Genomic DNA, 72089 nt, shown 5'->3' on the forward strand with positions numbered 1-72089 from the left:
TAAAATGAACCAGTAGACAGCCACGTTTCATATTACAATCAATGTGCCTAAACGTTGGTGAGTGACCCGGGCATGATTTAGACATTTTAGGAAAGCTGCAACAGAGACAGTTCATACCCAAAACAAAACTCCAGAAAATGTGACAAGGACAAACGATAACAAAATCCCAGCAACCAAGAGATCAACAACAAATTATACTCAAAAACAGCAATAATAGAGAAGGAAAATGAAGAGAACCAAAATAAAGAAATCCATGTTGGCCATACCTGAACTTCTTCCCCCGTGCTTACTCGGCTCCCTCCTCTATAAGCTCACCCCCCCTCTCTCCGGATCTCCAACCTTTTTCCTGTCCCCCCTTTTTCATCCCCCTATTGGTGTCTTCTTCAGCAAGCCAACCTTCCAGTTCCTGTTCACCAGTCAGCAGCCTGGCTTCTCTGACCACTAGCAAGGCTGGCGTCTCTGACCCCTAGCACGGCTGGCGTCTCTGCCCCTCTCCATCTGCACGTCTCATGCAGACGACATCCAAACTCAGCTGGGGGTCCCCTACCCCTCCAACAAGATAATGAAAATTCAAAAAAAAAAAAAAAACAAACCCCCCCGGATCCTCACCACTAAAAGGGGGTCTACAGTAATAAATTTAAAAATAATAAAACTATCATAAATGACAATGACTTTAAGCATAAGTCTAAAACTTGATTTTAATTATAAAGCTAAAATCACAATGTAGACCCCTCTTTTGGTCTTGTTTTTTTTTTTTCTTTACATATATTATATTTGTTTTAGTCATTTGGAGCTTTTCCCGCCACTTTTGGAGAGCATCTGGAGGAGGGCGTATGGAGTGGGGGGACCGACTCCTTGAAACAGCAACTGCACAAGACACATGGCTATGGATTTGACAGTAGCCATGCCGGTTGGGTGAATGGTGACACCATCCTCCGAGGACACACAGTGGAGTGGGGAGGTGGCAGAGCAAGTTACAGGGGAAGAAAGAAAAGAGGGAGGCAGAAAAGAGAAGAAAAGAGGAGGGGGGGGGGGGGGGCGGCTTCGGAGGAAACAGGTCTTCGGAGGGAGAGAAGTTTGCCTGAGGAAGAAAGAGTGCAGGTATGGTTTTCTGTTAAATGGATCTCTTTGCTTTCATATAGTTTCGGTTATGATTTCTGGGATTACTAGTGTATATATATATATATTTATTCTGATGTCTGAATGTGAGCCTTGTGGATTTTGTCCTGTTCTTATGGGATTTGAGCTCATTTGCTTTCATTTTATGCTTAGCATGGCTTGGTCTTCAACCTGTTTTCAGAGTTCTATTTTTGTTTTCAGACTTCCACTACCCATTTTACTCTGTTTTCCACCATCATCCTTTCTCCAGTTGCTTATCTTCCCACCCATTCACGTCCGTGCAGCCCACATGCTCCCCTCATGACATTCCCTTGCTCATCCTATCATGCATTTTTCACTCCCATGTTCATGCCATACTCACCGCCATCTTTTCTCTCTCTACACCGTGTCATGCACCCATTTGTTTTCCTAAAAAGACCACAACCCCTGTTTTGTGCTCCATCACAGCCCATGCTTGTGCCACCACATAACCCTCGTTTTCACCCCCACTTTCATACCCATGCAACCAATCTTTCTCACCCTCTCATCACCCACTGAAGTGTATGGAAGTCGTGGTGATTTCCCTCCATCTCGCGTTGCCTAGGCTGTCCTCAGTCCGCGTGTTTTCCTGCGCGCTTGCTTCAGATTAAACTTCGTTCGTCGGCTTCTTTGAAACCCTCTCAACTCATGTTGTAGTTTATTGGATCAAAGCCCTAATCAGAGAGGAAGGCAAACCTGGGTTCTTGGGTGCAAGTGTATGCCAAAGGGGAGGTGTAGGAGGGTGAATTTCACGAGTGGTGGTGTTCAGGAAGTGGGGTTTATTATTATCATAGGAGTGGGAGGATATGTGGGCGTGGATCAACCTACAGGTATGGGCATAAAAGTGGGCCTGAGCATGGGCATGAAACTGGGCCTGAGTCTGGGCATGAATGTGGGCCTGAGCATGGGTTTGAATATTGAAATGTGGCAAGTAGCCCGGATGCAACAACCAACTTTGCCTCCTGGAGGTTATAACCTCATGATGGGCTCAGGTGGTTATACTCTTTAGCAACCATATGGTAATGGCTACCATTAGGAATGCTATACACATAATGGATGCCTATTATTTCAAGTGATTCCTATATTCCCAATTTACGCAATTTAATTCTTAAAGCCCTAATTTCTCGATATTCTTTCAAATTTCGATTTCCACACTAATTTATTTGATCTCTATTATCATTATTTCATTATTATTTGTTTATTTCTAAAATTCGATCTTTAAACATATCTTCAAAAATTCCATTTTTTAAAAATTTAATTTCTAATCCCAAAAATTCCCATACTCGCTTTAATTTATTTAATCATAATTATTTTATTCATTTATTTTAAAACTCCATTTTTAATCTATTCTTTAAAATTCCCGATTACTGAATTAAATTCCGAAAATTCCCATACTCACTTTAATTTATTTAATCACTAATATTTCAATCATTTATTTTAAAATTCCATTTTTAATTTATTCTTTAAAACTTCCGATTTCAAAAATTCCAAATTTCACGTTTATTTATTTAATCATTATTTTTGTTCCGTTTTAAACAATTCATTAAAATTTTCGACTTCCAATTTTAATTCCGAAAATTCCAATATTCACATTAATTTATTTAATTATTATTATTTTATTTATTTATTCTAAAATTCCATTTTTAAACAATTCATTAAAATTTCCACTTCCGCTAATTCCAAAATTCCAACTTTCACATTAATCTATTTAATTATTATTATTTTATTTATTTATTCTAAAATTTCATTTTAAACAATTCCAAAATTCCAACATTCACATTAATCTATTTAATTATTATTATTTTATTTATTTATTTTGAAATTCCATTTTAAACAATCCTTCAAAATTCCAATTTCTGAACTTAATTTCCAATTTCCAAAATTCTAATTTCTTTCAAATTTAATATCCAAAATTCCAATTCTTAAATTTAATTTTCAAGACTCCAATCTTCAAATAATTTTCGAAACTCTAATTTCCAAATAAATCTCAAAAATCCAGTTTTCTCTCGAATAACTTTAATTCCACTCCAATTTTTAAATAATGTTCTATTTCTTTTGATTTTTTTACACAAGCAAGAATGATGAATCTTCATAATTCCAAATAATGGGATTCGCGAGATTAATTCAGGCAAGATCAATCGGGCTTTGGTGGGGGCCCCACATATGTGATTTTATGACTGACTGATTGATTAATTAATTTATTTACCATGCTTGTTTGATTTATTCTGTTCCTTGACATGCGCATAATTTTATCTATTCGTCATTCACTAATCCTGTTTCATGATAGCGCATTCGTGACTAGAGGACCAGGTACGCATCCACTCATATTTTGTTTGTTCTTTATACATGCTCTGCTTCCCACGTCGTGCATGATTAAGGTGAGTATTCATTGGTTTTCTCATTGATTGCCACGTCAGCTTCATTCTATTAATAGAGACCTGATTTCAGGAACTTAGAGGGGTGCTACGGTTCATGCCATACCTTCCCGATAAGTAACCTGACCCCCGAGCCCGATCCGGCTTTTCACAAACCATCTTTTCCAGAATAAGGAGTCGCACTTAGGGTTTTCTTTCTTATTTTGTTTACCCTCTTTTTTAAAAAATAAAATAAAAATAAGTGGCAACTCCAAGTCAATTCTTTTAGTAAATAAAATCATTTTCAAACAAAAATCGAGCTCGTCATCGAGTGGGAAACGCATGAGCCGAAATGCATGGTCCACACACAATCATCGATTGTGATGTGATTTTAAGTATAAGTTTTTAAAAACAATTTTTACATTAAAAATAATGTGAATGCTTATATATGGAAAAAACTACTTCTTGTTGTTGTTTTTTTTCTTAAATTCCAAAAAAAGTATTATTTTTGTATTAACTCCTAGTTCCACTTCAAAATGGAGCGTAGTCTATCCCAGCCATGGAGGAAAAAATCGCGAAATATCGGCGAAATATCGCCGATATATCTTGTATCGGACGGCGGCGACACGGCATATGGAGGAGAAAAATCGAAGGAGGAAATTTCGCCAAAAATCGCCAATTAATCGGCGATAAATTGGCGATATATCGCCGAATCTCGATAAATCGGCGATTTTTTCATTAAATCGCCTGTGGCCGCGGGAAATCGACGATATTTCGGCGATAAATCGCCGATTTTTTGCCGATTTTTCGCTCCTCTCTCCAGCGCGATCTGACGGCTTAGATTTCCCCCGCGTTGATCCAATGGCCCAGATGCGATTCCAACGGTAATAATGTGATCCAACGGCCAGATTTGTCCCAGTTTGTGATCCAACGGCCAGATTTGAATTTCAACGGTAAATTGGTGTTCCAACGGCTATTTTGGCCCAAATTTCTTCTATAAATTGCCATTTTTCCATCAATTTCACCCATTGTTGCTTTCATTCTTCATTTGCTCTCTCATTACTCCAATTTTAAGGTATGTTTATTTTAAATTGTAATTAATTTTGTTTGCAATTATAATTAATATGGATGATTTAATGTTATTTTTATATTCAATAGTAATTAATTTGTATATTTTTATTGAATTGACTTAGGTTAATTTGATTATTTAATTATAAATTGATATGTTTATTTTAGATGATTATTTGTGATTTAGTTTCACACTTAATTCATTTAATTAACATGCTAAATTATTTAATTAATTTAATTAACATGAACTAGTATATTTTGAATATGAAATATGTTTATTTTTATGATTATTGGGATTTTTTTTCATATGCAATTATGATTAATTTTTAATTTAGTAAATTTATCATAGAATTAGATCTAGATTTAAAAAATTAACTTAGCTAAATTATTTAATTAGTTTAATTAACATGAACTACTATATATGGAATATTAAATATGTTCAATTTTTATGATTATCATGATTTAGTTTTATATCCAATTATGATTAATTTTTAATTTAGTAAATTTTTCATAAAATTATATTTAGATTCAAAAAATTAACTTAGCTAAATTATTTAATTAGTTTAATTAACATGAACTAGTATATTTTGAATATGAAATATGTTCATTTTTATGATTATTGGGATTTTTTTTCATATGCAATTATGATTAGTTTTTAATTTAGTAAATTTATCATAGAATTAGATCTAGATTTAAAAAATTAACTTAGCAAAATTATTTAATTAGTTTAATTAATATGAACTACTATATATGGAATATTAAATATGCTCCATTTTTATAATTATCATGATTTAGTTTCATATCCAATTATGATTAATTTTTAATTTAGTAATTTTTTCATAAAATTAGATTTAGATTCAAAAAATTAACTTAGCTAAATTATTTAATTAGTTTAATTAACATGAACTACTATATATGGAATATTAAATATGTTCAATTTTTATGATTATCATGATTTAGTTTCATATCCAATTATGATTAATTTTTAATTTAGTAAATTTTTCATAGAATTAGATTTAGATTCAAAAAATTAACTTAGCTAAATCATTTAATTAGTTTAATTAACATGAACTACTATATATGGAATATTAAATATGTTCAATTTTTATGATTATCATGATTTAGTTTCATATCCAATTATGATTAATTTTTAATTTAGTAAATTTTTCATAGAATTAGATTTAGATTCAAAAAATTAACTTAGCTAAATTATTTAATTAGTTTAATTAAATATATGGAATATCAACTATGGTCATTCTTTATCATTATTTTGTACATTTCTCATATATTTAAATTTAAATATTGACTTGATTTTTGTTTACATTGAAATCACATTCAAGTGTATTTTTATTGCAATAGATTTAGCATGGCTAGTGAAGGTGGTTCTGCCCTGCCAGGTGGTTTTGCCCTGCCAGGGCGAGATCCGGCTTGGAAGTATTGTTTACCGATTGAGGGTAACCGAAATGGAACAATTTGTAATTTCTGTGGGTTGGTGATGAAAAGTGGAGGCATCACGCGATTCAAGTTTCATTTAATGCAAAAAGACCCGCATAACAACACCAAAAAGTGTCCGAGAGTGCCGCCCGAAGTGAAAGAAGAGATACGATTCCTAGTGCATGACAAAACAAAAGCAAAAGCAAAGAAAAATGCAGATATTGAAGAAATTCGTGCTCAATTACGTGGCACAATGGGGACTCATCATACACATTTGGTAGACGAAGATGATGATGATGAAGATGTTGAGAATGAAGATGTGTATATGTATCCGGCAGATATGCACCCAGATGAGCGGGATGCATATCGATCTGCAGTTCGTGCCTCGAAAGCATCAGAATGGGAACGTGAACAATATGAGAATATTGTAGGAAGCAAACGCAAAACAGGGGAGTCTTCACAATCTCCTGGATTACCGTCGATGATGCGAAAATCACATAGTATGCGACATTCGCAACAATCACCCCCTATTGCCCCTTCACTTTACAAGTCTTCTGCAGCAAAACAAAAAAATATCAAAGATATATTCAAGGGTGGTGCAATTAAAGAAACGATGGGACGCTTAATTAGCAAATTCTTCATTTATGAGAGCGTCGCACCCGCAAAAGCAAAGTCTCATCACTTCAAGAATATGATTATTGGTGCACAACAAGCTGGTAATTACTAATTTTTTAAATGTTATATTGTGTTATACTTTTAGTAAGTATAGTCTTTTGTGACATGTTTTACATTTTTTTTTTTATATGAAGTGCAGGAATGGGAATCGAACCTCCATCTCCATTTGACATAAAGAACAAGTACTTGGAAATGGAGTACAGAGAAATGGAAGCTTATGTGAACCAACAAAGAGAAAAATGGAAGACATATGGGTGCACAATAATGTCAGATGGATGGACAGGGCCCACGAAATTAAGTATTATTAATTTCATGGTTTATTCTAAAGGGAGCACGGTCTTCCTTAAGTCAGTTGATGCATCGAACTATATCAAAGACCACAAGTATATATACGACCTATTGAAGACTGTTATCAAAGAAGTCGGTAAAGAAAATGTGGTCCAAATTGTCACAGATAATGGGTCGGCGTTCATGAAAGCAGGGAAACAATTGATGAAGAAGTATAACTTATACTGGACTCCGTGTGCGGCGCACTGCATCGACTTAATCTTTGAAGACATTGGTAAAAGACCCAGTGTTATCGAGGTGATAAACAATGCTCGCAAGATAACTAACTTCATTTACAATCATGGTTGGTTACTAGCACAAATGAGACTGTATTGTGGTGGAGACATTGTTCGACCAGGAGCTACAAGGTTTGCTACCAATTATATTGCTCTTGACAGTCTTCTTAAAAAAAGGGTCGATTTGAAAAAATTGTTTATGAGTGATGATTAGGCACAACACAAGCTGAGTCGAACAAAACATGGACGAGAGTTGGAGCAATTATTGTTTGACCATGCGTATTGGGACAGAATGACAAATATAGTTTCATTATATGAGCCATTATACGTGGTGCTTCGACTTATGGATTCTGAAGTTGTTCCCACAATGCCATTTGTGTATGAGCTTATGCACGTGATGAAAACGAACCTTACGCGTCAAGGAGCTGGAGATTGGATGTTCAAAATAATACAAGATCATTGGGAGAAAACACTAAAACATCCACTTCATGCAACAGGTACGTAAGTACTATATATCTTTATAAGTTTTTACTCTGTATTTAATTTTGTTTTAAAAAATACTAACTCTACTTAATTTTATTGTAGCATACTTCTTGAATCCAAGATTTCAATATAGGCGTGGAGTTGGTAGTGATCCAGAACTACTTCAAGCGGTCCATGATGTTTTTGCAAAATTAGATCCAACTACTGAATCACTTGGTCAATTTGGAAATGAGGTAAATAAAAAACTGTTATTTGTCTATAAAATAATAATTTCATTCATCAATTTATTTGAACGTTTACTAACAAATATGATATTAACAAATTAAATGTTGAATACATAGCTTGTGCTTTTTCGAGATGCAAAAAGAGGATTCGGTGATCGAGCGGCAATTGCAGCAAGGTCAACCATGGTGCCCGGTGAGTCTTTGTAGGAAAAATTGATTATCATTATTGTAAATTCACCACATAAGTATTTATATGATTATCAAATTGGTTGCAGCTGAATGGTGGTTTATGTATGGGAATCAAACACCTACATTGAGAAAGTTAGCCATCAAAGTTCTCTCACAAACTGCGTCATCTACTGCCTGTGAGAGAAATTGGAGCACGTTTGCTCTCATCCACACAAAGCAACGAAATCGTTTGGCTTACTCTCGATTGGAGCAATTAGTTTTTTGTTACTATAATATGAGGCTAAAGTTACGCGATATGGAGGCAGAAAATGATCGAGTTGCTGAAAAAGATTATCTTGATCTTCTTGACATTTCAGCCGAGGTGGGTGAAGAAGAAGATAATCAGTTGTTCCAATGGGTGAGGCCTATACATTTGGATGACGAAGTTGGAAATCCCGATCCACGAATTGCTGCTCATGCTCGAGAATTTGGAGTTAATGTTGAACGTGTGTTGTCTGAAGAAGTTCACTCTGAAAGTTTTAGCAAAGATACTGATGATTCCCACCAAGAGATTGACTCCACAAGTGCTGGCCATAGTAGTAGACCTAGTGCTGCAGGTACTTCTGCTTCTGGTTACGATGGTTCAAGAGGTGGAACTGATGATGGAGGTGATAATGCGGAAGGAGATATTAATGAACGTCAACATAGTCAATATCCAGTCAGCCAATTCACCTGTGAAAATACTTTCACACACTGCACACAGGATGAAGACCATGGCTCTAGAAGAGCTGGTCCAGGCATAGGAGCTATTGGGAAGCCTTATAGAGGAAGAGAACGAATGATGGAACCATATAATGAGGAGTTACTTTCAGGGAGTTTTGAATCTATGAGTATAGGAACTCAATTTAGTGACTCTTCGAATGAGACTAATGTCTACCCTCCTCATGTGATGAGTTATGGTCAACCTTCAAGTTCAACAGATGAAGAGTATGGTATGTCGCGTTATTCACCTTCTAGACAAATGTCTTACCAAGTTCCATATCAGATGGAAGGAGGATTGGGCATTAACACATGGGTGAACTTTGAGTATCCTATCCATGTAGAGGCAGTGGGCAGGACTCAAGAGATATATGCATGGCATGTTAGAATTTTTAACCAATATTATCGAGGCTCATTGAGTTGGTACCAATATTGTCTCCAACAGCAAGACGACGTTCCTTCATCTATCAATCCCATTGAACCACATCGATCCTCATTTTGGTATTAAAGGGACATTGTAATGTAATGTGTACAAATTATTGTTATTTAATGAAATGAAGTATTTTATGTGACTTTATAATGAGAACAATTACAAAATTAACATTTCTTATAGATCGACATGATATAATTACATTTAATATCGCAAATTATATCATATGTATATCAATTTTTTCTACAAAATAACTTTAAAATGTCTATTATACTTCTAATTATATTATTATGAAGTTTTCTTTACATTTCCATGAGTTTTTAACAATTTTAAGCCTATCAATATTTTTTCCCAAAATATCCGCCGATATATCTCCGATATATCCGATATATCCGTAAAATCGAAGTACCGATATATCCGTGATTACCGATATTTTCTTCCATGATCCCAGCCAAGTCAACTAGGTTTTCGTGGAGGAAACGGTTCTAAACCGGTAAGAGCATAGACATATTGCTATTGAATCCCTAAAATACAAGATCTCACAATTGAAAATGAAATGAAAACTAATTTAATATTTAAAAATTTACACCTAATCATATACATATCGTCTATTATGAACATAAAGGATTCTTACGATTTTAAAACGTATGTACAAGATTAAAAGAAGTTTATATTTATATAATGTTATAAACTGTTTCTTTCATCTAATGTGGGATATCACAAATTCCCTCCATATACGTTTTTATTGTGTTCCATAAGTTTGTGAGACCAAATAAACAAACACTCCCTACGGGGTCAAACAAACCCCCGCACGAGGGTTGAGATTGTCTATGATACCATTTTTAACAATCTGCACCCAATACTTAGGTGGAAACAAAAAAATAAATATTTTTTCTCCATTTTACTGAAATTTTACACATTTTTAATTTTTTGGAAATTTTTAGATTATATTTCTTGATTATTGTTTATTGGGGAAAATTTTAGAATATACTTGTTTAGTATTATTTATTGATATATGATTCAATTTTAATTTTCTTTCTTGTATGTTTTCATGTGTTATTTTCTTCCTGGTATCTTTTCTTGTGTTATTTTCTGGTGCCTCTAATATAGTCCACTACCAATGGCCAAAAATGAAGTTGTCATTATGTGATATAAAATTCTTTTTTCACCTAATAATTTGTTGGTGCTTATAGAAGTTCAAGTGTTGATGATCTAATATATAATTTTTATGAATAAGCTATTTCAAATGTCGTAATAGTCTATTCCATCACTCACCTTTCTATTAAAATAATCGCCATTAGCTTATAAAAAAGACTTCCTTCCCTACCAGATTTTTTGTTAATTTTGTTTTTTAAAATTTCGATTAAAAATTATCAAAGAAATAAAAAATTCCTAATAGACTAAAAATAATTAATAAAGTAAAATAATAATAATAATAATAATTTCCTTCCCTACCAGATTTTTAGTTAACTTCGTTTTTTAAATTTTCAATTAAAAATTATCAAAGAAATAAAAAATTAATTAAGATAATAATGATAATAATAATAATAATTAGAATTATTAAATTTTTATTGATGATTAATGAATAACAAAAATAAATTTTGTAATTGTATTAAAGAAATTCTAGTAGTAATTTGATTTTTTTTAAATAAAATAATTAAAGGACATATAATTAGATGTGATGTTATAGTTAATTTAGTTAATGGAAACTAGTGAAATTTATTTTACAACATTAAAATAATATATGGAGAAAATTTGCTAAGAATAATGACAATGGCAATTAATCTATTTAGTTTCCTGCAATTCTCACCTCCGACTTTAACGGCCCTTTTGCCCCTTCACTGGATGGTCTTGCTTTCCCACCAATATTATTCTTATTCCACAATGGTATTTATAAGAAATTCCAACAACTTTGGCAACATGGCATTAGACGAGCGGCAGTGTAGAATCTTCATGAACAGCATGACTTGCATGCTCATGACAAACCACCACAGAAATTTTCCCTTCCTTCTCTCGTGCCAAATGAAATATTTATCTGCTGACCATGTTATGTAACGAAGAAGTAAGACTTAACATTTTTAGATTTTCTAGCCTCTGCTAGACCAATTAAAGATCCTAATTCTCTTAATTTGGCTAAAGTTTCCAATATGAAAAACAAGCAGAAGCATGGTTTGTTTGATCAACTAATGAAATACGCAACCAAGGTTCAAAGTATCGGCCGAGTCGTATCCACCTCGACACCTGCCGCGACGAGACCATACCAGATACGGTATTATGCACGAACTCGGTTAGGAATCGATAAGACTTGACTAAGATTTCGAGTTAACTCGATTGACTCGGTTATGTTACAAAGAATAAAAAAAAAAAAAATCAGAGATTGCCCTTTCAAAAATTAACACCTATTCTGAAATTTTAAACCATCAATGAAAAGATCAAAGAAGACGAAGAAGAAAAAAAACCCAACCTGTGACCCGTTTGGAAATAAGCGGATAAACCACCAAAAGATGAGGGCATGATTTAGGATTTACTTACCTGATTTTTCTCAAAGTCGAGCATTACCAAAGGGTGGAGCTTTGGTGTCGGCGGTGGTGACTCATCAAGTGGACTAAATCTTTCACCGGCGACATCAACAAGACAACCCCCTCATAGTTAGATTGCTCCCCCTCCCGTGTTGGGTCTTGCACAATTGCAAATTTGCAATTGCAGGTGGTGTTGTGGGTCTTGACTCTTGATAGCAATGGTGAAGGGTGGAAGAAGCTCAAATTAGTAAAGTAAAAATTGCCTTTTATATGGATTTATGAGATATGATTTAATAGTAATAAATTAGGAGAATTGGTCCCGATTTGCTAAAATAAAATGATATGAAAGGTATGGATGAGGTTTAATGATAAATTAAAGTATTTAGTAAGGTGAGAATTCAATTCTCAATTTTTAATATTATCACAAATAATTTTGAGCTAAATGTGAAAAAAAAAATTGTTTTATTAAAATTTTTAGCTTATTCAATTATATTTTTTTTTTAATTTATATAATATTTTTATAATTTTTTAAATTTTCTAATTATCTTATTTTGCCTATCGTTCCATACCGAACCAAGACACCGAGACCGATATGCCTCATGACCCTCCGAGTCAATGACCGGTACAGCAACTTTGAACCATGTACGCAACAGCTAGCCTCACAACCATTCTATGTGAAGGCCTTGACAGCATCTAGTACTAGTTGTGTCTTCCTAGTCATGGCTGGCCACTTGTTATCAGGTTCCTTACCATTTCGCTTAATACGTGCAACCTAACCAGCAAATTCAAGCATTATCAGGGCCTCCAGCGGAAGATCGTTTATGACAGAGTACTCACTCGGCCTTCCTTGTCATCCTCGAAACGTCCTCATTTCAAGCTTTATTTTTAATTATTCTCCACACTTCTATAAAAATAAGTAAAAAAACTTTAAAAAAATTAAAAGATATTTTTTAAAAATACTATGTTTTTTATTTTCAAAATAAAAAACTTCTTTTTTTGTGTGTGTATTTTTCTATTTTTTCACTCAAAAACAAAAACCGAGTTTAAAAAATTGGAAAAAGTGAAACTCTAATTTGATATTTTCAACATTTTCTTAAGGAATATTAATATTTACTAATAATATTACAATACTATAATCTACTTCTTTTTTTTATCAATAATATTACATTTTTATATCAGAAAGTAATTAATTTTAATAAATCAAAATATGTGCATTAGGTCAATTCCTTTGTTAATTATTGATATATTAAAATTTTCTATTACACTATTAAAATAATTATCAGAGCAAATAAAAAAAAACAAATTATTTAATTATTTTTCATGTAAAAAAAATGTACTAAACTCCTTTATTAATTATAGGCATATTATTTTTTATTATTATACTATTAAAATAACTAATAGAGAAAAGAAAATTTAAAAAGAAACATCAATAAATATAATTTGATTATTTTTATTATTTGTCATGTGAAAATATTTCGTTTCTATTTTTCATTTTTTAAAAACAATTTCCACTTTTTCGAGGCAAATGTATTATATATATATATATATATAGAAAATAAAAATAAAATACCAAAACCAAAAAACATTTTCCAAACTAAATGCAACCTAATTAAATTTTAAAAAATAAAATATAAAATTTGAAAACTTCCTAAACTTTCCAGCAAAAAATAAATAAATAAAAACTATGAGTTGCACAATGGGGTCGATTTCCTTGAGGAGGTATTTTCCAATTTGTTTTATTTTTTAAATTTAGTTTTTAATGGATTTCAAGTTTGAGAAGTTCATTTTAGATAAAAGACCATGGCAACTGAAATTGCATGCAAATGAAGGACAAAGTATAAACATTCATTGATAATAAGAGAGAATTGCACTGGAGATCTCTCTAACATGGACATGTAGTTAAATTCAATGATATTCACCTATCCACCGTCATGGCAAAGCGGACACCAAGGGAGCTAAATATGTGAAAACCTTAAAATGTGAAGGTTGGAGATAAGACATTGGAGGAAACTAAATAGAATTTGTTAAGAATAATGACAATAACAATTAATCTATTTAGTTTCCTCCAATTCTCACCTACGACTTTGACAGCCCTTTGGCCGATGGTCATCTGTTTTCTTGTATGGGCATAAACTCGACCGGTGGGTATTTATAAGCAATTCCAACAGCTTTGCAACATGCCTTAGACAAGAGAGGAAATGTAGAATCTTCATGAACCGCATGACTTGCATGCTCATGACAAACCATCACCGAAATTTTGCCTTCCTTCTCTCGTGCCAAATGAACTATTTAACCACTGATATTGTTATGTTAACCAAGCAAATAAGGTTTAACATTTTTTGTTTTTCTAGCCTCTGCAAGACCAATTAAAGATTGTAATTGTCTTAATTTGGCTACAGTTTCTAAAAGTTTTTCCGTGAGCTTTTCTTAAAAATAAAAAATAAAAAAATATTCCTTGAGTCGCTATGAGAACCTTAATTGTGCTCACATCTCATCAGAATACCTCCGATCAAAGTTTGTGTTTTATTACTTTTTCTTTTATTAAAATTTAAAAAAATAAATAAAAAAAATCCATGAATCTCGCACTAGTTCCTTTCTACTTTTACTTTGATTTACTTCAATTTCAAGTCATCTAATAAATTGATCTTGATTTAAATCTCTGGATGATGCAGGGATCGACCTGAGAAACACCCGCCAATTAATGAACCTTATTACAAAGGTGTAATGATGAGTGGTAATCTTTTTGAACGGATGTTCCAATAACCTAGAAATAGGTTTGTTTTATTGAGCAGAACACAAGTTGAAACCAGTTTGATGATCAATACCAAAAACAAGCAGAAGCATGGTTTGTTTGATCAACTTATGAACCCACTTCAACAACCTCGCGACCTTTCTCTACGGAGACCTTGAAAGCATCCAGAATTAGTTGTGTCTTCCTAGTCATGGCTGGCCACTGGTTATCAGGTTCCTTACCATTTCGCTTAATATCCGCAACCAAACCAGCAAATTCACACATCATCAGGGTCTCCTAAGGAAGATCGTTTGTGTCAGAGTGCTCACTAGGCCTTGCTTCCCATTCTGTCAAAAGCCCCTCCGAGCAAGACTTCGAACCCCGCAGAATACGAAGCAGTGTTGTGTTTACTATATCAACTCCTTTACGTATATAGCTTAAAATCTTTAATGCTTCTTTGCCAATATTGGTACTTGAAATCTTTTCGAAGGGGCTTTCATTTATTTCTTGATTGATGAGGCAAACACTTTTTTTTCTTTCTTCCTTGTATTTTTCAAAATATTCTATTGAATTTGAAATAGAATGGTTTTGTCTTGTATCTCCTTATAACCTTTGTTTACAACCTTTCATGCATATTGCCTACTAAGCAAAACTTTTATCTTGATACTCCAAGTATTGTAATTATTTTTGTTAAGTTGAGGAACTCGAAGTGAATTGTTCTAATTATTATCCTTTTGTCATGGCTTGATACTAATTTATTAGAGTCATAAGACCAAAAAGAAAAACAATTATATTATAAAGGGAGATAATTAATCATTAGAAATTATTAATATATTTTAGTTACTATATTAGAATTATTTATTTAGTTACTATATATTTATTTATTTAGTTATTATATTAGAATTATTTTCTTTTTTTTAGATGTAAATGTAAAGTAGTTTTTATTTCCTTTTATTAAGTCTATTTAAATTCCCATAGTGTTGTACCTTTTTTTCAAGAGATATCATAATGAGTAATACTAGATTTTCTAAAGAGATATGAGAAGATTTGGAAAGATTGTATAAGCAATCTAATTTTACATTTCCCTTATTTGTTTATTGGATATGAATACAAAATTTTGTGGGATATGAATCTAAATTTTGTTTACATCTATTTGTTAGATATGAATCCAAATTTTATATGTCTTCGTATGTTGAATATGAATCTAAATTCTATCTGTCTCTCCTTTTTCTATGGTTTTATGTCTTCTTCTGTGTCTCTTCCTTGATCTCTCCTTCCGTGATAGTTTTATGTTGACTATATTTTTATCTTTCCTTGATAGTTTTAGTTTTATGTCTTTCATTACTTCTTTTCTTGTGATGTTTTCTTTCTAAATCTGAACTTCTCACATTGATATTTTTTTTGGATGATATAGATCATTTTCATGTAGATATTGGAACTTTGGTTTTTGATTGTCATATTCATTTCTCTCCTCCTATGGCTACTCCAACACCTTTTGAGACTATGGATCATCTTCTCTCATGTTCTTCGCAGCAACTTCCAAGCTATGACCAAGGAACTTTCTGTTTTACATAAGACTGATACTTGGAATTCGGTACTTCAATTAAGCAATACAAAGCTCGATGTGGATTGCCTCACGAAATAGCAATAGAACTTTTCCAGACATTTTTAATTCGCGGTCTAATTAGACAACATCTTGCTTCAAACATAGGAGTTGCTAAGAGTCAAATTCGAGATAAAGAACCGATTGTATGGGAAATACTTCAGGAAGTTATGCGGGGGTGTCTTGTATTGCTAAATATCGATTGATTGTTAAGGGATTTTCTCAACAATGTGATTGTGAAGTTGTTTAGCAAGTCACACCCACTTTCGTGTTTTCAGTTTTTGGTTGACAAACTCTGGATGCTTCTTATAGTTGCATAGTGAGTTTGTGGAAAGATATTAGACATTATTAATATATTTAGTTACTATATTAGAATTATTTATTTAGTTATGATATATATATATATATATTTATTTATTTAGTTATTATATTAAAATTATTTTCTTTCTTTTTGAAAATAAGGGTAAATTAGTTTTATTTCTTTTTTATTAGGTCTATTTAAATTCTAATGATGTTATACATTTTTCTCAAGAGAATTCATAATGAGAAATCTTAGATTTTCTCTTCTTCTCTCTCCTTTTTCTCTTTGAATCTTTTTTGGATTTCATCACTTTTGTTTAATTATATATATGTAATAAATAAAGATTCCTAATAATAAAAAGTATAAAAATCGTGTATGACTCTGTTAATTAAATATGGAATCTAAATCAACCAAAAAGATTTAAGGCCTTAATTTTGAAAAATAACATAAAACAAGTTAGTGAATATGCTTGGAGACTTAAAAGACTTTGTTTAACAGCTACTTTTTAAATAATTTTTTTATTTTTTAGAAAAAATTAAAAAGCAGAAACATATTTGATAACCAAAAAATAGAAAAATTGTATTTTTAAAGAACATCTTTTAATTGTATTAAGTTGTGTTCAAAGAGTTGTTTAAAAAAATAATTATACAAATATAGAGAATGATTAAAATGAAAACACAATAAATAAAAGTTATTTTAAATATATATTTAAAACCATTAAAAATAAGTTAAAAACATTTCAATTTTCAAATAGACTTTTATTTTACAAAATCTTAATAAAATTTGTTTTTGAAAACTGTTTTTAGAAATGTTTTAAAAAATACTTATCAAATAGCTTTTGTTCTTCGCTATTTTAGAGAACAAATATATGTTTGAAACCAAAATGTTTTTAGTCTACAACCATACACCAACCCCATTCGTAATTCCATCAATTATTTGTGATAACAATCAACAGATTCAACAACCGTAGCAACATATAGCAAATAAACTAAATTGAAACAACAACAACTTAATTGTATTTACATTACATTTGTTATAACAATTACACCTAAATTTTGTTATGTTTAGCCCTACAATTCCAGTACACCACTTGTATATAAAGCATTTCATTTAATAGAAAATCTCTTTAAGTTGCTGCATAATCAATTTTGCTTCCATGCTCACAATTTGTTCATAAAAATATATAAAAAAAATGGAGTTAGTTCCACTAATCCTGTTATACCCTTAGTTAACTATGTTTCATAAAAAACATATATGTAACCACGATTATATGACCAATTATATACCTTATTTATTATTTTTTTCCCAAAAAATTCTCTTGGGAACTTTTTTGGCAAATAAATTAATTAAATCCAAATTTTGTAACGATGAATAAACATGATGATTATATAAAAGAGATGCTAAACATATTCCAAAATAAGGAAAAAAAATTGCATTTCTAACAAATTCATACCAATCCCCATAGTTATATAAACAACAATAACTATCCCAATTCGAGGGATATAAATTCAAATTAAGGCTCAAAGTAGGATAGTGTTATCTATGAAAACTTTTTGTGTTTGCTGAAGAAGTTCAATTTATATAAACATGCCACATGCAAATGAAGGACAAACTGTAAACATGAGAGAATTGCACGGGAGAAGGGAGATATCTATTCATACATGACCATTATGACAAAGTGGATAGTAAGAGAGTAAGGTATGGAAACCTTAAAATGTGAAGGCCAGAGATAAGATATTGGAGGAAACTAAACAGAATTTGGGAAGAATAACGACAATGCCAATTAATCTATTTAGTTTCCTCCAATTCTCACCTACGACTTTGACAGCCATTTGCTCCACAACTGTGTCTAGGCATAAACTTGAACCGGTTAGTATTTATAAGCACTTCCAACAGCTTTGCAACATGCATTAGACAAGAGAAGAAATGTAGAATCTTCATGAACAGCATGACTTGCATGCCCATGACAAAGAATCACAGAAATCTTCCCTTCTTTGGTACCAAATGAACTATTTATCTACTGATCATGTTATGCAACCGAACAAGTAAGGCTTAACATTTGTAATTTTTCTAGCCTTTGCTAGACCAATCAAAGATCCTAATTCTCTTAATTTGACTAAAGTTTCAAAAAGTTTGTCAGTGAACTTCTGTTCAAAAAATATATATTCTTTGAGTAGCTATGAGAACCTTAATTGTGCTCACATCTCATCAGAATACCTTCAATCTAAGTTTTGTGTTTTATTGCCTTTTCTTTTCTTAAAATTAAAAAAAAAAAATTCCATGAATCTCGTACTATGTTCTTTTCTACTTTTGCTTTTATTTACTTTATAGAATTTAACATCTAACAAATTAATTTTGAATTAAATCTTAGATGATCCTGGGATCCACTTTGAGAAACACCCTCCAATTAATGAACCTTTTTACAAAGGAGTGATGACCGGTAAGCCTTTTGAACGGATGTTCCAATAACGTAGAAATAGGTTTGTTTTATTGAGCAGAACACAATGAGTTGAAACCAGTTTGATGATTAATATGAAAGCAAGCAGAAGCATGATTTGTTTGATCAACTTATGAACCCACTTCAACAGCCTCGCAACCTCTCTCTATGGAGGCCTTGACAGCATCTAGTACTAGTTGTGTCTTCCTAGTCATAGCTGGCCACTTGTTATCAGGTTCCTTACCATCTCGCTTAATACCCGCAACCAAACCAACAAATTCACGCATCATCAGGGCCTCCTGCGGAAGATCGTTTGCGACAGAGTGCTCACTCGGCCTTGCTCTCCATCCTGTCGAAAGCTCCTCCAAGCAAGACTCCGAAGCAGTAGAATAGGATGCAGTGTCGTGTTTAAAAGGAATAACAAAGTCATGAAGCTGCAAAGTTCCCTTGGTTCCCGTAGCAGTTATCTCCATGGTCAGATTAGATAGGACCGAGCAATGGAAGGTTGCTACTTTGCCATCGGCCCAGTCTAGAGAAGCTCCGCAGGATAAAATTACTCCGGCGTTGTTGAAGAGGGACCCAGGCAGAGCTGTGACCGAGTTAGGCAGTTGGTGGTCAGCAGCCCAGAGGATTGCCCTAATGCAGTACCACCCACAATCACCAAGAGCACCAAGACCATCAAGATCGGGTTTCAGGCGAAAATCATTCTCCAGAAACTCAGGATTAGCATAATATGTGAAGCAGCAGTGTATCTGAGGCACCAGTATGATTAGATGATCATTTCAAAGAAGAACCAACCCCAATATACAAACCTGGAGAATAGCTAAAAGAACAATGAATTTAGGAAGAAAAAAAAAAGGTGATATACCAAAAAACAAAAAGAAAAAAAAAAAATTCGTTTGTAAATGCTTGATTTTATTATTAAAATATTTTAAAATCATTTCTTTAAACATACGAGTGAATGATTTTTCTGATATCACTCACAATTTTCTTCTAATACAAAGCACAAATTCTTATTTTTGCTATGAAATATATATATATATATATATATATATATATTACACTTAGACTGTATTACTTTTGAATCAGAGAAAGTTATTTTATTTTAAGCATTACAGTAAGGAATCAAATGATGGTTGAATGTGAAATAATCTATTCAAATATATATATATAAAAGACCTCCGATCTCAGCAGATGATAAGATTTAATCATTTAAGGAAAAAAACTAAACACTATTACCGATTTGAGTTGGCCGAAACGCTGCCTGTCGGAGATGAACTCCTTCATCTCAGGTGTCCGAGGGTGATGCATCCACAACGTACCGTCCATGAACTGCACCCCACTAGCCTCGCACGCCGCCAACACTCGGTCCAGTTCCACCACATCCGGCGCCACCGGCTTCTCCAGAAGCACGTGCTTCTTCTTCTCCGCGGCCGCCACCGCCCATTTCGGCTGCAACTTGGCCGGAAGAGGGACATACACCGCATCCACGTCCGGGTCGTCCAGCACCGCCTCGTAGCTCTCGTACATCTTCACCCACGACGGGAATCCATCAGCCGACATGATCCCTGTTGCCTTGTGGATCCGGCGGCTGCCGATGGCAACGAGGGTGGCGTTGGGAACAAGAGCAATGGCCTTGGACAACTTGGATAGCCTTCGCGATATCTCGCCGTAACCCAATATTCCCAATCGGATGGGTGTCTCCGCCATGGTTTTTCAGTGCCGGGGAGAGGGTAGGTGGGTGTTGCCGGCCACTGCTGAACTTAGATTTTAGGATAAGATATACAAAACATGAGAAGAGAGATTCATATTTATTATTTCATACAAATTTGAGAAGAATGGAAAAAGTAAGAAAACTCTTAATGGAAGATTTTTATACTATATATGTATTTTTATTTTTATTTTTTATTTTTTATCTTTATCTGCTTTATTTTTTTTATTATTATTTTTTGTTCCTTGCATCATCTTTAATGCCAACACTGTTCTTGTCTCTTTTCGTGGCTCCGACGAATCCGATATTTTGTCTCAAACAACGTGACAGGGAAGATTTCTTGGGCACAGTAAACTATTAAAAAGAAATATTTAATTAATTATAAATATAAAAATTAAAATATTCGTTAATAATACTTTTATTTAAAAATTCTATTATTATTCTTAAAGGGTTTTTATATTTGTAATTAATTCTTAATCTGTTATTAAATATGCTTTGTAATATAGGTGGTGAACATATAGAATACTCAAAGTAGCCAATTTTATATTTTCAAATCTTTTCTTGGAATATTCCTCAAATTAAAAAATTTTAAAAAATTAAAAATTTTGTTAAATTGGCAAAAAGGATAGTTCTAATTAGAAAATTTGCTTTAAAATATGTTTTCACAATTGGAACATTTGCTTTAAAAGATGTTTTCAAACCGCTAAAACTTAAAACTTTTAAATTTTAGAGCACAATACATTTTTGAGGCAGGTCATATTACCATTAACCCAATAATTATTAGAAATATTTGATTAAAAAAAATGAAATAATTCTCAAATTATAAATCTACATTTCTCATTTTTTTACTTAAAAAATACCTTATTTTTTATATAAATGCTTTTTATCATTTTAAATATTTATTTATATTTTTTTTAAATTATTTTTACTAGAAAATAATAAAGGTATTTTTATTAAAATGAGACAAAAAAAATGACAAAAGATTAAATTTCAAATTTTGAGTTTTCATTTATCATTTTAATCATATAATCCTAATTATTAACAAAAAAATATTATATATAATGCAATAAATATTTTAAAAATCAAAGATGATTAAGACAAATAATTCTTTGAAAATCAAATAAATAAATCATTATTCATAACACAAAATAGATGATTCATGAACCTAAAAATTAACAATTTGGGTCATCTTTAAGGGGACCGAAGGGGTAATGAAGAAGATGAAGCAACAGGGGCACGTGCCAAGTGGACCCCATGTAGCTTTCCTTTGTCTTATACTAAAAATAGGAACAACTGACAAGTTTTACAAAAAAATATTATTTTTACCTGATCTTCTTAAAAATTACAAAAAGTAATTTAAAAATTAAAGATTATAAAAATTGTTAATGCCTTAAATTTTGAAAGCAATTTTTAAAAATTATGTACTTTTAAAAGTAAATTTATAAAAGTGTTATAAAACAAGAATGAACAAAATGTAAGCTATTAAAAAGAATTAAGAGAATGAGAGAAAGAACAAATAAGAGAAAAAGAAAATGAGTCTCGGGATGGATTGGAAGCCTTTTTATGTGTTTTACAAATGACTTCATGAATAACCCTTCCATTTGGCATTTTAATTCCACAATTAATGTAGTGGTTATTCTCCACAACATTATTTTAAAAATATTATATTTTAGAATATTATTAAAAAAAAAATTAATGTAGCGCTTTCATTTGAGAATTATTATTAAAAAAATTGTAACATCACCTAGGTTATTGTTTGGATTACATTTCCTATATTTAATTTTAAAAAATAAAAAATTATATAAAAACACTTTTTTTTTTTTTCAAAATACTTTCTAAAATTTTCAAAAGTAAAACAAAGAATCAATTTTTAAAAGAATACAAGGTAAATTTTTGTTTTTTAGCACTAAATTTTTTATGCTTTATATAATATTTTTATTTTAAAAATTAAAAATAGAAAATATATTAATCTTTTTTGCCCTATCAAAACAATAAACAATTATAGAGAAGGTTGAAAAAAAAAATCTAATAAATATAGTTAGGGTAGAGTTGAGGGAGGAGGTTGACAAGGCAGCAAAAATCTCTCATAAATAATATAGATGCAACTACAATATAATAATTATAAAAAGCTATATCAAAAGACACTCTAATATTTCGTGTGATATATAATGTGGACAAAATAAATGAATGAACGTTCAAAAGAGAAAGCCCAAAACATTTAACATTAAAGCCCAATAACACACCCAATAAAATCCCCAACAGCCCAGCCCAGACCAGCCCAATGGGCTCAAACTAGGCTAAACCGGTAAATAGGCCCAATACAAGCCCAAACCATCAAAATTTCTTACCCAAACTTTACTTGATCTCTCTCACACCCTCTCCTTCAATCCTTAAACCAAGTTTTGATGATCAAATTAGATTAGTCTTGGATCAGATCGAGTCTACATGTGTTGACTCGAGTATAATATGTATTGCATAATAATAATAATCTTTAAAAACATGTAAAATAAAATACTATTTGTACATATAAATATAGATATAAATTATATCACTAATTAAAATAATAAAGAAGGTTCAAATTGGGCACAAATTACCCTTAATCCAAACATCATTCAAATTAAGGGTAGACATTTTTCGGTTTGGGTCGATTTGGTTTGGTTCTCGTATTCATCAATCCAATTTAATATTATTTCAATTTGGTCGGGTTCCATTTTCTCCTCATCATAAAGGTTAAATGATCAACATTAGCACTTTGTACTTTAAAATGCAAATAAAGATATACAATTAAAGTGTTGTTTGTTACACTCTTTATTTTCTATTTTTGAATATAGAAAATGATAGTCACTTCTCAAAAACCATAAAATTCAGTTCCATTTAAAAATTTTCAAAACTAACTTTATCAGTTCGATTTTCGGTTTTTTATCTTCAACCCAATAAAAACCAAACCAAATCGATATTGTAGGATTTATATATAATTATTCAATGTTTTACGAATTTTATTTATATTATACTCTATTAAAGTAATTCATTGTTCTTAAACTATAGTTAAATTAATTTTAAATGTATTCATTTTATTTTGGACTAAAAAATTAAAATATATTTTGGATTTCAAAATTAAGTTTGCTTTAATTTCTTTGAAAACCAAAATCAACTTGCATCCAACCAACTATCTAAATTGAACCAAATCGACCTCAATTATTAAGATAGAGTTTGGAGTGATAACAAAATTAGTTTAAGTATAGGATGAGCTAGAGTAAGAGAGCTAGTTGTGGGTTTGTTAGAGCCACTTATATAAGCCCCTTCTCTTCCTTTTTCCTATGATCTTCTGGATTCAATAAAGAAGGGTTTTCTTCTCAAATTCCTCTGTTATTTCTAATATGGTATCAGAGCAACGTCATAAATCGCTCAATCGTAAAAACTTCTAATTTAGTACTTATGGACGACTCTTCCTTCATAATGGAGACCATATCTAAGGCGGTGTTTGTTTTTTTAATTAATTCTAAATAGAACCTTAATACTTAATAGTATTAAATATTAGGTTGTTTGTTTTTTTAGTATTTTATTTCTATTAAGTATTAAAAAGTAAAAAAAAATCATTATGTTATTTTTTCTATTTAGAAAAAGCCACATATTTTGGCTTTTTCTATTTAATAAAAAGTTTATAATAAGTCATGAAAAAATAAAAAAACAAACAACCTAAATTCTAAAACTAAATGGTTTTCAGTAAAAAGCCAAAAAAACAAACACCACCTAAGTCTCATCAATTGATCTACAATACTTGGGGTCGTGCCATGCATATGGCTCTAGCTAACAATGAAAAACAAGATCAACTTCATCGATGACACCATTTCTCACACGTTGCCACATCTAAGGAAGTTGGCAACTTAGAGAGGGAACCAAGCCAACACGGACAATTCAAAAGAAAATAATAATAAAGAAGTAAAGGAGCGATCCATAGAAACCAACCAAAATGTAAGTAAGCCCAGAGCGATACTATATGCATGGATGGGACAAAGGCAGGGTAAATACTACAAGTCTACAACTGCATGCATTAGGAAAGCATAATAAAAAGGGTGGAATGGTTAAGAGAGGGGTCTACCAAGGTGACGGCCGGCGTCGAGGCGTACTTGTGGAGAAAGGGATGAGCTTTGTGGCGAGGTTGGTGAGGCCGTGGAGGCGGGTATAAAGGTGATGTGGGATTGGGTTAAAGAGGGATGGATACGGGCCGTGTGTGGGGAGCTGTGGTGGTGATCATTTTTGGTGAGAGCGACGACGTTATAGGGGAGGTGGGATGGTGAGTTGTAAGGTTGGTGAGTGGTTTGGAGAGGATGTAAGTAGTGAAGCAGATGTTATGGGATGGTTTCAGGAGTGCGGGGGGTTGAAGGCCGGCTGAAGGAGAGGGTTTTCGATGAGAGGAAGGCTGCATGGGGACAGGCCGTGAATGGGAGCTGGATTGTGGAGATTCCCTTGCAGAAGAAGGCGGGTGGGTTCTTCTGTGCTAGTGGAAGTGCGTTGAAGCGGTCAAAAAATCCAAATAAGTGGTGGGGCATCCCCTGTTAGAAAATGGCAGTTTTCTTTGCTGGCTGGAGTTGGTTCCAGAGAAAGACGGAAGGGTTGTGCGCCGCTCCGCCCCCTTTTGCTTGGTCTCCTTCTGCATGTATCTGCTCTCTGCAATCACGTGAAGGCAGACATCCGCACCCAGTGCAACCCCCCTTCGTTCACGTTATATTGTCATTTTTATTATTAATATAAATATAAAATATTATCATTAGTCCATCATATTATTATTATTTTAAATTATAAATTAAAATTGAACATGCTTATATATTTCAATTAAAAGATAATAACAACTTTTAAAAGGCTTATTCTTCCTGTGGATTTTAAAAGATGGTGATAAAGTAAGAGCATAAATCTGATACAAAATAAATAAATAAGATTCTTGGTTGAAAAGAAAATTTCAAAAAGATTTTAACAAAAATATTTAAATTGTGAACATTTATTTCCTACATTCTTCACAAAGCAAATAAAACAACTTAATTTCATGCATTTATAGCTTAAGATAAAGATATATGCACCTATTGATACGAAAGGAGATTCATGTAATTTATGTCAATATTTTTTTAAAAAAAAAGATTGAACAAAATTATATATTAGTCAATGTCTACTCCACCATTTGGATATAATTTCAAATGACGAAAATACTAATTTTTACGAATATATCGATAACTTGGTTTTACAAATATATCAAGATATATTAGTGGAATTTTTGATAGAAAATATAAGGGAGATAGAAATTGATCAAAATTCATACAAATTTGATAAATTTTTTAAGAAATAATTTAAAAAGTAATAGTAGACATTTTAAGGTTATTTTGATAAAGAAATTAATATGTATGATATAACTATGACATTGAATAATAATATTAAGAATTTAAAAGTAAATTTTATATAGATTTATGTAATTTAAATATATTCAAATGAATTCAATGATATTAAAAAAAAATGATAAAGCAAATATTAATATTTTTTATTTTAAAATATTGATAAATTTATTTATAAATTAATTTATATTTATATTTATTGAATTATTATATAAAATACACCATAATTAAAATAAATTTACAACAATTTTATTATAATTAATTTATATTATATATGAGTAAAGAATCTAATTATAATATAAATATATGTATGCATATTATCTGCTACATAGTAACATATAAGAAGTGGTATGTCAGTCCCACATTAGTCAGAGATAACATTCAGAACAAAAACCGAGTGCATGCACAATCACACAAGCTTGTATGTCGAGCTGGGCTAGTGGAGATGCATTGGGCTGACCTATAACGGCCCATTTATTAATTAAATATGTATTACTTAATTAAGTCAAATACTTCTCTGGTTTTTTATTTTTATTTATTTTTATTTTATTTTTGAAATTTCCCAATTAAGGACAAATTAAACTCCTTCTTCATTCTCTTAAATAGATCTAATTTAACAAAGGATTAATAAAAAAAAAATTATGCTTCACAAGTATAAAATAGAAAATTGATTCTCACAACCCACCTACATCCCACTCTTAGCTAATATTTACCAAACAAAGTACATATGGTTTTGGTACGCCATTGATTGTTGCTATAAGAACATGAATGAAGGCTAGTAAAAATATTCTCTCCATGATTCATTTTTCTTTAAGAAAAACATTTGATTTGTAGATTTAACCACATGATAAAATAAAAAAAAAATTAGGGGCAAAGTAATGCATTTTACATAAATTTATATAATTGAAAGATTGGGTTCAAAGTTTTTCTTATTAATCAAGGTTCTATTTACTTCTCGAAAAAGTTTGAGGAACACAGATAAAAAAAATAACAGATAAAAATTAAAAAGAAAAGTGAATTTAAAATTAATAAAGTTTTCTTATATATTTCTTCATAAACATCGAATAGAGAATTTAAAATATTTAAAATTTTAAATATATCATACATAAATATATGGAAAAAAACCATTAATATAATAATAATAATAATAATTTTAAAAGTTTAAATATATCATATATAAATATATGAAAAAAAAACCATTAATATAATAATAATACTCATCTACAAGGATAACAATGGAAAAGAGGAGGGTTGCTTAAGTTGATTCCTCTCAAATGATCAAGTCAACCATGATTTTGAGTCGGTAGAATTCTTACCTTTTCTAAGGAATCAATTAGAAGGGGATTACTAATGGGATCATTGATTACTTGAAATCATCAAATAACTTAATGGTGCTTGTTACATCTTAGCAATAACCATTATGAATTAATAAATTGGTTGTTTCAACCCTACTGAGGGGTCATACCCTGAAGTTATTAATATGAGGTTGTCCTTTAGAAGGGATGGATTTGTCTTCATCTATATAAAAACACATTGCTATAATAGTGGGGAATATCCCCTCATTGTAATAATGGTCATCAACTCTTATTTAATGTGCTTTGTTGACGAGGGATTCATTGAGATGATGTAGCAAGTGAGCATCTTCAAATTATGTGTTGTTTTGGCCATTCCATGCATTAGTGGATTATTTTTTTCCTTACATCTTCCTCATTTCCAAGGATTTTTAATAAATGAATGGGAAAATATGAACTTATTCGGGAAGTGTTTTTTTTATTTTTATTATTATTTTAAAATAAAAACTAAAAACATGTTTGGTAAGGAATGGTGTTTTTATTCTCCGTGTTTTTTTATGTGTTTTGGACCTTATTTTCTGAGAACAACTTAAAGATGTTTTCACCTGTTTTTTGTACTATTCAGAAGAAAAAAATAGGGGATTATTCTCCATGTTTTCAAAAGGGTTTTCTCTATGTCCTTGTATTTCCCTTTCTCAACTTAATCATGTTGTTAAATCTGAAAACGATTAGGTTAAAACCCTTTTAAATCAAACCTAATTTTCTAAATCCAAGAGTAGAGAAAGAGCACATTTGGAACCAACATGGAATTTGTCACCCCTTTGTGTATGATGAACAATCTAGAAAGAAGAAAACAAATCCATTGGTGAAGGGTTCTCTCCTTAATCTATTGGTTTTATAGGGTAGGGATTTGGGGGAAGTTATTATACCCAAAAACCCATCTTTAACTTGATTTGGAAGCATAAGGAAAAAAAATGCTAATATAATTGTTGATACCAGGTCAACGGAGGATGGATTCCTCTCTTGGATGTGGCAGCGAAAGCTTATGTTCGGATGCTGAAATTTGGGCTTTCTGCTTCCCTGCACAAGGATGTCCAGACGGGTTGTCCAAACACACCCTCTGAAGCTCGAGTCAAACTTTGGAATGAAAAGGAACCCTTAGAGAAAGAGAGAGTAGGTGAGAGAACTCACAGTGTTGCCCCCCCTCTCCCCCATGAATTATGCTTCAATGAGGTTTTTATAGTGCTTGATGGGGAGAGAGTACAGAAGTGCTGAGCTGGCCATTGACTTAATGTTGTAGTGATGATTGCTCAATAATGACAGGGCAATCATCGCATCTGCAAGGTGGCTGGCGGCTGTGTTAGACGACGCATCATGACATAGCTTGTCGTCCCTTCAATCCTGTTGAAGGTATGGGACTGGACGTGTTAGTCTACTGACATAGACGTAAGGATGGGAAGAGTCTCCTCAGTCTTTTTGGTGTCAGATAGCCATCGTCTTGCATATTAGAAAGGATTTGGGGCTGTCAGGAAGATGCGGTCCAATCAGTGGCCCAAATAGTTCGATAGAATGTTTTCGCGTGCTTCGAAAGTTGTCCGATCAGTGATGGAAGGAGTGACACGTGGTCCAATTAGGGTTCTACCATGTGGACAATCACGTGGAGGTACACGTGGCCCCACAATGCCTCCTTTAGCACGTGCACTTATACCTGAGCAGAGGTGGATGGGCTAAAAATGCCCACTAGAATCCTCCAATGTGGGTGAGACACATGTCAGTCATTGAAATGAGGGGCGTTTCCACCGAAGCGTTTTGTCAGGCGCCGTGTCGTTTTGGGGTGTGTTCCCCGACAACCTGTCTTTTGGGATCCCTAGGGTTTTTTTATTCCCTATAAATAGGGGACCCTAGACCTTTGGGAATATTCACCTTTTGGATGTTTCCTACTCTCTCCTTCTACCATTATCTCCTTCGCACTTTGCAACTCCAATCACCGCCCTCCCATTGTCCTACTGTTTGCTTTTTTCGACGGCTCTTGCGTTCTGCTTTACTGCACATCCAGTGGCCATCTATCTTCTAGGTGGTTCCGCCATCTGTAGCAGTTATGTTTTTTGGGGTGAATGTTTAGTTCTGGCAGCAGTGTTTCTTCTGGTTTTAGGTAAGCCATTAATCCCTCGCATTGGTTCATTTACTTTCAATGATGCATTTTGTTGCTATTAGGATTGTTTGTGGCTTTTTTGGGCTCAATATGGGTGTCATTGAGGATAGGAAGTAGGGCTTTTGTGCTTTTCTGGGAAGGGGAGTCAACGTTGATGATTTAAACGATGACGTTTGCTAGAACTAGGGTATTTTTCCTTTATGGGTTGGCTTTTTAGGACTATTGTTTAGGCTTTTTGGTTTAAGGCCTCTGTGGAGCATGGTTAGGGGGAGCCTTGGTTAGGGCTTGCTCTGTAGGTCGTGACAAGCGCTCCGCCTAACTGTGGGGCATGGGCCTGTGTAGGTTGTTCGTTGTACAACTTAAGTACTGCTTATGAGTAGAAGGGTCGGGTGACTACTTTCTAATGTCTGATCGTTGTGCCATGCAGGTCTTACTCGGTCCATTGCCTCAGCATGTCAGTGCGAGGGGGTGTTGCACCTACCAATGCGACTGGTAAGGGCGAGAAAAATGGTCGAACAAGAGAAGGCACCAGTCGTGATCATCCGAAAAAGCCAATTAAACTCATTTCTAAGCGGGAGTTTAAGGAACGTTTTCACGTACCAAATGACATTTCTATATGCTTGATGGATGGTGGCCCTGTGCCTACCTAGAAGGAATCCTTTAATGTCGTTATGTTCAGCAAGGAGAAATTCAATGTTAGGTTCCGTTTTCCTCTTCCTTCGTTTTTTAAGCAGTTTCTTCATTTCATGAAGATTCCTCCGTCCTTCCTTCATCTGAACGTGGTCAAAGTGCTAATGAGGTGTAGCATTTTAAGTATGTTGTTCCACTTGGACCTTTCGTTACTAGAGGTTCTCTTTATTTATACCGTTAAAATGAGTCGGAAAGGGATATTTAGCTTGTTAACTCATATCCCGTCTCTTCAGTTGGTGACGGGGCTTTCAGACTCCACTAAGGGTGCGGCTAAGGGGCACATTGTTATTTCGGGCCCTTAGACTGGTTTAATCGAGCATCTGGGCCGAGAGTTTGAACCGCGTCGTTCGTTGGTGATCTTAGGTAGAATAGGTTGTAGTTCTTTTTGCCTTATCCTTGCAGTTTAACCAATTAGAGGGTTTGCCAGTGATTTCACTAATTTGTTTGCTCTAGGAAAGAAGAAAAGATACCAACTCATGGAGTGGGTCGAGAAAGAATCTTTTGATCGGCTCAACAAACTATTTGTGATTTCTGCCTGCGAGTATCATCATCAGACTCTCTTGACTAACCATAATTTGCTATTAGTGGTTTGGGAACCTCAACCATACGTCTTCCCCATTCTTCCTCGTATTGCACCTAAAGTATTGGTGTTTGGCAAGCATCCTGTACTGAGGGACCTTCCTTTCTACAAGGAAGCTTGGGCGGCAGATGCGAAGGCAAGGTAAAATCGACTTGATCAAAGAGAGAAAAAGCATCAGGAGGGGACTCTGAGATAGGCTCTAAGCGTAAGTCGTTCGGCCAACAGCTCTACTGCTCACCCTCTTACTAAGAAGAAGTCTGTTCTCTGACCTACTGGAAATGCCTTGGACTTATCTCTGTCCCCCTTTTTTCTCCTTCTCTTTCTATAGAGGTCGGCACCAACCAAGACTCAACTGGATCATCCTTCATGGGGGCCCATCTGAATTAGGAGTTTGAGCTAGAGGCGCCTTGCATCATCCTTGGAAGAAGAAGAAGAATAAGAGATGACTCCGAACCTGAGGGTCAGCTTTAAGGAGAGGCAGCATAAATGCCTCTCTAAAGCACTTTTGGTTGCTCCTCTACCTGCTAAGAGGACTCGGTCGGAGGTTTCTCATGAGGAGCCGGTCTTGGATGCTCCTATGACGCAGGTGCCCCCATCTGACATTGCTAGGTTCGGGCAAGAATTGGTTGTAAGTTCTTCTACTAAGAAGGACGCTTGTCTGGTGTAAGACAAGACCCCTATAGTTCATACTCCGGGTGACGATATTAATGACAAAGACGCCCCGATCAGCTCTCCTAGCTGGGAGGAGACAGCGGCGTTACTGAGGCAAGTTCCTTGTCTTACTACTCCTGAGCCCCCTGCAACAAGCATAAATGCCTTCTTTATGCTCACCCGTCATATTTTGTTGACCTACTTGGTAATCCTCCCATAATTGTCATGCCTCGCCTCCCCCATGGCACTTTAGAATCTGTTCTTCGGTGTATTCATCTGATGCAACAGTATACTACCGTTGAGGTAATGAAAGTGGTAAGGTTTGCTTCTTCTTTACTCAAGTTTACTTAATGTTTGGCTTCTAACACCTGATTCAATGCTATTTTAGGGGGTGGTTGCTATTCGCAACTTGATGCGGCAGCGAGACTCACTCTTCAAATGATTGGAGGTGGTAGAGTCCATGAGGGCATTTCTTACTCGGTGATTAGATGACAATAAGGAGCTCCACGCTCAACTTGAGAAGACCGAGAGTGACTTGGTAGCCGCTCAAATAGCCATTGCTGATGCGAGCATGTTGCTGAAAGAGGCGGAGGAAGGAAAAAAGACAACGAAGGTCGAGATGTGCCGGATGAAAGAGGAAAAGGATATCACGGAGGCCAAGTGCAAGGAAGCGGGATATGAGAGAAACCAATTGAGAAATGAGGTAGATGAGCTTCAAGTGGCTTCTACTACCCAGAAGAAGGAGTTAGAGGAGCTTTGAGTGGGGTTTGCTGCTAAAAAAAATGATCTAGAGGAGGATTATTAGAAACAAGTTGATGAAATGTTCTTCTTTGGCTACCAATGCTGCATGAGAAAGAACTACATTACTCATAATATCCCTAGCTATCTTTTTGACGAAGAGGATAGAGGCCCTACCCAAGGAGACAAAGATTCAGATACAATTGGTCATTTTAATGGGCATTGATTGTACTTTTGCACTTTTTTCTTTCATCTTGCTCTATTCGGATTTTGATTATGTAATGACACCTTCCAGTTATAATACATACTCGTTTTATTTTACTTATGCCTTCTTGCTAAATCTTCTTTCTTTAAGTCTAATTCATTGATAGTATTGCTTCAAGTTAGACACATTCCAGGGGCGGAGTAGGGGTGTTCTGTTTAGTGCATGCAGATGGTAAACCCCTGAATCTCCAACCTTAGATACAATGTAGGGTCCTTTCCCATTTGCCTAGAGTTTTTCGACCCCTTTTTCAGTTGTGTTTCTGACAGACGATGTTTTTTCAGATGAATTTGGAAATGTCTTTATCTTTGATGTTGGCATAAGCCTCTGCTTCTACCCATTTGCTAAAGTAGTCAGTGGCTACAAGCAAAAACTTCTTCTATGCGGCTACGATGGGTAGGGGGCCAACTATGTCCATTCCCCAAAGTGCCAACAACCAAAGGCTCATGACTGGATTGAGGACTTCAGAGGGCATACGAGGAATGGAGGCGTACCTTTGGCATCGATCACACCTCTTGATATAGTTCTCAGTGTCTTGTTTCATGGTGGGCCAATAGTACCCTTACAAATGAGCTCGATGCTCCAAGGTACGTCCCTCTATGTGATTGCCACACACACCTTCATGTAGTTCATCCAATACGCACTGTGTCTCCATGTCGTTTAAGCACCAGAGGTATGGTTCTCCAAAAGATCGCCTATAGAGGTTGTCCCCGATCAGAGTGAAGCAAGTGGCTTGTATCCAGATCTTGTGAGCTTGCTTGCTTTCTTCAGGTAGATCTCCTGTCCGGAGGTATGTCTCGATCTCATGCATCCAACCAATTCCTATTTCACTGGTATTGCATACAAGTGCAACTACTATTGACGATGCAACTTGGAGGTAGACTGGCAATAATGTTGGTTCCATTATAGGAAGGGTAGCAACTATTCTAGCTAAGGCGTCAGTTTGTACGTTTTCTGTGCAAGAGATTCTCTTGATGACCCACTTGTTTAATTTGTCCAAAGTACTGAGCCATGCTTTCGTTCTTGGCTTTGTATTCCCCTTGAATCTGCCCAACAACTAGTTGGGAGTCACTACATATTTCGAGCTTAGAAGCTGATAAAGTAACAACAAGGCTCAATCCAGTTAGGATTGCCTCATACTCGGCTTCATTATTAGAGGCTAGGAACTGAGCTAGATAGCCTGTTCCAACTGCTCTCCGATTGATGATTGTAAGAGGAGTCCCATTCCGGATCCCGAGACTTGGGATGCTCCATCGACATGTATTATCCATCATCCCTTCTTGGGAGAACCCGCAAATTGATGAAGTTTATGTGGGGTTTCAACTATGAAGTAAGCCATGACCTGCCCCTTCATCGCCAGTTTGGGCTGATACTTAATTCTGTACCCATCGAGTTCAATGGCCCATCTTAGCATTCTTCCTGACAGGTCAGGTTTGTGCAAAATGCTTCTGAGTGCTTGATTTGTGAGTATCATCACTTGATGGGCTTGAAAATAGGGGTGGAGCTATTGTGAAACACTTTTTAAGGCTAAGGTTGTTTGTTCCATTTTTGAGTACTGGGCTTCCGCATCAACCATTGCTTTGCTTACATAGTAGACAGATTTTGCTCCTTGTCTTTCACGGAGCGAAATAGAACAACATTGACAACACAATTAAATACTGCTAGGTACACATACAATTGCTCACTAGGTTGAGGACTACTCAAAATGGGTGGTTGTGTGAGGTAGCATTTAATATCCTTGAATGCTTGCTCATAGTCACTCGTTCGTTCGATCGCGTTAGCTCTTTTCAATGTGAGGAAGAAGAGCCTTAATTTGTCTGTGAATCGGGCTATGAAGCGCCCTAATGCAACTAGACAGCCGGTAAGGCATTGCAGCTCATTTTTACAACTTGAGGTTGATGTTTCCATGACGGCTTTGATTTGGTCCGGATTGACTTCTATTCCCCTTTGTGTAACCATGAATCCCAAGAATTTGCCTGCGTTGACTCCAAAAGTGCCCTTGGCCGGATTCAACTTGATGTTGTATGCGTTCATCAAACGAAAGGTTTTTTCTAAGTGTCGAGTGTGCTCACCCCTGGTTTTGTTTTTTACCACAATGTCATTGATATATACTTCCACAGTGTGGCCGATTAACGGTTTAAAAATCTTTGTCATTAGCCTTTGGTAGTATAGCCCATGTGGTGTCACAGATAAGGTTTTCTCCTCATCTAATTGGAACATAGGAATTTGATGGTAACCGGAGAATGCATCTATGAAAGAGAACATCTCGTGATCGGTAGTGGAATCGACTATATGGTCTATTCATGGCAATGAGAAGCTATCGTTTGGGCAAACATCATTCAAGTTAGTGTAATCGACATAGACTCGCCATTTACCTCCCTTTTTTGGGACAACCACCACATTTTCCAACCACTCCGAATACTCTACTTCCCTTATAAACCCAACTGTCAGCAAATTTTCAACTTCCGCCTGAATGACCCTTTGCCTATTCGGATGGAAGCGTCGAACCTTTTGGCGGATAGGCTATGAGAAAGGTATAATATTAAGCCGATACGAGACTATTGATAGGTGGATCCCGAGCATGTCAGAATGGGTCCATGCAAAGACATCTTTGTTCTGCTGAAGTACTTTTTCAAGGGCTTGCACCTCTTCTGGTGTTAAGAGGGAGTTGGCATAGGTAAAGTGATCACTTTCTTTTGAGAGATGTATAGTCTGTAGGGGGTTAGCCACCAACGGATCTCTTTCCGTCGAGCTCTTTAATTGCTATTGTTCCATCGTGCTTGCTGGTTCCGTGGGTGGCTCATTATCACTAGTGGATCCGACCTCTCGTGCTACCTGATAACACTGACGTACAACCAGTTAGCTTCCATAGAGGTTGATATGTTTGTCCTCAGTTAGGTAGCTTACCATTTGGTGATACGTAGAGGGGATGACCTTCATGCCATGTAGCCATGTGCCCCCCATGATGGTGTTGAAAGGGGACAAGTCTTCCATCACTGAGAACTGCGCATTCTGGATAACTGACCCAACTTGGACGGGTAGCAGCACATCTCCTAGAGAGGTGGTTAAAGCTCCATTGAATCCTGATATTATTCGCCTGGGATTTTCTAGAGCGGATGGTGGGAACCCCATTTGTTTGAATGTGAACATCTGTAACAGGTCGGTTAAGCTGTCTGGATCAACTAAGATCCACCTTACATCAAAATCATTGATCCTTAATGTCAGGATCAGGGCATCTTCATGGGGCTGTAGCACCTCATTGGGGTCTATTGAGGGGGAATGTAATTATCCCATCTATGGGGCGTATGCCCCCATTGGGCAAGCCAGTTCGGAGGGAACTGACCTGCTCCCTTACGGAGGTGGCTCGAAGTAACCTTTGCCTCTTCCATTTAGAATTGTATTTCTCATCCACGAGCCCCCTATGAATGTAGTTGATTATGAATCTAGGGGCTGCCGAAGTTGTAGGGACTTGGGTGACTGGGTCTTGGGTTGTTTCCTTACGCCTCCCCTCTGAGTGGACGTACTATTTCAGATATCCAGCTCTTACTAGTCTTTCTACTAGATAGTGGAGACTTCTACATTGCTTCATGGTGTGACCATGGTCTTTATGGTAGGCACAAGCTTCATCAGATCCGTCTTAATTGGCTCTAGCCATTTGAAATCAGATAGATCTCAGATCATGGGGAGGAGCTTGTCATATGAAATGTTGAGGGGGGTAAGGCCAACTTGGTTTGACTACTGTTGTTCGCCTTGCCCCTTACCCTTCTGCCTTCATTGGCTTGTGGCCTTGGAGTTCCTGGCAGGTCGATTGGTGACCAGGACTTGTTGAGTAGCTGCGTGGATGTCGTTCTCAAGCATGGAGTATTTGTTTGCTTGCTTGAACAAATCATCCATAGTTGTTGGAAGCTTCTTGGCGAGAGATTCAAAGAAGGGTGTACTCGGGCATATACTCTTTTTAAAGATTTGTAAGACGATATCCATGCTGTAAGATTCCACTTGGAGGACGACCTGCCCGAACTACTTCACAAATTCCCTCAATGACTCGTTTTCCTGCATCTTTATGCTTTGCAGGGTATTGATGTTTTGCTTATGTCGCGTTGAGCATAGATATTGTCCCACAAAGGCCTCTAACAAATCTCGAAAGTTATTCACTGAGTTCATGGGTAGGTGGTGGAACCACGAAAGAGCCTGACCTTGGAGGCTGGCTGGAAAGACCTTGCACAGTAGCGTGTTATTCTCTATGTCATGGGTCATGAGTTGCCTATAGTGCATGATATGTGATTACTACCAAAAAGTGCTATTTTGTAGACCTAATTATAATGGTTTTAAGCACCTTTGAGTAGTAATCATATTCATTTAACCCAATTAATTCATTAAGGTCCTTAGTAATTGGTTTTAACCTTTTTGTGGCAAAGTTGAGATGTTTTTATCAGCTTATGAATCGATTCAAGCATGCCAATTGATGGAGAAGCTACTTGGGCGAGTTAAGCAAGGATTTTGTACGTTTATAGGCTTGAATTTCAAGTGGAAACACGAGCACAAGCAATGGAGAAGAGGAAAACAGAGTGAAGAAAACAGCTTCAGTCTTCCTTTGAACTTTTGGAGCACTTCCCGAAGTCCATTTTTTGCATGCTATATACCATTTGAAAGCTTAGGAAGTCAAGAATCCAACGCTTCAAACCGTGTATGATTTGGAGCTGAAATGAGGAAGATATGGCCTTCGGAAGGCAACTGCATCATGTCAAATGACCAATTTCGCAAGGAGATTTTCTTCATGGTGCGAAATTTTGCCACTTCGCACCATGAAGAAACACCTTGCGAAAATTTCGCAAGGTGGATTTAGGCACATTGCGAAATTCCTTTGAATCCCCTGTTTTGAGATGTTGTTGATGTTATTCCACTACCGGTTCTCCAAGATATTTTGCTTGATTTTTAGCTTTGTAAATACCTATTTTACCCTTGTAATCAACCAATGAAAAGGTTGCTTTTGTAATAGCTCTTGTAATTTAGCTTTTTATTGTCTTTAAATAGAGGTGAAGAGCCTCAGACATCAAAGAATCTTGTAACCTGTAACTTTATAAGTTATAAGAGCACTTTTGTTCAGAAGCTTCTTTTCTCTTTTCTTTCTCATTTTCTTAGTAGCCAAACACCCTTGGAGGATGAAATCCCCAAGAATGAGAGGCTAAAACCTTTTAGTTTCTTGAAGTAATGGATGCCATGTGAAGCTCCCGTGTCAGGATGGAGATTTCCAAGCCATGAATGTAAGTAGCTGAGCGTCATAAATGTTTTCATTCAAAGTAAAGCTTTTAATCCCTCTGACTTGCTTTGAATGACCAATACTTGATAACCTTTTGGTCTCAGTGGATTCTTATTGTTAGATCCACTGATGTTCATTAGTTATCCCCTACGAGCCATTGTATTACAAGTCGAGGAGATGACCTATATCATTAAAAGAGCATTTATGAGGTTCAACTACCCTTTTTGTAAGTTTTCAAGGACTAAAACTCAGTTGTTAAACTCATACCGGTTCGGGAAGTAAGCATCACCTTAGTTGCTTCCCCAACTCGAGGTGAAAAGTCCCAAAATCTCCATTTTTACATAGTGAGTTAAGCATGGCTATCCAAAGCTTTGAGAAACTTCTTTTTCCATCTTTTAACCTATTTTCATGTTAGTTTAGTTTACACACCTTCATCTTTTTATGTTTTCATCTTAACCTAATTTTTATTAAGAAAAGTTCACTCCATCCTCCGAACTTCACCAGTTAAAGTAAAAACTCTTCCCAGTGTTCGATCCTAGAGCCACTATGCTATAGTAGCTTTGCTACTTTAGTGTAAGGACGTTAGGTATAAATTTTGTTGATACCCTTACATGCCAAGCTACCAAGAGTCGGGTTATCAATATGGTCAAATGGATCGCTGGATTCATCATACATAGAGAATTTCGGGACCACAAACCCTCTTGGGGGCTCGTAGTTTATGATGTAAGGGCTGAAAGGCATGGAGAGCATGTCATCCAGTTGCCTACAGATAGAGTTAGGGGGACCCCTACTGACCAGATCACCCACTGGTTGTTCTACTAGTGAATGAGGGAGCCAGTCTGTTATGACCGGTACAGTTGAGGGACCAGGACATGCCTCTTGGGCCATCATTACATGTGGTTTCCCCCCATGTTGAGCATTTGAGGCCCTAGCCTTGCGCGCATTGCATCCGATAGTTGGGACTTCCTATCATGTCTCTTTTTTGCTGAGATGTGAGTGGATTCAGAGCTTTCATCCTGCGATGCGTGGCAGGTTGGTGGGGATCTTTCTTTAGGCTGTATTTCCTGTTCATTAGAAAGGAACTCTGCATTCCCAGGATATGTTGCCTCCTCGTTTTGCCTGGAGTTTGTTTGCTGACTTCTAGGCTGTTGGCTACGAGGAGGGCCTGATGAGGACAACTGAATACGCAACACTTCGTTCTCTTCCTTGAGTCTCCTTGTCTTACAGAGTAGGGCTTGCATCTGTCTCTCGCTCTTGAGTTGGCTTCTTTCCATACTTTCGCGCCGGTTGAAGTAGCCCTTGCTACCCATGGTGGACGATCGGCTTTTAGAGGGTGTTAACATCTTTATTTCGTTCCCACAGACGACGCTAATGTTGATACTAGGTCAATTGAGGATGGATTCCTTCCTTGGATATGGCAGCAAAAACTTCTGTTTAGATGCTGAAATTTGGACTTTTTGCTTCCCTGCACAAAGATGTCCGGACAGTTTGTCCAAACACACCCTCCGAAGCCTAAGTCAAACTTTGGAATGAATAAGAACCCTTAGAGAGAGAGAGAGAGAGAGAGAGAGAGAGAGTAGGTGAGGGAACTCATAGTGTTGCCCCCCATGAATTCTGCTTCAGTGGGGTTTTTATACTACTAAATGGGATGAGAGTACAGAAGTGTTGAGCTGGCCATTGACTTAATGCTATAGTGATGATTGCGCAGTAGTGACAAGGCAATCATCGCATCTACAAGGTGGCTAGCGACTGTGTCAAAGAGCGCATCATGACACAGCTTGTCGTTCCTTCAATCTTATTGAAGGTATGGGACTGGATGTGTTAGTTTACTGACGTAGAGTAAGGATGGGAAGAGTCCCCTCAGTCATTCCGGTGTCAGATAGCCATCGTCTCGCATATTAGAGAGGATTTGGGGCTATCAAGAAGATGTGGTTCGATCAGTGGCCCAAATAGTTCGGATAGAATGTTTCTAGGTGCTTCGAAGGTTGTCTGGTGAGTGATGGAAGGAGTGACACGTGGTCCACTTAGGGTTCTGCCATGTGGATAGTCACGTGGAGGTACACGTGGGTAGACACGTGGGAGAAGGTCCCCACAATAATGTCAATGTAAAGATAGGAAAGGGACAAAGACCTGGTTGGAAAAGGGTGAAGACATGGGTACCTTGAACTATATATTGGGTATTTTAGATGGTGGGGTTGATGATGCACAAAGATTTTCTTGAAGAACACTTTTTCCATGTACCTTTGTATAGCATTTGAAGACATCGCTATTTAAGTTCCTTTCAAACATTCCATCAAAATTTTCTAAGGTAATAAAAGAAAGATTTTTCATTGAATGGGCCTGTGTGGAGTTGTTCTTTTTGCTATCATGATTTGCATTTGAGGCTAAGTAATGATTAAAGAGTAAATATACTATGAAACAATTGTATTTAAAAAATAAAAAAATTATGCAGGTAATTAAAAAATGGATACAATTTTTTTAATTTAATGAAACATAAATTTAAACATTATTTATATTTACAAAATCAACTTAGTCGAAAAAAACATTAAATTTAAAAAAACAATTTAGAAATAAGTTTTTTTATTTTACTTGTTCAATAAAATTATTTTCATTAAACCAATCAAACATGACTTTTTTTTTTAAAACAAAAAACCGTTTTTTAGCATTCAATTCCTAAATGTAATTTTATTTTTAAAATACCAAATTTTAAAAACTATTTTTAAAAAACTATTTTTTAGAATTGTTTTTAAAATCACTTTTCAAGCCCATAATTATAATCGTAGGTGGTGTCTTTTGAAGGTGATAAACTTTTTGTCTTCTTGGAGTATTACTGATGAGTCAATCAAATCATTATTACCTTGATAAAAAGACTGTCTCGTTTCTTGCAAATTCATTTTTTTGAAACGATTTCTACTCTTCTCCTTCTTTTCTTAATTTCCTTATTCAAGGTAAATAAAAATACCGTAGGGGTTTATCGTAGAGATTTTAAGATTTTGTCCTATGTGAAATATGTTTTTTCCTTTAGAAAGATGAGCTTTAATTGCTTAGGTAGGGGAATCCTTGACCCTATTAAGTATTTGAAAGCTACCCTTTGTCTTCCTCCACTATTGCTCTTATGACTATATTGGTGAATTGAAAAAACGAAGCATGCTACTAGATCCTAGGCGAATTGAAAAAAGGATGCTACTAGATCCTATGTGCATTGCAAATTTTTAATTGTTACCTTATTGAGTATTTCAGGACATAACTTGAACTTGAATGTTCCAAATTATTTTTCAAGTTGATGAAAAGAATATTCAAGATTAAGTGTGCGTTTGGTAGTGATTTTAGAAAACGTTTCTAGTATTTCTAACACTTGAATGATATAAATTTTTAAGAGTTAAAAATGTTAGAAACACTTCATAAAATCACTGCCAAACAAGCTCTAAATATCTTTCATCCAATGATTCTTCCTTAATTTGGATCCTAACACAGAGAAAAGTATAAGCTTCTCTTTCACTTAGAGAGGGTGGTGGTTAGAGTTTTCTTTTTAACCCTAAATCATTAGAGGATTTATATAGATCATTAGTGGATTTAAGTGACTAGGGCTAACTTTTAGTGACCTACGTATATTAATTCCATAAAAGGTATTAGAATGACTACATTTAGTTATGAGAAAAATTTTATTGCAAAATGTTGTGGGAAAAGGTTTTAGTGGTAACTATTATTTTATTGTTGCTAAATCTATCCATCATTTTGATTTTAGGGGCAATAATATCACGACTTATAGTTTGTCACTAAGTATAAACTTCAGTGGTTATTTTACCACAAATTATTACATGTCATCAAATACTAATATTTTGCAGTAGTATTATAATATTGTCACGAAATATAATTGTACTTATTTTCCTACTTTTATTATAAAAATAAATAATGTTACTATTAAAGATAGTGTAAAATCAATATTTAGTGGTAAGTCTAGTATCATGGGCTAAAATTTTTAATTAATTTTTGGTGCCTACAAAAATAATATAAAGTAAAAATTATTTAGTGATAAATTTAATTTATTGTTATTAATATTATATTTCAATGGCATTCTTTGTGTCATAACTTATAGTTTATCATTTGAAAATATAATTTAAGTTTATTGACAATCTTGTGATGTCATATATATATATATATATATATATATATATATAAGAATATAAATATATTTTACAAGTACTTTTGATTTTGAGGGGTAAAATATAATGTCATCACCATAATATTTTTTACCTTAGTTTTTTAATAATCCAAATATTATAGTAAATACTAACATCTTTGAACTAGAACAGTAAAGATGTAAAGACAATCATAATTTCTTGTCACTGATACGATATAATGTTATAGTTAATAATTTTAGTTGTAAATTAATGTATAAGGAAAATGATATCATAGCAATTTATTTATTGATCTTTGGCTAAGAGTTCAAATCTTTTTCTTTTTTTTTTTAGTTTGTGATATTTATATTTTATATTATTATATGAGTCTATTTGCCTTTAATATTTAAGCATATAATTCCTTTTTACCTTAAATTGTAATTTATTTCCTTGTTTTGATTTGATTGATCTTATATTTGATGTTAAAAGGATATATCTATGCTATTCAATCAAATGCAAACATATTTTAGTGGTTTTATTCAATAATTCATTGACTTAAAAGTAAGGCTGAAAATATCATGATATATCGCTTATATATCGTCAATATATCTCGTATATCAATGGAGGTCGAAACGATATATAGGCAAGAAATATCATTGGACAAAAAAAATCAAGAAATATCCATAAAAATCGCTAATATATTGACAATATATAGGTGAAGACCGATAAATCGGCAATATAGAGGAAAAATTGACCCTCGTTGGAAAAAATGACTGAAAAATCAACAATATATCAACAAAAAAATCACCAATTTTTCCATGGATATTTTTGTTGTTGTTAACCCTTCATCCGACAACCCAAATCATGTTCACCTTGGTCGAATGGTCCAAATGACACCCGTTTTTTTTGAAAGTTGCTGAAATGATCAAATGACTTATCCAAGGGCCCAGATTAAATTTGGGAGATGATCCAATGGCTGGTAAGTGATCCCAACAGCTATTTGATGATCTAATGGTCATATTTTGCCCAAATTTTCATCCAATAACTATAAATTATTTCTAATGTTAAAATCATTTTCCAACAGTTATTTTAGCTCAAAATTTTTCTATAAATTGTTAAATTTTAATCTATTTCATCTACAATTCATTTCAACCTATTACCAGCGAGGTCATCCTATTTGATGATCTCTTATAGTTCATATATTTTTTTGTGATTATTCTCAAAATCTCATAAATTTGGGAATCTAGTGCTCAAGTTTGTGGATTAACTCCAAACTAAGGTTGCTTAATTATTGTAAGGTATGTTTGTTTTAAATTTTAATTATTTTTGTATTAAATTTAAATTATTTAATCAATAGGATTTAAGTTATTTGTTTAATTTTAATAATAGTTTAATGTTAATTTTCAATAAATTAGTATATTTTCAATAGATGTAAGTAAATTAACTTAGGATGGTTATACATTTTTTAAATTAATTAGTATATTTTCAATAGATTTAAGTAAATTAACTTAGCATAGCTATATATTTGAATCACATAATGAATTAGTAGATTTGCATTAAGTTAATTTTAAATTAATGGTTTAATTTTATTTTGATATTCAAGTGTAATAATAGCCTATTGAGAATAAATTAACTTAATGCATATTTAAATTAGTATAACATTGAATTTAGATTAGTACATTTTTCAATTAATTATTATATATTCAATATATTTAAGTAAATTAACTTAGCATAGTTATATATTTGAATTGCATAATTAATAGATTTGTAATAAGTTAGTTTTAAATTAACGATTTAATTTTATTTTAATATTCAAGTGTAATAATAGCCTATTGATAATAAATTAACTTAGTACATTTTTAAATTAGTATAGCATTGAATTTAAATTAGCATATTTTTACAATTCATTAGTATATTTTCAATAAATTTAAGTAAATTAACTTAACATAATTATATATTTGAATCACATAATTAGTACATTTGCAATAAGTTAGTGATTGATTGATTTTTCGTCATTTATCGTATCAAAACACAATTTATAACTTTATTCATTATTCTAGAGTAGTTTGTACCCGATCAAAAATGGTTTTAGTACAAAATATCGTAGTATAGTGGTTTTTAGGTGTCGTCCTGATTCGTGCCCACTTGGTGTATCAGCTGATTCACGTCCAGCTGGTGCTCCTTGATTGAGGAAGTAATCAACAAAATTTATAACCTATTACACCATGAACTAGGGTAGCAAAGACAAAGCTACTATAACATAGTGGCTCTAGGATCGTTCACTGGGATGAGTTTTCACTTCACAAATGATATTAATTCAAAGTTGAATTGGTGCCTTTTCATTTCAAGGTTAGCTTTAAAAGAAAACATAAAGATGTTTGAATGAAAAAGGTTTGGTTTTAAACTAACCAAAAATAGTAACTGATTTTACTTACAAAGAAAAATGTTTCTTGGAGTTTTAGATCACTAGGCTCAGATTCCTCATACAAAAAGGGAGTTCCGGTCACTTGTTTCTTTTCCTCGCATTAGAGAATTAACATATAGTTAATTCTCTAACCGGTGCTATACAGATGCTTCCCATTAATGGGTTCAAATACTAAATCCCTCTCACTGATGCACCTTGCAATGACTCATACCTCTCACCTAGCATTTGCCATTCAAGGTGATCTTTAACCTTGGATTACCCGTCAAAAGCTCGCAAGAGATAACTAATGGATGTCTCCTTGGAGTCCAAAAGCTTACCAAGTGTTGGCAATTCTAGAAAATCCTACCTTCAAGTCACCTCCCAAAGGCTCGCAAGAGATAAACTAGTGAATATCCATGGACGGAGATCACTTGCCTTACCAAGTGTTGGCCCAGGTGATTTAAAGGCGTTTTAAGTTAACTAAAAAGATAAAAACCATTAACGGGTCACACTTTCTCTTCATTAAAAACTAAAACAACAAAACTTCCATATTATGCATGTGGAAACTTACCCGGCTTTCCTCACTCCAAGAGACGAAAAACATAGCCTTTCATCCTCTGAGGAAAAATCCTCAGAGTTTGGTTGGCTAGAAATAAAAAGAACGAGAAAACAAAAATATATATGAAAAGCAGAGCAAGTGCTCTGTAGATATATTTCTTACTTATACAAAAGGGTGTCTCTAAGAACAAGCTCCCGAGATGATATATATAAAGAAAATTACAAAACAAAATATCTGAGGTTATTCACCCTTTTTCCAAACTTAATAACTAAGGAATCCTATAATTGGTGGGTTACAAGGAGAAAATAGGGATTTAGACATAAAAAAATCTGAAGCAAAATATCCAAAAGTGTCGGTCGCAAATATCGGGAAGCTTTAGGAGAAATTCCGTTGCACTGTGCAAAATGGCTGCGAAATCATTTCGCAGCAAAAGGGTGATTTCACAGTCGTGCAAAATTCTTCCTTCAGCTTGGAGTGATCGGCTTCCAATGGCTGTAACTCCTTCATTTCAACTTTGAATTGTGTACCGTTTGAAGCATTGGATTTTTTACTTCCTGAGCTTCGAAACGACATATAGCATGCATAAATTGGACTTCAGGAAGTGCTCCAAAAGTGGCTAACATGACTGTCATCAAGAATGCTTCATGGCAGATTTCTCTTTACTTCCCCTCCTTGCATTCCGGATTTGCTTATGGCAAAGGACTTCAAAGCTTCGGTTCTTCATGTTTTTGAGCTTTCCATTGCTTTGCCATGGATTCCAAATAACTCTCCTCAATCTCGGATTGCTTTGGTGATCAAAAAGCTATCAAAACACCAAAACTTAACACAATTTGATTAGAATTGATTGCAAGGGTCTTTAACATGTTAATTGGGTTAAAAGGCAATAACTACTACTCAAAAGTGTTTAAAAAAGTTAATTACAAGCTATCAAATAGCACTTTTTGAGTAGTAATCACGTCCACTAGGATGGATTATTCTTGACAATTAAGGCTTGAATGGAGGAAAAGAAATGGTTGTGATAAAGTGAAATTGATTTGACAATTCATAATGAAAAATCGAAATAGCAATGGTTTCTAATTGAGAAGAACAATAAAATGTAAAATAGGATAAAATTAATAGGAAAAGAAATTCTCAGAGTTAGGATTTTTTTAAAAACAATTTCCATGGTGAATAGATGTTGAGATCTATTTTTCATCAAATTATATTGAAAATCTAAATTCTCATTTGAACCGATTTTTTATTTAGCTTTAGGTCTAGGTCTAATTTATTTTCAAATTAGATTATTTAATCCAAAAGATCAATTTAAACTATATATTTAATTCATCTTAAGTCATCTTCCAATTATTCATACAATGCAACTATTTAATCTCATTAAATCTAGCTTTAAGAATTTAATGAATCTATCTAGTTTGCAATGTAATAATCATTCAAGATAATTTAAAGAGAAAAATCCTCAAATTTAAGTAATCAATCAATTGGATCAAATTACCTTTGCAATTCAAATACATTTATCTAATTCATCATGGATCTTGCCTTTAGATTCTCCTTCCTCCAAGAAAAACGAGAATTAGCCACTCATGCTTGGAGATTTGGTCTCACAAGGGATGTTTAGCTAGTGAGAAAATAAGGGAAAATCAAATAAAATAGAGAATTCTATTAAGAGGAAGAGTTTCTAGAAAAATCTACAATTAAAGTGTAAAAAAACTCTTTACATGAGAAATTCAATGAGACATGCTTGGACTTAGCAATTTCACATGGTCATGGAAAATCAGTGGAGTAACAACAACAATAACATGCAAAATCAGCTTGCAAATTCTCCTTAGCCTACAACACAAATCCCTCTTTTGGTCCATTTCACACAGTCATGCAAAATTATCGCATTATCATGCGAAATTACACCATATGGTTTTTAAGCTCCTTTTTGGTACTTCCTTCATTTTCTTCGTTTAACTCCACTTTAACTACCTTTGATCAAATCCCAACCCAATCACATTACTTCTTCCTCAAAAGATTATTAGCCCTTTTTAGTTTCATTTCTTTCCTTTGTCACTCAATGCATCAATATCACCTTGAAATAACTCCAAAACTTCACAAAAATCAGCAGCATCTCTTACATGGGCAACAATGTATTAATTGTGTATGTTAGACATAATTACTACTCAAAAGATATGAAATTTATGAGAATTATTATTTAAAATATGCTCTTTTTGAGTAGTAATCAATTAGTTTTAAATTAACTTAACACTTTACATTTCCAATAACTTATTTAGTTTAATAACCTAATTAGTTGTTTTTCAAAATGTTTGAGTTAATTAAATTTATGGATTAAATTTTAGTACTTTTACAATTATGGTAGCATTGAATTAATTAGTTCATTTTTACAATTAATTAGTACATTTTTCAATAGATTTAAGTAAATTAACTTAAGGTTCTACACTTGAATCACATAATTAGTAAATCTTCAATAAGTGAATGAAATTAATGATTTATTTTAGTATTTTGCATCATTAATAGCATTGAACTTAAATTACTTCAATTTAATATTATGCATAGTTCAGTTTCAATTGCAATTGAATTTAATATTAATTTTATATTCAAGTTAAATTATAGTCTATTGTATACCTAATTTCATTTATTTAAATCACATAATTAGTTCATTTAAGTTTATTAAATTAATGGTTTGATGTTTCAAGTTGAAGAGAATGATCAATGGAAGTGGAAGCGGCATGCCGAGACGAGACCAACTTGGAAGCATTGTACACTGGTGAAAAGGAACAGAAATGAGACAATTTGTAACTATTGTGGATTGTTGATGAAGAGTGGAGACGTCACTCGATTCAAGTTTAATTTATAGTATAGAAACCCGAACTACAACACCAAAAGGTATCCTAGAGTGTCTCTCGAAGTGAAAGAAGAGATATGAGAGTTTTTGCATCAAAAATCCAAAGCAAGAGCAAAGAAAGTTGCACTTTCAAAAAGATTCATGCTCAATTACATGGCACAATGGGAGGCAACCAAAGACATGTCATAAATGAAAATGATGATGATGATGTGTATAGGTATTCGACAAATATGCAATTTGATGAGTGAAGTGCTTATTAAGTTGCAATTTGTGCCTCAAAAGCAACAAAACAAGATCAACAATAACATGAAGCATTTATGGGAATCAAGCGTAAAACAAGGGGGTCGTCATGTCCTAGTGATGCATTGAGGTCAATGTGGAAATCACACAGTGTGCAAAATTTGAAACCATCACCACCTATTACCCCATCTCTATACAAGTCTTTTGCAATAAGACAAAGAAATATCAAAGATCTATTCAAAGGTGGTTCTATTAAAGAAATGATGAGATAGTTAATAAGCAAAATTTTCATTTATGAGAGTGTTGTGCTCTATAAAGCAAGCTCTTACTACTTCAAGAATATGATTATCGGTACATAACAAGCAAGTAATTACTAATTGGTATATTTTTATATTGTATGAGTAGGTGTGGAATTTTTTGATATTTTTGAAATATTTCTTACATATGAATTGCAGGTATGGGAATCGAACCTCCATCTCCATATGAAATAAAGAACAAGTATTTGGAAATAGAGTATAACAAAATGGAAGCTTATGTGAACTAGTAAAGAGAAAAATGAAAGACATATGGATGAACAATAATGTTCAATGGATAGACAAGGCCCACGAAATTAGGTATAATTAATTTTATAACCTATTCAAAAGGGACCACAGTCTTCCCTTAAATTATTTGATGCATCCAACAATATCAAAGATCACAAATATATATACAAGTTGTTGAAGAGTGTTATCAAATATGTTAGGAAGGAAAACATGGTCCAACTTGTCACAGATATTGGGTCGGCATTCGTGAAAGCACATATGTTGGGCTTTGTGTGCGTCACACTACATAGACTTAATGTTTGAAGACATTAACAAAAGACCAATTGTTGTAAAGGTGATAAGAAATGCACACAAAATAACCAACTTCATTTACAACTATGCTTGGGTACTTGCATAAATGAGAAAGTTCTATGGTGGAGACATTGTTCTATTTGGGCTACAAATTTTGCCAACAATTATAATGCTCTTGAAAACCTTTTGAAAAAAATGGTTGCTTTGAAGAAATTGTTTGTAAGTGATGATTGGGCACAACACAAGCTCATTCTGAAAAAAAAAATAAGACAAGAAGTGGAGAAATTAATGTTCGACCATCCGTATTGGGCCAAAATGGAAAAAGTAGTTTCATTATATGAGTCATTATACATCGTGCTTCAACTTGTGGGTTCAAAAGTTGTTCCCATGATGCCCTTTGTGTACAAGCTTATACAAATGATGAAAAAGAGAACTTCATTCGACTACATGCTAGAGAATGGATGTTCCGAATAATCAAAGGTTGTTGGGAGAAAACACTCAAGCATCCACTTCATGTAGTAGGTAATTAAGATTTATATAATTTTTCTCTTACAAAATACCAATTCTACTTAATTTTGTTGTAGCATACTTCTTAAATCCAAGGTTTCAATACAAACATGGAATTGGTAGCGATCTCCAGCTACTTCAAGTGGTCCATGAGGTTTTTACTAAATTAGACTCAACAGCTAAAGTGTTTGATCAATTTGGAAATGAAATAAACTAAAAATAGTTATATTGTCCAATCTAATCAAACAATAATTTCATTCATCAATTTATCTCAACCTTTACTAAAAATATGATATTAGTATATTGAACATTGAATACATAGCTTGTACTCTTTCGATACATGAAAAGAGGATTTAGTGATCATAACAAGATAACCATGGTCCTTGGTGAGCACTATTTCTTAGTAGAAAATTAAATTGATTATCATTATCGTAAATTTACAACATAAATATTTATATAATTATGAATTTGGTTGTAGTTGAATGATGGTTCATGTATGAAAACCATAGGACTACATTAATGAAGCTGACCATCAAAGTTCTTTCACAAATTGCATCATCTTCTATTTGTGAGAGAAATTAGAGCACATTCTCTCTCATCCACATGAAGCAATGAAATTGTTTGCCTTACCCCCGATTGTAATAATTTGTTTTTTATTATTATAACATGAAATTAAAGCTACGCAATATGGAGGCAGAAAATGATAAAGTTGCTGAGAAAGATTACTTTGATCTCCTTGATATTTCAATCGAGATGGGTTAAGAATAGGATAATCAACTATTCCAATGGTTCAAGCCTCTATACTTAGATGATGACGATGAAAATTCTTATCCACAAATTGTCACTCATGCTCAAGAATTTGGTGTTGATGTTGAACGAGTGTTGTCTGAAGAAGTTCATAATGAGAATTTCAGCAAAAACACTGAGGATTCATTTGAGACGGCATTGAATTCCCAACCTCTAGTTGACTCCACAAGTGTTAGGAAAAGTAGAGACCTAGCGCTGCTAGTACTTCTGCTTCTAATTATGATGGTTCAAGAGGTGGAACTAATGATGAAAGTGATAATGTGGAAAATGATGGAAGAGATGTTAGGAAACAATAACAAAGTCAATATCCAATGAGCCCATTCACTTATGAAGATGATTTCACACACTACACACAAAATGAAGACCATGGCTCTAGAAGAGCTAGTCTAGGCATAAAAGCTATTGGGAAGTCGTATAGAAGAAGAGAACAGATGATGACACCATTTAATGAGGAGTTATTTTCAGTCGGTTTTGAGTTTATGAGTATAGGGACTCAATTTAGTGACTCATCGAATGAGGTTAACGTTTACCTTCCTTATGTAATGGATTATGGTCAACCTTTTCAAAATTATGCAATAGGTTTAAGTTCTATCGATGAAGAGTATGGTATCTCTAGCTATTCTCCTTCTATACAAATGTCATACCACATTCCATATCAGATGCAAGGAAGATTTGACACGAGCACATGGGTGAACCCTGAGTATCCCATTCATGTAAAGACAATGGGCAAGACTCAAGAGATCTATGTGTGGCATGTTCGGATTTTTAATCAATACTATCAAGACTCAATGAGTTGGTACCAATATTGTCTCCAACAAGAAGGCAAGATTCTTTCATCTACCAATTCCATTGAACCACATCGGTCATCATTTTGGTTCTAAAGGGTCATTACAATGTAATATGTACAAATTATTGATATTTAATGAAATCAAATCTTTCATGTAGCTTCATAATGAGTGTACATTTGCAAAATTCACATTTCTTATAGACCGACATGATATAATTAAATTTAATATCACAAATCATATCATACATATACCAATTTCTTCAACAAAACAACTTTAAAATATCTATTATACTTCTAATTTAATTTCTAACTAAGAGTTTTTTCTTACAATACCATGAGTTTTGATCAATTTTTTACCTACCTATATTTTGTGTCAAAATATCCGCCAATATATCCTGATATATTCGAATATATCTATAAAATCCAAGTACCAATATATCCGTGTTTACCGATATTTTCATTCTTAAAAGTACTAATGTTTTGGATTAAAAAAAAAATCTAAATATCAATTTTCATGTTTTTCATACTGTTTTAATATTTTATAGAACATTAAACTTTTTATATGTGATTTAGATATGTAAATATTTTTTAGTAAAGAATTGTCATTTTATTTTATTTATTTTTTCATTTATTTTATTTTAGCAAATAAACTTGATAGTATCCATTATTTATTTGTTTTAAATATAACTAGCAAAATTTCACATTTATTATGATAGTTTATTATTTTTCTTCCTACTAAAATATGCTCATTTTACATCTTACAAATATACCTAAATTGATTTCATAATAGTTTATTATCTTATACAATGATGAACTTTTAGTATGGTTAAGGTAGATAAAATTATAGAAGTTTCATAAAATATTGATACTCTAAAGATATTTTAGAGATAACACCTATACTGAAACAATAATGTGTGTGAGTGCTTTGGCTAGATTGGCAATTTTGGAGAAAATTTCCTAATTGTCTCCTAATTTAGGTCTTTCAAATCATTCCTTTGACTACCTGCCTGAAGAAGATCAAGATGTTTAAAGTGCTTAGAGGCTTAGGTATTTAGTTAAAGTAGTAAATGGATGAAGTTGAATTAACTAAAGTTTCAAATTACTAGCTTTCTTAGATATTTTTGTTGAAGAAGCTTAGGGAGACTTGGGCAACAATTTTTATTTTTATTTTATTTTAGTATTTTTATGTCTTGTTTCAAAATTAATCCACTTTTATGTCGGTTTGATCCATTTTCAACTTAATCATTTTTTAGACATTAGATCAAAGATATTCCTTTCTATTGAAACCAAAATATTCTATTTATGGGTTAAAGAACACCAACAATTGTCTTTCTCAATCCTTTTGAGATGTCTTCTCAATCAATATTGGAAGTGTTTTGTTTTCAAGAAAATCCCTCACTTTGATTTCCAAATCAATTTTTCGATTGGATTCTCTTAAAAAATAGGTCGATTTAGTTCTTTCATCCATATCTTGTATTCTCATTAGTTTTGGGTTTAGGTGAAAATCCCTTTTCTTCTTTATTGAACTTCAAGAAGAGGTTGAGATTGAGTTTGGTGTAAACTCTAACAAAAAAAAAAAAAAAAAAAAACATGTAATTGAAGTGAGAAGGTGTTGGTCAAGTAGTTCATGAAGGATTAGTGCACTTGAGCTAGATAAATCTTTATACTCAATTGGTTGTTCTTCATAGTGGATGCATGAAATTGTCCATAGGCCCATAATTTTTTATCTCTTAGGAGATTTTCTATGTAAAACATGGTTTTTACTACATAGTCATTTCAGTCCTTGAATCTCAATTATGGATCCTCAACAAGAGGGTGCTTCTATTAGTAGACCATTGTTTTGAACTATAAAAAATTATTCTCATTAGAAAGTGAGAATTCAATATTTTCTTGAAAGGTAAAATGAAAATGTTTGGAATATAGTTGAAATTTGTTAGTCTCCATCTAAGGTGTTGGATAGAGAAGGCAGATCAACAAATGTTATAAACCCTAAATTAAAATGAGATAGAGTTGAAAATAAAGTTAGTGAGAATAATATTAGAACCATGTATTCCATTTCCAACGCCACTAGCATAAACTGTTTTTAACCAACAAAAATTATTCACGTTGGAAAGTGAGAATTTAACATTTTCTCAAAATGTAAAACAAAAAAGTTTTGAACATCGTTGAATTTGGTTAGTCTCCACCTAATGTGAGGCATAAAGAAGGTAAAATGAAAAATGTTATCAAGCTCAAATTGGAATGAGATAAAGGTTAAAATGAAGCTAGTGACGATAATATCAGAAACATGTATTGCATTTTCAATATCATTAGCACAACTGAATTTCATAGGATTGCTAGATGTACTTTGAAAAAAGGGGCTTGGGATGTCCTCCAAGTGACCCATGAAGGAACCGATATCGTTAAAAGTATCCATACTTCAAATGTTGACTTTTAGATTTGAGACTATTAAGATGGATGATCATGATAATTTTGATGGGTTTCATGCAAAATTAATAGATACTGTGATTTTAACTTTAATATTGGTGAACCCATCACTCACTCTAAAGTCGAAAAACTTTAAGATCTCTTCTACAGAGATTTAGAGCAAAAGTTACTACTATTGAAGAGTTTAGTTAAGGATGTGGATTCCTTGATGATAGGTGAATTTGTAGGTTCTCTTCAAACTTGTGAAATGATTTTTAATTTGTCTAGGAAAGCAAAAGCTATTACCTTGAATTCCAATAAAGAAGAATCCTTAAGTTTCAAAGGTGAGGGTGATGAGAGAATATCAAATGGAGAAGTTGCAAGATTTGCTAGAAAATTCAAGAAGTATATGAAATTAAGGAAATAAAATCATAAATCCAAAGAAGATGCAAAAAAATAGAAAATTTTATTGGAAAGATTAATTGGAAAAGATAAAAAGAAAGATAAGAGTGTCAAAAAGAAGTTTGAGCTTGAATGGTTCAAATATAGTGGAAAGGGGTCCATCATCACTGAATGTCTCTTAATTAAAAAGGTGAAGAATGGGGATCATCGAGACTTATAGGACAATATTGGCTCCCTCAAAATCTAATCATAAAGTTGACTTAACATCCCACTATAGAAAGTCAATCACACTCTACTATCTTATATAAATAACAAAATATTAATTATTTGGGTTTGTAACTTGCTATTGTTGTATATAGTTTTCTCATGAATTGATTGTCTGTAATCTCATAAGATGAAAACTGTTAGTCTCTCAAAATTACTTCTATCATACTTGAGTTCCAAATCTTCCTATAGTATGATCAATTTAACATATCTTATCTCACTAAGAGCTAATGTCAAGTTCCAATTAAGTAATTACTATTATCATAGTTTACTTGTGTAAGGAACCTCAGATTACTCTGTTCTCAAACCTTAGATTATTAGGGTGGATACAATCTATTCTAAGTTTTTTTAGATCTATCACAATCGAAATATATGTCCTCAAATCCACTCTTATCCCAAGCTTTTGCTGTGGGCCTAACACTTCACTTCTTGGATAGTCCATCTCACTCTGCAACTCTCTCTTTCACTCCCTGTGAGAACCTATCTCATATCTTTTTTCATTTTTCTTTTCTTCTTTTTTCATATATATATATATATATGAAAATAGAAAGAAGGTAACAAAAACTGTAATATCGTTTTCTCAAAAAATTAATTTTTTATTGAATTTTTTAAAATAGATGACCCTATAGAGTAAGTATCACCTTTGATCCACCTAATTTCCCTCACATTTTACTCCCGTCCATTCCGACCCATGGGAAGTCCACCAGCGCTTAAAGTTGTCGGCCCAAAACAGAACCGGTCCGCTCCCTTTCCGGCATGCAGAAACTTGTATTGACAACAGTCGTCAAATCGCATCGACGTGGATAAACTTGACAAAAGAAGAGGTACGCGTGTCATAAACTCCACACGTGGCAAACGTATTTGATGGACACCACACTTACACATGGCAAACTCTCAACCCGGCCCTCATCCTATAAAAGAACCAAGATAAGGAAGGTGAAATGCGGGGCGGTAAGAGGATGACCTCGCTGGTACCGTGGCGGGGCGGAGGGTTGGACCACTGGATTGGCTCACCCTTTTCTTCAGAATTATGGGACCCTTTAGGGTTTGGGTCGAGGGACTGGAGGCGAGGCCGAGACGACGATGTCTCAGCCGTTGCTCTTGCAAGCGTGGACTGGCGTGAAACCGATAACGCACACACCATTCGCGCTGATCTTCCTGGTTTGTTTGCTTTGCTTTTTGAAAACAATACCTGCAAAGTCGGTAAGAAATTTTAATTTGAAAGGGTGTGTAATATTGGGCAGGTGTTCGAAAAGAGGACGTAAAGGTGCAAGTGGAGGACGGCAACATACTTCAAATCAGCGGTGAGAAGACCAAGGAGAAAGAGGAGAGCGGGGAGCGATGGCACCGCATAGAGAGGCAGAGAGGCAGCTTCTTGAGGAGGTTCAGGTTGCCGGAAAATGCAAACACGGAGGGGATCAACTGTGCGCTGGAGAACGGAGTGTTGACTGTGACAGTGCCTAAGAAAGAGGCGACGAGTACTGGAAGCGATGTTAAACAGATAGATATAGGCTAGATTGGCATATGTAGTTTGTATGAGTGTGGTGAAGTTACTAATAGCAAGGTGGTGGTGAGGGTACTGGAGGTGATTGTATGATCTATATAATTGTGTGATGTATAATTAGGGGTGGGTTTGGGGGCTGGGAATGAATGTAATCAGGGTTTTATGTAAGAAAAGAGAAGTAAAATAATTGAATAAATAAGAATGAGTACTTTTGAGAGTTGTAGAAATTTTATAAGCTACTTAAAAAGAAACGGATAAATTTTATTGAAGTTTATAATTAACTTAACGGTTGTAACTTTTTTCTTAACGGTTTGAAATGTGAAATGTGTAAGAATATATTAAGAGATTATTGATTTTCTCAAATTAATATAATATTTTATTTTAGTTTTAATAAGTTTAAAATTTTGAGCTTTCATTTAATCCTCAAATTGCTAACAATAAACTTGTAATTAGAAGAAATAAAAATAAATATAATAATTGAAAAACAAAGTAGATTTTTTTTTTTTTTTTTTTTTTTGAATTGCTACTATGGTGTAATTGGGTTTTTTGCTTGTAAATAAAGAAGGATTGACTTCCATGGAGGTCAGGGTTCCGTGGAAGATAATAATAAAGTAGGGTGTCTAGCCTTAAACTGTAGAAAGGATTGTATGGATTTTCTAGTGGGTTTGAACCTTACACTCTAAAAAGGGTTCATATAGATTGTTGGACCATTAAATTTAATTCTTAATGGATCTCAATTAATTAATTCCTCCTACTGATTTTAATTAATTAGCTTAATAAACGTTTGCACATGTATCACTAAAAACTTAAATATTAATTAAGGATCAACTTAAATATCCACTAAGGATCCTGTGAACTTAAGAAAACATGGGCTTGCTTAAAATTCAATTTTAAAGTTGAATCAATATTCAACTCAATATTCTATTACAGTGTGTCAATTATATTCTAATCTTATATAAAATCAAATTGAGAAATAAATTGATTAAATCTAATTTAACTAATTTCTTATATATGTGATTTATTAACTATTACAGGCAAGTATGTTTGTAATCTAATCAGGTAAAAAACTATTAATTTATATCATTCTTGAGTCATAACATCTTTTTATTATGTGATTGATATATTCTTAACTCAGTAAGTGTTAAATTTTACTAAAAAAATTATTGTGACACCATAAATTTCATAATCATAAGTTCTTAGGATCATCAAGGGGATATATGATCAATTGTATGAGATGTTATGGTGTTTATCTTGAAAATACCTATTATTATCTATCTTAATCAATAGTGACGCAATCTATAAGGAATATATGACCACATTAATATTAGTTCAATATTTTATTAGTGTGGAGAACTCATGCAACATGGTAGCTTGGAGAAATCATGATTGTCTAATAATCAATACCACAATTTAACATAGGTCATGTCTAATGTGTAATCACACATATTAGTGCACTCGCATGATAAACTCAGTTTGACAATCAAAACAAGTCATTCATCTAATTAGGAGGTAGTGTATTATAATTTTATATGAATTGTCTAAGTTTATGAATCAATTGTGAACTACTCATCAACTTGCAAGGAACTAATGACTTGGATATATCATATACAACTTCTAATACACCTAAATCATGTACGCATGTCTAAATGCTTAAATTAATCATAATGGATAGTAAAGTGAAAACAAAGGTATAATATAAATATTAATGAAAACATATATTATTGCATCATGTCATGCTTCCAAGAGCTTTATCCTAACAATCTCCCATCAACATTCAAAGCATATTGGATATAAATTTGACTCATATGCTATCCCTATGACCATCAAAAACTGTACTTGACAAAGTTTTGGTGAAAGGATTTGTCAAGTTCTCCATAGAAGGCATATTCTCCACATTAACATTACCTTCTATACTATCTCATGAATAAAGTGGTGTTTTCTCTCTATGTGTTTTCCTTTTAAGTAGTTTTCCTTGGTTCTTTAGATTATATGACTGTCTTATTATTTGTTTTATTTCCTATTCTTGAATATATATTTTGTTTTTGTTTTGTTTTGTTTGCTATATTATTCATATACTACCATCTTTTTTTTTTTTTTTTATCGGTTATGCCTTTTTTTTTAGTTGAATATTTCTAAGAAATAAAATGCATGAGGAATAATGGCTAAAAATATCTTTTAATAAATTAATAATAATTTTTTGTTAAAAAATAATTTTGATAAACTGATTTTTTATATATATTTTTATGTAAAAATATTTTTAAAAATAAAACAGATTTTTTAAAACAAATTGAGATTTTGCTTTTAATAAATTAGTTTTTTTTTTGAAAAATAAATCTAGTTTTTTTTAGAATGTGAAATCATTTTTAATAAATTTAAAACCCCTTTTTAATAAAGATAAATATTTAATCATTTTAATAAATTATTTTTTTAATCTTCTTGTTTGGAATTATAAATATATTATCTTCAATAAAATGGAAATTATCCTATAATAATGTGAAATCATAATTTTTGTGTCAAAGTGAAACTTTTTTCAAATAGTTTTTGAATAAAACTAGATCTTTTGTTTTTTAAATAAATTAAAATTTTGTTTTTTTTTTCTTAACAAATAAAATATTTTTTTTCCCTTTTTTGTTCTTGAAATAAATTTGGACCTATTTTCCTTAAAATCTAAAATCATTTTTTTAATAAATTTTAGATACATTTTAAATAATAAATTTGAAACTAATTTTCCAATAAAATTAAATAAGAATTACCTTTTTGGTAGATAAAAAAAAATAAAAAGAAAAAAGAAAAAAGAGAAAAAGAAGAAGAAAGAGAATTGAAATATTTTCTATACATAAATTTTAAAGATTCTTCTTCTAAATAATTTCTAAAGATCATTTTCCTTGAATAAAATTTGAATTTGACTAATATTTTATAAATAAAATGTAGGAATCTTTTTTTTTTAATAAAGTTAAGTAAGATTCTTTAATTTTATTTATTTATTTATTTTGATAAAATCAAAATTCTTTCATAAAGCATAATTGTGAAATTCTTTTTTAAACAATTAAATTGAAGTTATTTTTGGTAAATAAAAAGGGGATTGAAGTACTTTTGTAAATAATTTTATAAAAAGTCATTTTCTTATTAAAAAAAATCATATTTACTAAAAGTACTTCAATCCCCTTTTTATTTACCAAAAATGATTTTTTTTTTGTAAACAATATATATATATATATATATATATATATATATATATATATATATATTTCTTTGGTTTTACGAAAAGTTTTTTCAATTTTATTAAAAGAACTTTGGGAATTATCTCGATTCTATGAAAAATATTTTAAATTTATTATTTAAATAATGGTTTCAAATTTATTTTTAAAAAACATTAGAAAAGATAATTATCCAAATTTGTTGAAAAAAAAAAGAGATTTTCATAATTTTATTATAAAAAATAACTTCAATTTAATTGTTTAAAAAATAATTTACTAATAAAATTGAATTGGACTTTAATACTCTTGTAAATAAAATTGTAAAAGTCTTGCTTTCTAAAAAAAAATTAAAAAAATCAATTTGCTTTCAAAAAAAATTAAATCCAAAAAATTCACAGCATCGAAATAATGCCATTTTGATGACCATAAAAGCTCATTTTCTAACCACCCCCACTCCTCCCTCTCGGTCGCTCTAGCTCTAGCAACAACCGACCACAGTCATCGTCGGACATGATTCCTTTCCCTCTACTCTCTCCCCCCCGTGTAGCTGCCCCAACTCCAACAGCAGCAACAACAACTCCAGAAGGTGAAATCTTAAACTTTCATTTTTATTTTTTGAAATTTAATTTAATGTCTTAATTTTTTTGTTGATTATAATTTTGATGTTATGTTTAATATTTAATTTTATAATTTTTTCAGTTTTTGTTTATTTATTGCACATTAAAATTTTAATTTATTGAAATTATTGAAAAGTTAAAACATTAGGAATTAAAATAATTCATTCATTTTCAAATAAAATTTTGATTTTTAAATTTTAAATAAATATTTTATTTGAAAGTAAATTTCTCATTTTGAAAAAATTTTCTTCAAGAAATTTCAAAAATTTTAATTATTTGATTTTTAAAATTGTTGATGACTTTAATTCTCTAAATTAATATGGGGTTTTTATAAATTGTTGATAACTTTTTTTTTTTTAATTAAATTTTTTATGACTTGATTCTTTAATTTTATTATTAAAATTATAATTTTTTTTTTACAATTTGATGGAAAAATAAACAATGGAATCAAACTTTACCCATCCTCTAGTCAAAATTCAACTACCAATTCACAAACAATTGGAAGTAAGACCGAACCTACATGGGAGCATGTTTTTGAAGAAAGATATACAAATGAAATGAAAGCTCTTGTTTGTTTGTATTGTAAAAAGGTTACAAAAAGAGGAAGAGGGGGGGGGGGGGGGGGGGGGGGGGGGGGTGGTAATTAATAGAATAAAGCAACACCTTGCTGGAGTGAAAGATGATATTGGTCCATGTAAAGCAGTTCCTCTTGATGTTAGATTTCAAATGAAAAATTCTTTGTAGGAGTTTATGAATTCCAAGAAAGCAACCCAAGAAGCATATGAATATAGAAATCCTTATGATCCTAATATGTTACAATTCAAAAGGGATATGGTAGAAGGTGAAAAAGAGGTTCAAGAAATGCAAAATCCTATGGTAGCTAGTAGTGGAAAAAGAAAAAAAAAATCAACAGTGAATAAGTATTGTTGTTTGGAGAGCAGATATGGTGGTTGAGAGATTCTTTTATGATGCATGCATTCCTACTAATGTTGTGAATTTCTTCTACTTCAAGCCAATGTTGGATGCTATATCTGCAATTGGTCTTGGATATAAGGGTACAAATTACCATAAGCTACGAGTTAATCTTTTAAAGGACGCCAAAAAGGAAGTTCAGTTACTTGTGGAATTTTATGGTGCAATTTGGGCAAAAGTTGGGTGTACAATAATGGGTGATGGTTGGACATATAATAGACAAAGAACACTCATCAACTTCTTTGTTTATTATCTTGAAGGAATATCGTTTGTGAAATCTATTGATGCTTCAGCCATTGTCAAGGATGCAACTAATTTGTTTCAATTATTTGATGAGGTGATTGAATGGGTGGATCCACTCAATGTAGTTCATGTAGTGACTAATAATGTAGCAAATTATGTGGCCATAGGGAGATTGATTTCTTAGAATCATAAACACAACAATTGGTCGCCTTGTGTTGCTCATTGTCTTAATTTGATTTTTAAGGATATTGGTTGATGGACTATGTTGCTGAACTTGTAAGATGTGCATCAAATGTGACAATTTTGTGTATAATCATGTTGCTTTGTTAAGTTGGTTGAGAAAAAAAGAATGATGGATAGATATTCTCCAACCTGGTGCGACTCGCTTTGCTACCACATTCATTACACTCAAGAGTCTTCATGATCATAAACATGACTTGCAAGCTTTGGTGACTAGCAAGTTCTTTGTGGAGTATGGATATTCAAGGGATAATAAAAGTAGAGTTGCAGTTTCCATCATCTTGGATAATAGATTTTGAAATGATTGGTTGATAGTTGTGAATCTTATGTCTCCACTAATGTGCTTATTGTGTATTATTGATTGTGATGAGTGGCCTTCGATGGGATATATGTATGAAGGCATGTATAGGGCTCATTTTGGCATCAAGAAATTATTTAACCACAAAAAAAAAAACTATACAAGCCTTACACAACGATCATAAAGCAACATCGAGATCAACAACTAAAGAAAAACATTCATTCAGTAGCTTATTGGTCAAATCCATTTTTCCAATATGTTAGGAAAACTTTTGTAATAAACCAACTGTTATTGGAGGTGTCATGGATGTTATTGACTAGAAAGTTCTGAAAGGCAAGCTTGATACGATGAACGAAATGAAGTTTTGTGATCAATTGGGAAGCTTTGGAAGAAACCTTGCTTATTCTTCACATGAAGTACTTCAACCTGGTAAAAGATAATTTTAATTTATTAGTGTGTTTCTTTTTTTTCATTAGTTACCTACTTACTATTTAAAAACTTGCTAATGTTTTTTTTTTCTTATTTTTAATGTGAAAATGGTAACTAGATGAAAGGTGGAGGCTACATGGATACAATGGACCACATTTACAAAAGTTGAACATTCAAATATTGAGCCAAACTGCATCGTCTTTTGGATGTGAGAGGAATTAGAGTGTCTTTGAATGTATACATACTAAAAGAAGGAATAGATTGGAACATCAAAGGCTTGATGATCTTGAATACGTTCATTACAATTTGCGGCTAAAATATCGGTATAAATGCTTTCTTAGTTGTTTTGAATTTAAATTCTTTCATTCACAGTTATGAATAATTATATGTTTTTCTTTTTAGGTTCTATAACAAGAAAAGAACCTATGATCCCATTGATTATGCATGCATTGATGAGACCGATTTTTGGATAGTTGATGAGGATCAATCAGTAGAGCTAGATGTTGAAGAATTGGAAAATCTTCTATATGAAGAAAGGTCAATTCCAATAAATGAAGTAGAAGGTTCAAGTTCTCACATTGGTTGGTAGAATATTTAAACTTATAAAAGCTCAATAATTATATTTTTTTTTCTTCAAAAATGATTTCTTATTGATATATATTCAATATTTTTGTAGATGATGAGGGTGATGGTGGTGTGGCTGTAGAAGGGCTTGATGTGGAGAACTTCGGTTTTCCATATGCTCATTTTCAATCTCCATATTCCAATTTCCAAAATGAATGAAGACATGAATTTTATATTTATTAGTTGAAAAAATCTTCATGAATACTCAAACATTGACGTGTTATATTTTGAGTAACTATTTTAAGTGTTGTGGTTGACATTTGTATTATCTATTATGGATGATGTGTTAACAACTCTTTGATAATTTGTTAATTGTTGGTTTATTGCTCATATTTGGATGTAGGATAACAATGGTTTGATTATTTGATAAATATTGAGTTTATTAACATTATGAATGTATAACATCTTATATTGTGTTATATATATAATATATGATGATTGATGGTTCTACAAGTTAAAATTTTTGTGAAAAAACCTCAACAAACAGAGTAGATGATGTCAAAATTTATATAGAATTTATTATTTTTATTATTTAACTTTTTTAATTTTAATAATATATAAAATATATATTTATGACATCATCGGTTTAACCATAGTTCGACCATCAATCCAACCAGTGAACCGTGAATCGATAACTTTTCCAATTCAATTATTGGTCCAATTTTGAAAACTTTGATAAATTCTTTTAACAATAAGTGCAAATAACCTTCTTGAAAATAAAAATTAAATACAAATAAAATTTATTCAAATCATTTATTGAAAATAAATTGAAACTTTTTTAAAACAAACAAATTAAAATCCTTAATTTGAAATTGCTTTTAATGTAAATAAATTCTTTTGAAATTATTGAAAATGTGTTGTAGTCTTTGAAAATAATCAAATCATCTTTTTAAAATCAATTTAGTAAATCACTTTGTGCAACTTTCTCATCATTCATTTCGTATTCCTATAATCATTATTTATCATGGCCTTCTTATATGTATTTTTGTGTCATTCTTTTTTTTAATATCCATGATTAATTAATTGTTATAGTTTTCTTCACTTGTTTAGTTTAAATTTTTTAAGGCTTAGAAATGTATTATTTTTGTAATACCTTCTCAATCAATAACTTGACTCTTAGATTTAAACTCAATTTTTTGTTAACATATCTTTTCCCTCAAAAAAAAAAAATCATATTAGAGTTTTATTTCTTATTTTGTTTTTCTTTCTAAAAATAAATAAAATAAGTGGTGATTCCAACTTTTCAAAAATCAATTTTTTATAATGAAAAAATGAGTCTTCCGATCAAATAGAAACACATAAAAAGTACAAGTCCACACTTATTTGTATACTAGTTATTTCAACCAAGAAACAACTTATTGATATACTTGCTAAAGGATTGTTGAAACCTAAATTTGACTAGCTCTTCAAGAGGGATATTGAAAATTGGATTATTTTGGATATTTCATTTAATGAATTTCGTTATTTTAGGGAGTTAAATTTGGGTTTGCCATTTAGAATCTAAATTTAATTTCCTATTCTATTCTAGATTAGGTTAACAATAGTATAACTTTCTATAAACATACCGTACTCTTGGAATAATATATATAAAAAAAATTACGAATAAGGTTTCAAGTTGAATATTGTTATAAATATTTTATATTATATTAGTCTTTTCATATTTGAATTACATTATATTATAACATTTCATCTCCGTTGCACCCGGTTAATTAAAAATGTATGGGCATAGCAATAAATATTTAGATGAATTCATTCATCTGGAAAATGTGATTCACATTGTTCTAAAGTCTGATTTTTGGTAGCAAGGTGGAAATTAAGAGGGCGTTTGATGGTGATTTTAGAAAACATTTATAACATTTCAAACACTTGAATGATAAAAAAATTTAAGTTTTAAAAATGTTAAAAACACTTCTTAAAATCATCGTGAAACTAGCTTGCTTTAAGAGTACGTTTGTGAGTGATTTTAGAAAACGTTTCTAGCATTTCTAACACTTGAATGATAAAAAATTTCAAGTATTAGAAATATTAAAAGTGCTTTATAAAATCATTATCAAACGGACTCTAAGTAGTTCATGGGAAATAGTAGCCTTATAATTGATCACCATGACACATCTATTATACCATAATAAAATATGCTTTGTGATTCTTTTTTTTTTTCTTTTTTCTCTCTAATTTAAAGGAGAAAATGACATGACTTGGTTTGTTGGGATCAATGTTATCAGAACCGGACCGGTCATCGAACCGGAAAAATTACCGATTCACTGTTCACTGGTCGGACCGACGGTCAAACCGGTTGAACCGGTGATGTAATAAATATATAATTTATATATTATATAAAATTAAAAATAATTATAAAAATTAAAAATATATAAAATTATAAGTTTTAATAATGTTTGGTTTTTATATTTGATATATTAAATTAAATGATAAAGTTTAATATTTTAAATTTTATTAAATAGAAATATGTAATATTTAAGAATGAAGATATATTTAAGATGAAAAAATTTATAATATTTAATTTTATATTTCTTTTTTGTATTTTATTGTTTTAAAATTATTCTATAAATTAGTTTATATTATTGTTTATAATTATTATTATAAAAATAAATAGGAATTTAAATATTTACATTTCTTTAAAGATTTTATATGATAAAAATTTGAAATAAAAACATTAATCTTAAGTCTTATTATATATATATATATATATATATATATATATACATATATTTTAACAACATTGCAATGCTCAATGGTTCAAAAGTCCAGCCCTCATGCTTCCAACCCTCAAAGAGGCCATATTAGTACTATTCCCAGTCCCACATCGGAAGCACATGAATTCCATGTGCTTCAAGTGCTCTATAAATAGAGACCTTGCAGCATACTTTGCAAGCTAAGCAAGCCAGCAAATTGGGCTTGGAGGCATGGCCCAAGAGAGATTTATAAGCTATATTTTTATTGGATTGGGCATGGTGGCTTGAACCAAATATGGGTTTATTATTAGTTAAGTTTTAAAAGTATTGGGCATGAAATTGGGCTCAATCGTTAATGGGCCTTTTAATAGTAACAAATATTTGTAGAATAGGAAAAAAAAAGCTTGGCCGGTTCGTAAAAAACCGGACGGTTTGACCGGTTCAATACCGGTTTGACTGGTTCAATACCGGTTTGACCATAAAACGGTTCATTGGGCTGGACCGAATCGGAAAGGTCATCGGTCGACGGTTCGACTGGTCGGACCGGCTGGTCTGGTCCGATTTTTAAAACATTGGTTGGGATAACCCAAATTAAAATTATCCATATGCATGAGCGGTAGGATTCGAACCTATGCGGGCAAAGCCCACATGATTTCTAGTCATGCCCGATAACCACTTCGGCTTGCCCACCTGCGGAGTCTGAATCATATTCTTAATTAATAAAACCTTAATACCATGGTTGATAGTTGAAACACTATTTCTCCGTTAAGTAGAAAGTTGTTTCTTAAACAGAAAATTTCAATTTAATTGTTGGATTATGAAGAAACAACTTTAAAATTTTAAATTTACATCAAAAGTGATATAATTATGCTAAAATTGTCTATTCATGAGACACTTTGTAATTGATATTTCATAATTTATAGTATGTTTAAAAATATTTTTTTAAATGTTACAAATCCCAAATTAAATTTACAACCACCATTTTTTACAAAGAATTTTTTTAAAAAATAGTCATACAAAACAAAAATCACATTATTTGCATTTGAAGTTTTAAACCAATACAAATATTTCTTCCCATTATGATTAAAAAATCATTGAGAGTTTATACAAGTAAATCTAGTACATAGTTGGATATGTAGTTTAAACCTTTTAAAGATATCAACATTTAGAGGGTGTTTATTTTTTAAACTTTTTGCTGAAAACAATTTGTTTTTAGATTTTAGATTATTACTTTTTCATTGCTTTATTATAAATTTTTTGTTGAATATAAAAAGTCAAAATATTTAGTTTTTTCTAAATAAAAAAAGTAACATGTTGATTTTTATTTATTTTTTTATATTGAATAGAAATAAAATATTACAAAAAAAAAAAAAACATAATACTTAACATTATTAAGTACTATTTAATTTAAGGTTCTATTTATAATTACGTGAAAAAAAAAACATCACAGCCTTTTATCCGTAAATTCTACCTCTTATCCATGAAACTTATTATCCTTCATCAATAATAATGTGATTGTATGGGGAGTAAATTTAAGAAAAATGTGCAAGATGTTTTTGGACATGTTTTGCAAACTATTAGTGGAAACGGTTTTCTATTTTTTAAAATAAAAAATAATTTTAGAATTTTAAAAACATATCTTGTAAAATTTCAATCGAAAATAGTTTTTAATGCAGAAAATAATTTTATGATTTAAAAAACATATTTGATAAACTATCCAAAATTTTCAAATTTTATTTTTGAATATGGGATTATCTTATAAAAGATTTGAGATATTTTTGGTTGTATTGTGTAGATTGTTTTGAGTAGTAATTAAAAAAATGAAAAATATTTTGAAAACTTTTGGATTATAAATAAATATACGGTATGTTCATGAAAAATAAGTTTTAAAAAAATTATTTTTTTATATTCAATTTCAGAGTCATAATTTTATGAGATATTTTTAGCTACATTGTGTGAAGTATTATGAGTAGTAATTAAAAATATGAAAAATATTTTTAAAACTTTTGTATTAAAATGAAGAATAAGTTTTAAAAAAAAATGTATTTTCATATTCAAATTCTCAAATATAATTTTATGAGATATTTTTAGGTTTCTCGTGTTGAGTATTTTGAGTAATAATTAAAAATATAAAAAACATTTTGAAAATTTTGCATTAAAAATAAGAGCCCATTTAACCGTGATTTTAGGAAGCATTTTTGGTTCAAAAAGTGTTTTTGAAAAAAAAATTAAGTGTTTGACAAAATTTAGGAAACGCTTTTAAAAATCCGGGAAAAAAAAACTTGTTGTATGGAAAAATCACTTTTATGAAAAAAAAAACACTTGATAAATGATTCTTCTTAAAAACACTTCCATTAAAAATATTACCAAACGGGCTCTAAATATAATAAGTTAAGAAAACTATTTTTTATATTCAAATTCTCAAATATAATTTTATTCAAAATTATTCACTTTAAAATTGCTTTTAAAAAGACACTCTTTCAAAGATAGTAATGGAAGGACATTATTTTGTTATTTTCGTACATTATTATCTCTTGTAGGAGTGGATATGGGTGTTTTTATTTTTTTCTTTCCATTAAAAAATATTCAAATTTGGTTTTAACACTTTTACCTTTTGAAAATATCCATGGTTGAAAATGTCACGAAAGAAGCCCGATTTTGGAAAGTTTTGGTCAAAAGTCATAATAAATAAAAGAGGGAAAGAGTCACTTATTATCCCACATTTTTCATATGTGTCCTCACTCAAAAGGTAAGACTCGTTTTTTTATTTGTGAAAAAATTAATTTTTTTTTGTTTTTTAAAAAAGACTTAGGTGGTGTTTGTTTTTTTACTTAATTCTAAATAGAACCTTAATGCTTAATAGTGTTAAATATTAGATTGTTTGTTTTTGTAGTATTTTATTTCTATTAAGTATTAAAAAGTAAAAAAAACCAATATGTTATTTTTTCTATTTAGAAAAAGTTACATATTTTGGCTTTTTTTATTTAGTAAAAAGTTTATAATAAGTCATAAAAAAGTAAAAAAACAAACAACCTAAATTCTAAAACTAAATTGCTTTCAGCAAAAAAACAAACACCACCTTAGAGTCGCCACTTATTTTAGTTTATTTTTTAAAGAAAAAACAAAATAAGAAAAAAAAACTTGTGTGACTTCTTATTTAAAAAAGACATGTCTACAAAAACCAAGCCAAAATTCGGGGTCAAGTTACTTATCAGGAAGATACGATGATAAACCATAACACCCTTATAAGTTTGTATACTTATGGTCTCTACTAAACGAATGAAATGAACTGTGACAATTAATTAATTAATCATGAATACCAAGATTAAGGACATAAATCAATATACACAAAAATGACAATAAAATCAAATTATAAGAATGCACAATGATAGCAGGATCCACTAATGATAGGAAGATATCTTCTACGAAAATCAATAATAAATCCTCCATCGAAATCTGCAAGAAATCCTCCACCAAAATCTCCATTTGACATTCAAATGTATAATCCATCTGTGCACTTATCTTTCCCTATATTCTGGATTTATCCTTGTCAATATTCTCTCCATTTTGTTCCATTTTTGTAGACTTAACAATTATATAATTGTAAAGTTCTCCTATATATATATTCACATGTAGTTGTAAATGAAATAATATACAAATTCTTTCAAATATCAAACCTATTTTATGGTATCAGAGTTAACCTTACAGTAAGCAAGTTTCTCACATGCAACCTCCAATGGTTGAAAACAACCCATCATAAGCTGTTGGTAACCCCATCTTCCCCTTGAATCCACCAACCCAACTCGTTGCCATCAATCGCCACTCAACTCCCTCTCAAACTCACCAAATCAACTACCCCTCATGACGTGTCCAGTTTCAATTCATACTTTTTGGCTATAACCTTGAAGGATACATTGACGGCTCATTCTCCTGCCCACCTTCAACTGTACCAACCTCCAACGATGGTGGTGATGTCCCAAACCCAACACATCGTCTATGGAAGCGACAAGATAGCTTTCTTTTTCACACCATATTTGTCTCTGTGTCCGAAAACATTATCACTCTCATTATCTCAGCTCGTTTTGCTGCTGAAGCCCAGAGTCATTTGGAAAGAACATATGCTAGTCAATCTCACACTCGGGTCATGGGTGTAGACCCTCAATTTTGTCCCTTTAGCACATGTCTTTAAGTTCGTTTTCAGTGCTCCACAGTAGTTCCTTGGTGGCCCATTACTACTCGTACAACTTACCTTTTTCTGAGTCACCTCGGAGACTTTGGTTAAGGGATTATCTGACCCTTTATTGTGATCCTTAACACTTGGCCTTTAGGCACCGCTCTAGGCCCACTTAGGCACACTTAGCCTATTAGGCACTTTTAGACTCACTTTTTGTATGACTTACACGGTTGCATGACTCGTGCGACCTAGTTTTTGTTAATTTGTTTATTTTTATTTCTTAGTTTTAGTTTTATGATCATCAATCACTCTTATTTTTATTTGTTTTCTTCATTTTTATATTATTTTTCTTAACTTGATTATTCATTATATTTTTTTTATTGTCCTCTAGTTTGTTTACTTATTTAGTTAATCATTCAATTATTTACTTTAAAAAATTTTATGCTTTTGCAAGGAAACTTACCATTGGAGTTTAAAGAAAGTGGGACTCTCCTTGGAAGGTTTTGGAGGGGAATTCGAAATTGGGAAGATTGCTTTTGAAGGAGAAGGCTAAAAAAATAAGGAAACAAAATATTCTGCAAGAAGGGGCTGCCATATAAAAAAAGAGGTGGGAGAATTAAAGGTGGGAAGCATGTATTGGGGTCTGGAGAGGGAGAGGAATAAAGATAGCAAAAAAAAGGATTTTTTTTTTTCCTTTTGGAGGAGTACGCTGAAGAAGAGGAAGGAGAGGGGTGATTCATTACTCTGCAGCCGCCTAAAGGTAAGTTCTTCATTGCAAAATATGGACTCCTTTCCAGATTTCTTTTGTTTTGATAGAGACTCGTTGGATGCTTTGGTGTGGTCATCAGAGACATATTTGCTAATCTTCGATTTATTTGGGTTAGATTATAGTGTTTTCATGTTTCACTTTTATTGATTTTTCGTCAGGATCAGTTTGGTACTGCTTTAGTCTCTTTGTGAGTTGTCTTCAATCATGTTTTGATTTCTATTTGAAATATGTTTGATTCCAATTTGGAATATGTTTGATTTCACCCACCTATTTAAACCTGTTGATTCGAAACATGAAACATGACTTTTCTTGGTTTCTTTCGTTTATTTTCTCCATGCCCTGTTTTTTGGATACCTTCCCCTGTTTCTGGTGTTGTTTATGTATGGTGACTCTACTGGATATTGTGATGAGAGGCATGAAATGATACTGGTTTATGAATTCATGGAAAACGGGACTCTGAGAGACCATCTATACAATTGGAATGAGGATTGCACCATGTCGATTCCCTGATCACAACTGTCTTGGGAGCAAAGGCTAGAGATTTGTATTGGTTCAGCATGCGGTACTGATTACCTTCACACTGGTTCTGATGGGAGAATCATTCACCAAGAAATTAGATCAACAAACATTTAGCTTGACGAGAATTATGTGGCCAAGATTTCTGATTTTGGTCTTTTAAAATCAGGCACTTCGAATAAATCTCATATCAGCACAAATGTAAAATGCAGTTTCGGTTACCTTGATCCAGAATATTTCAGATGCTTGAATTTAACGAGTAAATAAGATGTATACTATTTTGGAATGGCGGAGGAGTTTTGCACCTGTTTATCACAGAATTGAGAGGACCTCTGCTTACTATCTCTGGGAGAATCAGGGGTTCAATTTGAGAAGAAGACATAGGAGGATGATTGGATGGGGGAATCAGCGACGAGCAATGTGTCTAGCTTCGTATTCTCTGCGTGAAAGTTTCAGTACGTCTGTATATGGTGTTGTTCTGAAATATGGGTTCAAGCAAGAAGTGATTTAGTTTACATGTGGCAGGATTGGATGGCTTGGCTGCTTGCTACTGGATGTTTTTCTTCAATTCGTGAGCAAGGTATGGCGCGTCAAACTATAACAGTCAGTGCATATGTTGAGGTGGGAAGCTTTACTTTTGTTCAGGAGCTGTTTGATAAAATACCTCACAAACTATGGATGATAACTTGAATGCGCTAAAGTCCTCTGCCTGCGAATTTTCGTCAGTTTTGTCAGGGCATTTCTTAAAATCTGCACAAAATGGTGGTAATTTGTGCATTACAGAATTTTGTGATGTGCAATAGAATTATTAATCGAGATGTTGCTGAAGCTTTAAAAGCGGTTTTTTCTTGTGGCTGGGATGAAATAGAGCATGAACTTCACTTATTGGGATAGCCTTGTGATGAGAGCAGGAAAATAACCTGCAGATCATTCGAATGTTCCAAGGTTACTCATCGACATATTTCAGATTTTCAAGAATTCCTTCAACACCATCATGCCTGCCAACAAGTAGAAGGAATTGGAACAACCTCAGACTCATGTGCAAAATGTACATCTGCAATTTAATCAAACTGAGAGGACTCCCCAAAATCTGCAGAATTTGCACTCTAACAGGTTTTCTTCCATATTCCAGAAGTTCCAAAAAGAAAGGAGAACTACTGATAATGATGAGATGATTGAAACACAAACATCCATTGACGATGCAATGTCGGTTTTCACTAAAAATAGTTCTAAAAAGGCAACGGTTGCTGCTGCTATTCTTTTGAGAGAACCGAACTGAGTAGCACACCAGCATATTGTTACGGCCCATGAGCATCGGAAGAACCATAGCAGGGGAGCCAAATAACCAGGTGGAGACTACCAGAAATCATGCTTAAGATGATGTTGCTCAATCCTAGGCCAGCGGAGCTGTTTTTAATGCCCCAAAACCATTGTGTTAGATGACACTAGTCCAGCCACTCTAAAGATCACAACAGGAATGAAGCTCAGCAGATTAGTGTAGTTCTATATCCTAAAGATGCTACAGAAAGTGGAAAGCTTTTGTGACTAAAGCAACATTTTTTCCTATGCAATGCCTCACTTCAGGACATCATTTTCAGATTCGAGGAGAATATGCTTTTTTTTTTGTGGGGACTGCCATCATTGATTTGAATACCAAATGCAGGGATATAGATCAAGTTGCGAAGGAATTTTTGTGAATGCCAATCTGCAGTGTAGTTTCTCGGACTATCATCATCTCTGGTTTTGTTCAGAAGGATGACGACACCAATTATTAAATGAGATGTGCAGTAAAAGAGGTAACAATGGGAATGGTGATCCTTGTCATGATAAGGGTTTTGAAGGTCATGATTCATGCTTTAAATGCTCAGAAGTATGCGATAGTTTTGAAGTGAACCAGAAGTCATTGCCAAGGAGAAAAGGTAAAGGTTCCAGAGTTAAGCATGCAGGCGACAAGAGCTTATTTCAAATCATCTACGTTATTATCGGTTCTCCGTTAATTCACGTTCTGTTTCATATTTTCAAAAGAGCAAGTGCACGTGGCTGTCCT

The 72089-nt window shown here is 32.7% G+C and overlaps 4 protein-coding genes and 1 long non-coding RNA gene across 5 annotated transcripts; 4 read left to right on the forward strand and 1 right to left on the reverse strand.

The window, feature by feature from the left end:
- The first annotated feature begins 5925 nt into the window (after nucleotides 1-5925).
- Nucleotides 5926-7445, forward strand: LOC104877951 (uncharacterized). The gene is made up of 2 exons (XM_019217857.2): nucleotides 5926-6709; nucleotides 6808-7445. Exons 1-2 carry the CDS (start codon nucleotides 5926-5928, stop codon nucleotides 7443-7445), a joined length of 1422 nt encoding a protein of 473 aa, XP_019073402.2.
- Nucleotides 7446-7811: 366 nt separating this feature from the next.
- Nucleotides 7812-12070, forward strand: LOC132253137 (uncharacterized). Its single transcript, XM_059734546.1, has 4 exons — nucleotides 7812-7947; nucleotides 8056-8131; nucleotides 8214-8824; nucleotides 12002-12070. Exons 2-4 carry the CDS (start codon nucleotides 8122-8124, stop codon nucleotides 12068-12070), a joined length of 690 nt encoding a protein of 229 aa, XP_059590529.1. The 5' UTR covers nucleotides 7812-7947; nucleotides 8056-8121.
- A 2077-nt stretch (nucleotides 12071-14147) lies between these two features.
- LOC132253238 (uncharacterized) lies at nucleotides 14148-15248 on the forward strand. Its single transcript, XR_009465070.1, has 2 exons — nucleotides 14148-14328; nucleotides 14487-15248. It is a non-coding gene; the product is annotated as an uncharacterized LOC132253238 (long non-coding RNA).
- Nucleotides 15249-18907: 3659 nt separating this feature from the next.
- LOC100257924 (uncharacterized oxidoreductase At4g09670) lies at nucleotides 18908-20712 on the reverse strand. Its single transcript, XM_002265412.5, has 2 exons — nucleotides 20126-20712; nucleotides 18908-19638 (listed from the first exon to the last, which is right to left on the reverse strand). The coding sequence occupies exons 1-2, from the start codon at nucleotides 20594-20596 to the stop codon at nucleotides 19018-19020; spliced, it is 1092 nt and encodes a 363-aa protein (XP_002265448.2). The 5' UTR covers nucleotides 20597-20712; the 3' UTR covers nucleotides 18908-19017.
- Nucleotides 20713-54669: 33957 nt separating this feature from the next.
- On the forward strand, nucleotides 54670-55500 carry LOC100256188 (16.9 kDa class I heat shock protein 1). Its single transcript, XM_002265224.5, has 2 exons — nucleotides 54670-54930; nucleotides 55014-55500. Exons 1-2 carry the CDS (start codon nucleotides 54711-54713, stop codon nucleotides 55283-55285), a joined length of 492 nt encoding a protein of 163 aa, XP_002265260.3. The 5' UTR covers nucleotides 54670-54710; the 3' UTR covers nucleotides 55286-55500.
- Nucleotides 55501-72089: the final 16589 nt, after the last annotated feature.

This window comes from Vitis vinifera, chromosome 18, assembly GCF_030704535.1.
Source record: "Vitis vinifera cultivar Pinot Noir 40024 chromosome 18, ASM3070453v1".
Classification (NCBI taxonomy): domain Eukaryota; kingdom Viridiplantae; phylum Streptophyta; class Magnoliopsida; order Vitales; family Vitaceae; genus Vitis; species Vitis vinifera.

What these genes read in the sequence shown, in the direction of transcription:
- LOC104877951 (XM_019217857.2), top strand. Translation starts at nt 5,926, where the DNA reads ATGGCTAGTGAAGGTGGTTCTGCCCTGCCAGGTGGTTTTGCCCTGCCA. An exon ending in TATTGGTGCACAACAAGCTG is followed by an intron (nt 6,710 to 6,807) that starts GTAATTACTAAT and finishes TATGAAGTGCAG; the next exon opens with GAATGGGAATCGAACCTCCA.
- LOC100257924 (XM_002265412.5), bottom strand. Translation starts at nt 20,596, where the DNA reads ATGGCGGAGACACCCATCCGATTGGGAATATTGGGTTACGGCGAGATA. An exon ending in GTTTCGGCCAACTCAAATCG is followed by an intron (nt 19,639 to 20,125) that starts GTAATAGTGTTT and finishes CTGGTGCCTCAG; the next exon opens with ATACACTGCTGCTTCACATA.
- LOC132253137 (XM_059734546.1), top strand. An exon ending in GTCAACATAGTCAATATCCA is followed by an intron (nt 8,825 to 12,001) that starts GTCAGCCAATTC and finishes TTGCAATTGCAG; the next exon opens with GTGGTGTTGTGGGTCTTGAC.
- LOC100256188 (XM_002265224.5), top strand. Translation starts at nt 54,711, where the DNA reads ATGCGGGGCGGTAAGAGGATGACCTCGCTGGTACCGTGGCGGGGCGGA. An exon ending in CATTCGCGCTGATCTTCCTG is followed by an intron (nt 54,931 to 55,013) that starts GTTTGTTTGCTT and finishes AATATTGGGCAG; the next exon opens with GTGTTCGAAAAGAGGACGTA.